This window comes from Catharus ustulatus, chromosome 1 (genome assembly GCF_009819885.2).
Source record: "Catharus ustulatus isolate bCatUst1 chromosome 1, bCatUst1.pri.v2, whole genome shotgun sequence".
Taxonomy (NCBI): Eukaryota; Metazoa; Chordata; class Aves; order Passeriformes; family Turdidae; genus Catharus; species Catharus ustulatus.
In genome coordinates this window covers 43,960,678-44,016,175 of record NC_046221.1, presented here as the reverse complement: position 1 = coordinate 44,016,175, position 55,498 = coordinate 43,960,678, and the positions used below count along the sequence as shown (strand labels likewise).

Here is a 55,498-nt window from a genome sequence, read left to right as displayed (position 1 = left end):
TGCATTTCCAATCTGCTTAGACTGGAGAGGAACAGGTTCCCCTGCGAGTCAGGCAGCTTCAGAGTTAAACAGTAGAGAGATTCCTTTTCCAGCCACTATCAGATTTCCCCTCCTGCTGTATATCCATGCAAAGGTAAGCAGGCTCCCAAGGCAGTGCAGGTGTCTGGAGCTCCCCACTCTGGCAGAGCCCCAGCAAAGGGGGCTGCACCAGCAGCACTGCACACGTGTTCCATGGAGCTCTATTTTGGTCTCTTTCTGGATAAGCAATGGCATTCAAGGACCTGATTTTTGTTTGTTCCACTGCAACCCATGTGGTTGTTTACATGAAGGTGAAGGGTATGAAAAAAGCTCCATGCAGCTACAGCTGGATGCACTGACTGCACCTGGCTGCGTGCAGGCATGTTTGGTGGCTTCTGAAGCTGCTGATCACCTAGTGGTGATCTGACTTTCTGACAGATTATGTGGGATTGGCTGTAAAATACTCTTTAATTCCACCAAGCAGAGAGGTCTTCCTGGTAAATGGCTTGTCTGGCCTGGAGCAGCACAAACCAAGGTGCACTACAGCCCCTGAAATGACACCGCTTTGAAACAGAGCTGAGAAAGCAGAGCCAAAATCCTTGCCTAGAACTGTGCCGTTTATTTGTGTGTGGTGGTAATCTAGGTGGAGCTACTGGTGAGGATGCATCAAACTGCCACCAGTATGCTCTTCCTTTCTATGGGATAAGGATTAACTCAGCAGGAGCAGGGTAAAAGCAGTGGTGCTCACCTTGGGAAAAAACACATTGGCAGCTGTGTCCATCACAGCCTGGGGTTACACACCTGCCACCCTTCCCTCCACCACTGCTATATTAAGTGTGCTCTACTGGTCAGATATTTCCAAAATCTATACTGTAAGAAATATGGGTTTTTTTCTGAGGAGAACACTCAAATTACGTCCTTGCTCAAATAGGTGGTGACACCTAGAAGGGAAATGTACAATGTGGAGAATTAAGCTAATTGCTCTTTGATAATTTTCTTTCTGCTTACCAGCTTTGCAGCACAGTTTTGGGAGGAAAAGGGTGCCCTGATGTTTCCACTGAAATTCTGCACTGCAGACAAGTAGTGCAGGTCAGCCCCAGCAATTTCCCAGCCCTTTCTCTAGCCTGGGAAAAGGAAAATGGTACAAATAAGTCACTTTTTAATCAGAACTCCCCCTCTAGACCCTAATCAATTACTGAAAATTGTTTTAAACCCAGCTTTGAATTAAAAGATAGCTCTGGAATTTAGATACTTCATCAAAAATTCTCCCTAATAGAGTTTGGTTCTTTGTTTTGTTTGGGTTTTTGTTTTTGTTTTTGTTTTTGTTTTTTTTGTGGAGGAAAGAAAAGTTGTCAGAGAAATATTTTTCACAGAAGCAGCTAGGACATGTGACTGTGGTGTTTGGTCCTTTGGAGCTGCAGCAGAGATGTCTCTTTGTCCCCTTCCTCCAAGGACACAGCATCTTCCAGGCATCAGTATTAACTAGAGGATATCCTACAGAGTCACCTCCTGCCCAAAATTTAGCAAGTGAGAGGTGAAAAAAGAACAAGAATCCAAAGCATCTGAAACCCTCAATCACAGACAACTGAATCCCATTTTTCCCCCCTAAGCAAACAGCATTTCAAATTGCTCCTCTGAAGCATCATTGCCATCCTGAGGAAGGAATTTGGAAGAAGAAGAAAGGAAAGGGATTTTTCACAGCTGTCTGGCTCTGAAACTGAAAAGGTATTCATGTATGGAGGAAAGCACCTTTCTCTGTCAGAAGGAAATAGATAAAAAAGATGTATATGAAATATGGAGGACAGCACTCATCTTCCATTGTCCTGCAGAAGCACTGCTGTCAGGGGCTTCCTGGCCACGAGACACAGGTGTTTGCTCACAAAGCTCTCCCCCTGTTCCCCTCTGCCTAAAGCCCAGCTCAAATTTTTCATCTTCTAATGGCAAAACAGAAGATGGAATCTAGAGAAGTACAAATAAAAAGGACAAAGTAATGGAGAATGATATAAATCCTTGAAAGGATTGGGATGAAGACTTGTACAAACAGCAAATCTTGGAATCCTGAGCTAAAACAAAAGGCTTTAATCTACAGTCCTCTGCTGGTGTCTCACCCCAAAAATCACCCCAAAGCAGAAGATCCATCGGAGCCCACACAGCAGCTGCTGCCTCAGTACCTATTTGTGGATAGCAACAGGGACCTGGCAGGTTTTTGCCAGGCAGACTGAAGAAGCAGGAGGAATTGACTCATCACAGAAACATCACACTGCTATGAACATCCACAGGATAACACTGCTGGAAAGCCACAGCAGGAAAACAACATTGCTGCTGGGGATGGAATGCCTGCAGACTGTCCCACCTCCATCCACCTTACCAACAGCTGGCTGGCTATTGCTAGAGGCCAGGATATGATTAAGGCAAGGAGAGACAAAGGAGCAGAGAGTCTCTAGGGCAGGGAACAGAGATATTACCCTGAGTGAATCTGTCAGTGGATTCTACACTATGCACACAGGGACATGGCTAATCCAGAAGGTAAATCAAGCAATTGGAGTGAGCTGCTTGAATACACACCCAACAAAGGGAAACTCAATTAAATTTTAAAGGCAGCACATTTGAAAATGGCAGGACTAAGCAGCATTTAAAGGTGGAGATTGTTGCCAAGTTATTTCAAGCAAACAGGAGGCAATTCCATACATCTGTTTGAACGAGCCAACAATTAATTTAGTAATCAGCATGTTCTGAAGGGATGACTTAAGAGGGTGACAAGCAGGGGCTAGACCTTCAATCAGTGTAAATTCACCATGTCTCTCTGTGTTGCAGCCAGCCCCACGCTAGCAGAGGGTTTTGCTGAAAGCCCCTCAGGAGGGACATGGGGGAGGTGACTTCTGTTACATAAGGACGGTGATGTGCCTCACACACGTGCAGATGGTGATGCTTCTCATACCACCCACAGCACAGATGGACTGTCAGTCATCACATTGAAAGCCATTCCAAGAGTGTGCCTACCCCAAGTCCAGCAGGGAAAAATTAAGTGCTCTTTTATCCACTAAACCTATCCTGCCTTACACCAGCATAGACACCAGAAGCAAAAATATTATAGAAATAAGTCTTCTATTTATACAGCTCAGCAGAAGAGATACAGCAATAAATATGCTGAAGTCATTATTTTGTTCAATGCAAATTAAATGCTGGTGTGCTTACAGAATTCCTTTCACCCAGGGATCCCAGGAGCAACAACCTCCTTGCTGTGGACTTGGACCAACTCCTGCCCTGAGGAGGCTGAAGGCTTGTGTCAGGGTCCTTGCCAGTCCACTCACAGTAAATGTGCCTCTGCCTTGGAGCCATCTACACCAACAGCCTATAGGGTGTTGAAATGAATAATATCCTAAGTGTGTTCACTTAATTTGGGTCCTGTGAGGTGTTGGTGTCTTGGGACAAGAGACATCCACAGATCTGAGAGTGCTGGACATGCAAAGCCCTAAGAGATGGAGACAACGAAAGAAAGAATAAAAATTTTAAAAGTCAACAGACAGCTTTAACAAATAATCGTGCCATACACATAATATATTTAGCTCTCAGAGACTGAGGTGAAAAAGACAAAAAAGGTACTTTGCAAAGTCCCAGGTTACTGCTCTTAAGAGTTATAATTTCCTTAAGAAAAAGATCTGTCAAAAAAGAATCAGGAGAGGGGAGAGGAAGAAGATAGAAACATCTCAATTTTAACTCTGCAGACCCAAGTATTTTGATTAACTACCTCCAGTCACCTCCTGGGGCTGTAAAACCCACCCTGGGTGACCAACCTGAGCTGCAACTAGCCCATCACTGCCTGCCCCCAACCACTCACAGAGGTATTACCATCAACCTGCAGCTCCTGCTTCAACACCTCACAGGTCCAAGCCCCCAATTCAGTTCCTCTTCATCCTCATTCGTGTCAGTAAGAGCCCTCCCACAGCTGCTGGCTGGTCCTTGCACTTGGGCTATGTAGAAGGAGATATGAAAAGGCAGCCAGAGGAAACCCTCCTGGATGATCCATCTCTGCAAGCATGGACAAGCCCAGCAGCAGCGAGTTCAAGACCAGCATCCTGCACTGACCCCAAAGGGTTCAGGACTTAATCCCAGATAGTTCTCTTCTTCCAGGACAGCATGGACAGACAGCACCAGAGAGCGTAATGTATTCCCTTTGGGAGCAGAAACAAATGATGCAGTGGTAGAAGCTCCAAGTCTCTTGCACAAAGCAACTTGTCAGGAGCCCCACAAGCTCACCCAATGAAAAAGCTCTCCTGGATAATCCAGGAGATTATCTCCTGGACTAATCCAGCTCCAGTCCTACCTTCCTGCATATGTGAGAGATGCAGCCTCAGCACTTGTGCACAGAGAATCTGCATTTAGTATAAGACAGAACTTTAAATGATGCCAGGCAAACATTCCTTCTGATCGATCAAAAAGTACAGAAGGTGGCACTGACAGAGAGAAGCAAGGGAAACAAAGATCCCATGGGACAGGGGAGGTCTGGGGCTAAGAAATGGAATGGGCCTGCAAAGTACTGAAGACAAAGCTATTAAAAGAAAGAAAATTTACTATGGAAAGATGCCAGCACTCCAGAGCAGTTCTTGAGGTAGTATAAATCAGCATAACATTACCGTGCCCAATTTATGACAGCTACAGGCTGCACCAGGGGCTCTCACTGCTGTGTGCTCTGGCAGAGGAGAAATTCAGGTGTAGCAGTGAGGTGCCAGCACAGACACTTTTACACTGCGTAGGTGTTGGAGGCAAATGGCAACATCACCAGCACAACTTCAGTGTTTAGCTACCTCAGAATTTGAAAAGGAAAAAGCCCTTATTTTTTTTTCCACCTCATAATTTACTCATAGCACTGATGAGAAAGACAGAACCTGAATGCACATTTTTGGAAAGCACATATGATTATCTTCTGGAAAAAATGAGTCTCTCTCTGAATACGAGACTGTTTCATGCCACAGTTAAGAGCGCAGAAACCTACATATATGATACTTCATTGCTCTGTAGCCAATTTTGTTGATTAGTCATTAGGATATGAGAAAAAAATAGTTAATGTGCTGCAACTAATCTGCAAATGTTATAAAATCTGCAATCATATGGAACTAATTTTAAGTGAAATGAGATCTACAAATTACAGGCAAAGGATTAGTACAAAAGGCCCTAAGAAAAGCAGGCAGATCAATACCCTGCTGAGGACGAACAATGGTTAGGAGAACACAGGCAGCTCACACACCCAAAGCAAATTATTTTTGAGAACTGACACAAAATGAATGCTGACTAAATTTCAGGTGTCTGAAGACTCATTCACTATCAAATAGGATACCAACAATACCACCTCTGCAAGAGCCAGCAGGATGGTCACTGGCCACAGGACTACCTTCAGCTTGAATGGATGTGGGGATGCAGGACTGCTACAAAACCCTTCTGTGAGCGGGAGCTCATCAGTCAGCGAGCTCCTGGGGAGCCTCAGGTCCTGCAGGCTTCCCTGAACAGCTTGCTTCCACTGTCATCTTTTAGGAAGTTTTTCTCACCTCAGCTCTGACATATATGGTGTGGAATGTGCAGCCACATGGAGACTTTGCGGCGCAGCTCAAATACTCACTTCAGCAAGAAGCCCACTTTGTCCTAAGAAAACAACAATGGGAATATCCATATACCTTTAAAATACCAAGGCAAAACCCATTAGTTGGCAAGGTTACAACTGCAAAGCAAATGCAGACTTCGGGACTCACGTTCTGTTTCTTCCCCTCCTTTAAATCATGAACACATTTGAAAACAAAGCAAGACATAATGAAAATGAATATACAGAAGTAGCACTTGCCTGAAGGTCCAATGTTGTGCTGTGGTGTTTTGCTCATTTTTCAATCCTTCTGTTTCTTGTCCAAATTTGTACAGCCATTTGTACTCCCCCTCTCCTTAGAACTCATTTATAATCCTGCTTTGAGATGCTCTTCTATCAGCCCAGAAAGCAAGACATTTATCCTACTTTTCAAATATCCATCCAGACCTTGGGAGGAAGGTGTGGACTGAGAGCAAGAAGAAAGCACTTTTCCTTTTATAACACTGCTTATAAACTATAGAGGATGCTAATATCTCTCAAGGATATCATCTCATACTCCTGCCCCTTTCTTTCTCCCCTCCTCAAGAGCTGCACTTGTGACTCAGAGCTGTTTCTCAAAGACAGTGGAGACATTTAGGGTCTCCAGCTAAAGCAGATCTGAGCAGGATCAGGTCCAAAGTACCTGATTAGTCACTGTGTTACCCTAGCAATGAAGCTAGATTTTGACCTCAGGGAAAATGAATTTAAGTCTAAACTTACTTCCCCCATTGGAGTAAGAGAGGTGTGAGTGTCACCAGCTTGATCTCTGCCACATGCTCTGGTCAGCCCAATGCCCTGGCACACCTACCTGTTTCCTGCCTGACTCTGCTTCCTTCCACCAACATCCAGGAACATCTGTGCAGAGAAAGCTTCCCTTTGCCATCACCTGCCTATTCCCTAGCAAAGCATGTACCTATTAGTAGCTATTATCAACTGATTATTCTGATCAAACACCAAAAAAAAAAGAATTTTCTTGAGGAGATTGCTGTAAATGCAATCTCTTCCCCATCAGATCTCCCAAATGACACCTCCCCTTTCTCACACACCTGTACATAACTCACAAAATGAAAACTCTTAAAACACAGTAAATTATTTTATCTACTCCATTCCTTCTATGTCTTATCTGTTATTACAACCTTTTGCAACAGGGGTGCAGTAAAATCTGATTTTAAACATGAAGTTGTAGTCTGTAGTCATTCTCTTCAGTCAAAATATAAACACAGAAAGCCACAGATGCACATTTTATCACAGCAACAGACAAATCTATCACAGTAATGCTTTTGGCAAATAATAAAATGCAAAAAAAGTATTGAGGAGGTTTACAGCAGTTTAATGAAGGCTCTCGTACAAAATCTTGAACTCAAAGTTACAGTCAAGAGTTACTGAAAAATATAACTTACAATGAAAAAGCTGATGAGAAATGCCCACTTAGCCATGGAATTAACTGCGCTTTAACGCTGTGCTTAAATAGTCACCACACAATAGGAACAAATTTAAATCACGACCAAGGTACACACAATTCACTTCCATTCTGTTTTCAATTACATGTATTCAGCATGTAATTTAACCTGTGGAAGTTACTCTGAAGAACATAGAGGTTTCTCTTTTGTTTTTTTTTTCCCAAACACTCACTGGAAATAAATACCATTGAAAGAATACATGTGGAGTGCAATAAAATGGACACTTAGGCACTGGTACAGTCTAGTCCTCTTCAGCCCTCTACAAACTACAAGACGTTTTAAACCACAGATGGAGTGGAGAACAGGTTAGAGCTGTACAGGTAGTGCAGCAGGTTATGTACTACACAAGAGCACATCTGCAAAAGGTCCCAGGAGATTTTTGTTGAAGATACAGCGTATCCACACCAGGTATATTGTGAAGGGCTTAATGTTTTCTGAGAAGGTGTGATTCTGATGGGACAATATATAAGGCATGTAAGTGTTTTCCCCTTGCTCTTGTATCCACACTTCGTATTTTACTTCTCTGACCTTGAGATATCTCAGATTCCAGGGGATCTGCCAAGACACAGCAAGTTTAGCTTCACTCGTGCCCTGGACAGAGGCCTGACACTTGGCATCCCTCACTTTGCCAGGGTAGAGGCTACCAGACCACTTCTGCTTCTTGAGTCCGGGCTTGGACTTCACAGTCTGCCTAATCTCATGTATGAGAGATGGGATGTTCACCTTTGTGTCCTGGTAGGCACGGAACAGCCACTCAGGGTTGCGGCAACAGAGGTGCCGTGGCACCTCTGTGCTCTTAATGATGCGCTCCTGCTCAGCTTTGTCCAGATGAACAATCCCACCCTGATCCCAAGGTCTGTCTGGGTAGGTTACGGTGTCTTCCCTGTCAGTGTTCTGCCAGGCAATGTACTGCAGGTCCATGCCAGGAAGGGTTGCCAGGGTTTTGTAAGGGGTGTAGTGCTCGGGGTTGATAGCATATGGGAAGAGCTCCACCACGGTGGCTCCTCTGGGCAGGAAGAGTGACATGACTAACTGGGCCCCGTGCATGCTGACCAGCATGGACGCATTGCTGATCAACCGCACGATGTCAGAAAATGAATGCTCCTCCAGAGAGACGGAAATGGTTTTCATCTGAAACTCCTGAGCAAGAGCCAGGATTAGTTCTGCCTCATTTAGGATAAGTCTGTTGATTGTCCGACTGAACACTACGATGTACTCCTCGCTAGAGCTTTCCTCCAAGCTGATGTTCAGTTTCTGCATCATGAATTTGGTGAACTGCCTGATCTCATTACCGGAAACCAAGATGTTAGCCTTTGGCCCTTGTGGCTGGACAAATCCGTACTGGTACCAGGTGGTGATTTTGGATAGTCCCACATAGGATTTGGTAAAGCAGAGGAGCCTGCCCAAGGTTTTAAGCTCCTCCCTGAGGAGCGGCTGCTTGTTACTCAGTAACTTGTAGAGGTCAAAGTGAACACCTTCGTTCCACCCTTCCATGAAGAAGAGTCGTGCCTCCAGATCTAAGTCAGAGAACTGCTGCATGGTGTAATAGATGGGGAGGAGGTCGTCATGAAAGACGTGCATCAGGTTGTCTGGATTGAACCTGTTGGCAATCAGTGCCACATCAGGCACGAAGACCGGCTTTGGCATAAATTTCAGCGCAGCAGCTGGCAGCTCCACGAAGTTGAAGTATTGGGTGTTGTGATCTTCCACAGAAGAGAGGTCAAGCAGGGCAGGCTGGAACCTCCGTGAGCCCAGGTTGGGCAGCATGACGGAGGAGTTGCTGTGAAAGTAGACAAACTCCTCAGCCTCGGTGGAGTAGCAGAGGGACTCAAAGCGACAGATGCGGTCAGTGTGCATCCTGCCAGTGCACACCATCCTGGTACCGTTCTCCACCAGAGCCTGCAGAGCTGCATGGTAGTCAATCTGAGACTCAGAAAGTTCCTGAGACTGGCGCATGAGGACCAACTCCTCCTCCACCATGGCAGCATGATCGAGCAGTTTGATGTATTTCCACAGCACGGCAGCGAGGATGGACACGAGCAGGGCATTGAACACAGCTGCTATGTTCATTCTGTACTTAGATCTTAGCAGGATGACAGGTGGGGAATGCAATGGAGAGGGAACACATCATTAACACTCTTTGACATGGTGAGGGCAAAGACCTGTGGAAAATAAAAGAGAGGAACCATTTAAACATCAGGCTTACAGCTCCACCATAAATTATATTTTATGGATTATTCAAGAGAGTTTAGGCTTCTTTCGGTAATTTTTCCCCCTTCCTGGGAATTAGGGGAAAGAAGAAAAAAGTGCCAAAGCTCTTCCCAAAACTGAAAAAAAACATAAAACAAACAGAACTGGGAACTGCTCTACAGGAAGGCTCCTCTCTCATTTCTATGCTTCAGAAGAAGAAAATTTGTAAGAGTTTAAGGATGAGCTCTATGAAGATCTGTTAGAAAGAAAAGTATGTTCTCTGGGACTCTGGATCACTCTGCTTTTTGCAGACCACTCCCACAGTGAGAGGAAATAGAGCACTGCAATCACTGGGCCATCTCCACTGGGAGACCAAGCTCCTCCTTCAGCTCTGTACGGCTGAGAGCACTCGGCAGCACCCTCACCTTTACTGTTCAGGTAGCAATTGCTCCAGGAGTATTGCCAGGACAGATTTTGCTACACTCCAGTGTGCAATGTTAACCACTGAACATCACATTTCAATTTCATTTTATCCAGGGGTGGAGGAAGGACTTGCAGGTCTACAGACTGCCCTGAGGGAGAATCCCAAGTCACTAGGGTGTTACTCTGGCTGCATCCCAGGATCAAAGGCTAGGAACTGCCATCGTCTTCCAAAAGAAATATTGGCATGGGAGAGAGGAGAGCTCCGCTCTTTATGAGAGGAACTGATGTGTCATTAAAGCAATCAAACCTTCGTTTAGTGAGAGTCTGGCTAGCACAGCACAGCCAGCCCTTATACAAATGATAAGTTAATGCATTTGAAGGGTTTCAGGGTTGGAATTTTTCCATTCCAACCTGAGAAACTTTTCTGTGCTGCTCCAAAGCCTCACGGGCTCTTCTTCTGTTACAGCCTGCCACTGTTTTCCTCCTATGCAGAAACACTACTGGCTTATATCAGAGTATTGATTTTAACTTCAACTGTGAACTTCAGTTGAGGTATTGATTCACCTACAGAATTTATGGGCTTCAATTTTTATTACGCATCAAGATTCACTGCTAGTCAGGTTGTAAATAATTGCACCCGTGACTCATAGGGAACTTTAGGAAGGGAAATCTCTGATTAATATTTACCCCACTAGATTGTTTCTAGCTGCCATTTTTAAACGTAGCAATTTAAAATTTCCTTTGGTGCAAGTTTGCCGTGGGGGAAAAAAAGCAACGTCTCAAACTGTTCTCAACATGTTCTGTTGTTCTTATCCTTTAGCATTTTAACCAAGAGACATTTGTACATGGCAATGTGGAGGAAGTTAGCCAGGCATGTTTGGGACCACAGCAAACACATCCTGGTACTGCCAAAGGAGTTCCTTTGAAAACAGGTACTGCAACTTAAAAGCTTGATCGTGCAACTTGGAATTGAATGGAGAATCATTCATGGAACTCAATGAAGTCAGAAGGGATTCCTATACCTCATGAGATCCCAACAGCCTGGGTGATCTGTCTTAGGAAGAACCGAAGGTACATGGGAGTCCGAATAATGCCAAAGAAATGAGTGCTAGCTCGTAAGCCACACAAACTCAAGAGATTACGTAATCTCTGGGGATCTGAGCAACAAATTCATTTCAATTTCCAGCTATTTAAACAAAACAGAAATGAAGTCCATCTCCTTTGGCAAGTGCTCTGAAAACTGTGTCCTTTAGAAACTCCCTAAAAGCAATCAGCAAATTAAAAATGTGTTGTTTTGATTTCAACCATGGAAAAAAAGGAAAGGGACCTAGAGTGGTCACCTGATTACCAGGGCAGAATCAACTCTTCATAAACCATGCCCCAAAGATGCTTCTCTATCTCATTCTTAGTACTCATTTATCTCTTCAGCCAGTCTGTATTGAGAGAGGCATGAAGGACTGTGATAAACTCTTTTCTAACACTTAGCCTTTGCTCCCACCACAGCAACTTTAACTGGGTCTTGTCCCAGGTGCCACAGATATCCTGCACAGAAAAGTGATGGCTGTCCATGTCACATCTCAATCTGTTCTCCTCTGTCAATAGGGGATGACTGATGCTCCTCATGGCAGTGCAACTCTCAACCATGGCTATTCCATGGACAGCCTGGAATGCAAACACACTGGGGACAGCAGTACATCCCTCAGGTTCTGCTAATGCAATTAAACCAGTTTTCAGGAAGATAAATTTTTGATGGGGACAGATTTATTTTATTGGTACGACTTTCAAAGCTTTATTTTACTTCTTCACTGTCTTTGAAAAATGTCTAATGGTATCATCCAATTCTGTACACAACCTCTCCACTACAAACCTCTCATCTTGTGAGCACAGCTTAAGGTGACTTTAACAGCATCAGCAAGGAAAGGATCAAGCCCCAGCAGCCATGTGCAAAAACTGATAATCAGTACATGAAGGAGACCTTTAACAAGCAAGTCCCCTGCTGCAAGCACACACTTAAAGGAAGGCCGGTCTGCAGAGCATTGTGAAAGGTAATTTCTGTGGGTCAGAAGAACAAAGCACCTACAAGTTCAATGGAGTCACTGTAAGTTGCAAGAACTTGGCAGAGGAGGGAACACCAAACAGGTTATTTATTATTCCATTATGGCAAGGTGAGTGCATATGTGTAGGTGTTTCAAAGGCATAAGAAGCCCACAGTCCATAAAAACACCACTGATACCACCTGCATTTCATGGACATTTTGGTGGTGGAGAGCTCTGCTGACCATTACAAACCCCTTGAGCCAAACAGGCCTCCTTGCAAACACCCTGTTCAAATGTTTCACTCCTGACTGATTTGCTCTCTCCCCTCCAGCCCCAAGGGAAGGGCATAGGAGGCACTTCAGAGATGCAGCCTGATGAACACAGCCAATGTTCAGAGGTTAGCAATTCTCATTTCAGACTCTGCCACAGCCATACCTGCTAAATGGGTAGGAATGAACAACTCAGCTTTTTAGTAAAAATCACCTGCAAGGCCCTTTTCTTCCTCTTCCCTCATTGAGCTCCTTCACTTCCCTGCACTTAGCTGAAGTGAGTCTATGTGCTTTAGCCAAACAGGTGTCAGGAATATATGTTAAATGTTAGCAATGCTAAAGTAATCTATCTTCATTTCTGTTCCTTATTGCCAGTTCCTGAATCCTGATTCATGCTGCTTGGGAGAAAGCTGCTTTTGATGGAAGTGAATAACGGGATGTGAACAGGAAGGGGTGTTGCAGGCAGAAGTAAAAGGAGAATTTCACAGGTACTCAGAGAACTGTCTTAATTCTTTGCCTGTTTTCCCACATTTTATCATCCACCTTTTTTTCAATCTGACACTTTCAGTGAAAACAGACCTTCAGGAACTATAATTTTTGGTCCCTCAGGGAACGACAGAGCATAAATAGTAACAAACTATCCCACTGTTAGCTTTTACATAGCCAAGAGAGGCTGTACCAAGGGAGTAAAGGCAATCACCCTCCATGTCCCCGGGTTCCTCAGTCCACCAAGCTGAGATCAGCCATAAAGTGCTGTCAGCGGTAAACCTGGGCTAAGAAACTTTCCCAGGAGGCAGAGGGTAACAGGTGAAAGAATTTAATTTTCCACCTGAAGAGAGCCGCTTCACAATAAAAGAAAGTTTGATTACTAAATCTCCCTCACGAAATGGGTCAAGCTGCCACTCCCATGGTGTCATCAGACAACATCCTAAGAACTGAAAGGCACTTACAGAAGTGGCAGGCCAGACACACAGATACTTTCCTTAAAAGCAGAGCGCTCTGTGCTATTTCTTTCTACATAGAAGGCAGCCTCTAGGCCAGTCACCCTCCAAGCTGCCCACAGACTCCCTCCTCCCCATCTCTGCCACATTCATCCACCCTCTTGCTTCCCAGTGACACGGGGATAACCAGGGCTCTGTTCCACGTGAGTAATATGTCCCAGTTACCAAGGAAATCGATTCGACTGACATTTTTTCACTCTCTGCTTTGAAATGCTAAAGCACCATCCTTCATCACCAGGAGACACAACTGACAGACCAGAGCCAAGCCAGAAGAGACATGCATGTAAAAGCTGCATGGAGCTTCTCACTGGCAAGCTGGCAGAGGGCCATGATGTCCCATGGGAGGGGACAGGCTATCCCTTGAGGACTCTCCAGAGGAGTGGGTGGCAGGGGAGCAGCAGGAGTGAGAGAGGGAGGTAGAAGAGGCAGATTTCTCTTGCAGTGATGCTGACAGGGCAGGGGGCAGCAGACTTAGAGCCAGACATGGAGGTCAACAAAAACACTGGTGTGGGGGCAGCTCAAGACTGTGCAGGGGAATTAAGAGCATATCCTGAGGCTTGCAGCTCAGCCACAATGGATGCCGCTCCAGCAGTGAAGAGCCTGTGGGAGGCACTCTATTTTTGGTCAGCTCATCTTTACTCTTTTTCCAAGAGTTCACAGGCATGAAGAGCTTACCCCATTTTCTTCCTCCACCCCCATTCACTTAGCAAAAGCATCATAGTTTCTTTCTCACAGCCCAGCTACTTCTCCTCTAACTAGCACTGGCTGCTGGTGAGCAGGTAAACTCTTCAGGAATATTCATTTGGTGTGTACAGCAGGCACTTCTGCCAGAGCCCTCCAGTGTCTTGCAGGTCAATAATAATACTCTCATGCAAGTCTGGACACAGCATCCCCTTCTGCCTTTAGCTACAGGTTATCTGATGTATTTAACATCCTCAGGAAGTGGTAATTTCACAGGAAGCATAGATGGAGACACTGTTCTCCATCTCCTGTTAACATGCCTAGAACATCAGAGTGGGTGGGATGAGAGAGGAATTTCCACTAATAGGCAGTTGGCATAAAGAAATATTTGGATTCATTTAGGAGATAAGTTCTGTTGTTCTTTTTTTAATTGTGAAGCTACAGTAGGATGAATCACTAAAGCTATTAATATGACGGACAGTGTTCCAAATCTCCTCTCCATTTTAAAAATTGCAATCTAGGTAAGAAATAGGGAGAAAAGCTACAAAACCCACATTAAAAAAAATAAATTCCCAAGGACAAAAAAGACAAATATACACTACTAAGACCCCCAAAGGGTAAAAAACCAAGAGCTTGATTAGGGACAACAAGGGTGAACAGGGTGACCAGCATGCCTAAAGAGGGGTCACCTATTCCTGCAGGTATTAACAAAATGAGAAGTGCTGGTTTTGTTTATTTAGGCCTTGATGGACTTTTGTTACCAACTGCCTGAACATTTTCCAGGCTAATGTTCAGTTTCCCATAGCTGCAGCAGGCTAAAAAGCCTCATAAAATGGAAAACCAAAAAGCATGAAGGAGACACATCTCCAGAGAGCATCACCACTCTATGCACAGAGGGAAATGCCTCCTCATGGAGGCCAACTTGGCTTTGGCTCAGCTGGTCAGCTCCTGTGCACAGCCTGCCAGTGGTGGCAGGGTGTCCAGACAGAACTATCTCCACAGTTCCCAGAAACACAACACAACTGGAAGTGGACTGGGGCTGCCCTTGCCACAGAACAGCCAAGGCGTTAGGGCAGAGCTGCATAGGCAGGAAATGGGCTTCTTGTTATGGTAACACAGTGGGTGGGGTAGGAGCAGATATTCCCTCCTCAAGGACATTTTTCCCATCAGCACTCCCCAGCACACCTGGATCCATCTCTTGCTAGACTGGCTTTCCAGTACCAGTACAGGGAAAAAAAAAGCATGCAAACATCATGGCATTTTGCACTCCCCCTGCAAAATGTCTTCTGTTCTTTCTGCCATCCTTGATGCAAGAGGCTGAGCTAAGGATGCAGTGTATATAACACATGCAGTTTTAAATACCTACTTCATTCATCCTTAAAGCAGAAGTTGCTAGAAGGCAACTTTCCCAATTGGAAGGAGGGGGAGTTGGGATTCAGGAGCCAAGAATTTACTTTTATTCTCATCTCTGTCACAGATTTCCACAGAACTACAAGCAAGTCAATCCCCACAGCCCAAAAAGCTGTTATCATCTTATTCACTCTATTTATTTAATGAGATACATATATCTTTCACACTACATAGCATATTAAAGCAACGATGGTGCACTGAATGATGGATATACTGGAACATTTTCTTTGTAAAAAGCAGCCAACTGTAGAAGTGCTGACTTTTTAAACGGGAAAAGAGCAGATTCTTGTAGAGGGAATACGCCCAGCAGTTAAAGATAAAAATATCATTATTGAAGCCTGATACAAAGAAAGGACATGAAAAATAAGAATATTTTGACTATGTAGTCTCAAGAAAAAATTTAAAATAGAGCTTTTTCAGAAAAACAAATCAAAACATAACAATGTATTTTAAAAAAACCCTGCCTGTCTCATAAAAACGTTATGTACAGATAGCTGTGATCAAAATTAGGTCCATCTTCAGTTTTTATGGTTCAGCATAAGTGAGGAATAGAAAGCAAAACTGTAAATCTTTCTATACAAGACTGCAACCAAGGAGACTGAGGCTCTGTGCAGTGGTCCCTACTGCCAAAGTACCTTCCATATGAACAGAAGACTGGTGGCTACAGAACAACTCCCAGCTGCACTTATGGATAGAAAAAAAATTTTCTTCCATTTAATTTTAGAGTCTGTGAGAGCTGGGACAGGAAGAGATGCAACCTGACTTTCATAATGACTAGCAGTCATTGATTTAATATTTGTTGACACTCCTGTCTTGATCTACAAAATAACAGGTTAAAAATATTCTAACACTAAGCAGTCAATGCATAGAAGCAAGCCACAAAGCCAAACTAAAAGTATAAATCTAAAATGAATACTTGGGCTTTTAAGATCTGCCTTTCCAAGTCCTCCATCCACAATGGAGTATGAAATCCTTTCCCCAAACAAAATCCCAGATCTCCAGAGAATTCCCCTAAAAAACATGTATTTCTGATAAACAAGCTTGAGGCAAGAGATGTAAGAAAAATGAACTAAAAAGGTGGGGGGAAAATAAAAAGAAAAAAGAAAAGGGTATTTCTCTCAACCCCCAAGTCTTGTTCACCTTCTGAGAGTTGCAAGCCTAAAGACGGAAATCCAGGTTACTCAAAATAACCATGGCTAGACAGAGGGGAAAGCTTAACAGGCAGAGTTCATTCCAGCAGATCTTTGTTCACCTGACTATCCCGTTGAAACCTATCTGGTTACATTGTCATTAACAGCTCTGTTATATGAGGGAAAAAATACACTCGTTTTTCCTGGTCTCTTGCTTTTAGTCTGCAAACAAGACACCTTTGTCAGGAAAAAAGTGTCAAGAGAGCAGCAGGTTTATCTTACTTCAGTGGTCTGCCTAAAGCAAAGAGGGAGCAGGGCTGAAGGGAAAATTGACTAATGCTGCAAGACTGAATTTAAAAGAATATGATGCGAAATCCCAAAGTACTGAACAAGACAATCTTCAGCCGCTCCAACTGTGCCTCTGGGCTTTAGCTGCCATTTGTTATTCTCTGTATTTTATCTATCCTTTCTTTCTGTGTTCTCCAGTGGGCAGAGTACCTGTGTTACTCGGGTACTGGGACTGGTACTTAGCAGCATCTCCAGCCTGAACTCTCCCTGCTTTCCATCAGCATGGTGCCCAGGACCGCTCCTGTGTGCTGCACATCCTAAGCAGGGGCCAAAATTGTTCGGAGCACAGAGCAGCCTATAAGAACAGTGAAAATCCCTCCTTGGTTACCACAAGCCCCACATTAGTATGTTTATAGGGGAAGGTAAAAAAAAAAAAAAAAAGTAATCCCTTAGCAGCACGTGTCTGGCAAGAAATATGTTTCTGCAAACCTACAGAATTTAGTCCGTATCAGAGATGTTTTCCCCGAGACTTTTGTTTAAAAATGACAAAGCAAACCACCAGTCAAACAAAGAGGGACAACAAAGACGTGGGATTACAAATGGACTACTGACTCCCTTCCCACATGTGCACACACAGAGAGGAGGGATTCAGTGTGAACCTGCATGGAAAGGGAGAGCGAGGAGATACCATCGAAAACATGCCAACCTCCCCCCTCTCCTCAGTACACTGCAAGCAGGACTGCCAACAAAACTGAATTCAGAGCCGTATGTGATCAGCACAGCAAACACAGCACAATTACAATGACACTCAGCAAAGAAATGCAGTAATTCCGAGCATCTGCAGCCTTTTAGTCTTGGAAGTACTATCACTGGTAGATCAGTGTTTCAGCACATGCACGCATACCTGGTGTTGCTAAATAACAGGAATCCTATCCGGTGCCTCTCTTTCACAGGAGAAAGAAGAAAGAAGACACCTTAAAGCTATGCTTTGCAGGGGAACAAGCACTCTCCAGTCCTCTTCTCTCCTCACCACCTCAAAGAAAAAGCAAAAATCCCTCCTAGGAGCTCTCGGCTCTAGGAGTAACCCGTGCACCATCTGCAGCCTGAGCTACCTTTCTCCCCCAGGTCTGAGCATGCTCTGTCTGCCGGCAGTGTCCTATCGCTCCAGCTGGCTCACCTCAATTTGTTAGCCTCCCAGAGGTCAGCCTTGCATGCAGGATGATTTGCTGCAGTATTCCTGCAAATCCCCGACGGGCGGCCACACTGAAACAAACACCACCGTAGTGTTCCACGGAGCTGAGCAAGTCTTGGGAGACAGGCGGCAAACTGCTTTGGGGAGGGGGACACACGCATTTTAGAAATCCTGCTTTTGAGGATCATTAACGCCACAGCTACCCCAAACACTTCACACGAAAGAAGAAAACAATAAGAAAGAAAGGAAAAAATGACCCTTGCTTGAAGACGTGAAAGCCTTTCGTCATGCTTTCTAGTAATTCCCTTGGCACAAGGAAAGCAATTTCCCAGCTGTGATAGTCAGCAAATGGCTTAGAATTGAACAAGGCTGTGATTGCCCTCCTTCACAGATCCAGGGAAGAGTATTTTCATAGTAAAGTGTGGGGTTTTTTTGTTTTTTTGTTTTTTTTTTTTTTTTTTTTTTTACTGGTGGAAACAAGTAATTCCTGAAGACAAAGGCACAGAAATTATCCAGGAGCTTATAAGAGAATCTCCTACTGCACACAAGCTCACAGAGGTGAGTGCCTTACACCAACCTTCACAGCAGAGCTTGAACCTGTGGGGACTGAGCAGCTTCATGAAGACAGCAAACCAGACAGAACTGGGAACACTCCCAGTTCTTATCTCACAATGGGATCTACATGCACATCATAGCTCTCCAAAAGGCTCATGGCACGAAGTCACATCACTAAACACAGGAGTGCAATCCCAGTCCTGCAGGGACACACTCTTGCCTGCAGATCACCAGTAAACACACAAGGCTGTGCAAACGTGTTGATTGTATATTTGCAGTTTGGCTGTATATTTGCAGGACACATATTGTTGAGTATCTGTCTGTGAGGATTTTCCCTGTGAGACCTAACAGGTAAAATAAGAAGAATGAAAAAGAAGAAAAGTTCTCTAACAACTCCTCCCACATGATCAAGGTGGACTTCGAATTACAGCACAAGCCTATGCCTGTCCTGAGAGAATCTCAGAGAGACACTGGTTGGTCACATCTGCCTGGGGGAAATAAGTAATAAAATACAGCAAAGAGAAGTGAGCCCACCCAATGACCTCAGCCAGTCCTATTGGGACTAAGGAAATAAAAAAAATCATCCTTCTCTTTTAAAGACCACCTCATTGTCCTGTTGCCACTCTGAATACAAAGACGTTGCCTTGTGTGGAACAAGTCTGGTATTTTTCCTCTGAATTTTGAAACTCTGGGAGTGGAGTTAGATTTGGAGTTGAGTTCACTTTGTACTTTCTGCACTTCAGAAAGCTCCACAGCATGACCTCTACCTCCCACTGATGCTAATGGGAGCCTTTCCACTGACCCCACAGATGTTGGTTAGTGACTTTATCAGTGGGATCCTGGATAACCCAGACACACCATGTTGGTCTCTTTCTCTTAGACAAGCTTTTATTTTACTACAGAAGAAAGGACAACATATCCAGACTGGTCTTATATTTATGAACAAGCTTCTTCTCTACCTCTGGAATTAATTATATTAATGGATTTCTTAGGTACAATTTATCACAATGCATAGAGAGTTTAACGCCAGTCCTGAAGAGGGTCCTGTTTGTCAATCTGCCACACCACAAAGTACAGTAATTTCACAATTATAAGCCGCACCATTTTGACTAAAATTTTGGTCCGAACCTGAAGTGCAGCTTATAATCAGGTGCACCTTATATATGGACAAAGAACAAAAAGTTGCTGTTTTAGTTTGGAGGACAAGTGTCTGCTAAGGCAGGAGCCTCTCTTTGAAATGGAGAATGTAAACCCCCTCCCTCCAAATTATTGTAATTTTGAAATCAAGGGGCTTTCAGGCAAAAATATGGGAATTAGGAATAACAGTTCTTTACTAGGGAAATTAAAATAGAAATACAGTACTACAAAGAAACAAACTCCAAACCCTGACAAAGTCAGAGTACAAACTGACACCCCGTCAGGCAGGGTGTTGGTTGCAGTCCCATTAAATGGTGGTTGCAGTCCTCTTGCAGTGACAGGTGTGATTCAGTTGGAGCAGTGCTCCTGTACAAGGTGCAGTTTCCCTCCGGAGGTCCAGTGGTGATGTGGAGAAATCCGCTTTTCCTCTGGGGTCGAGTGGAGAAAGGGGCTACCTTAGTGTCCCAAAACCTCTGTTTTTATCTTGGTAAGAAATGCTGGGCTCTTCCCCCTGGCTGGAACAACTTCCAATGGGATGCAGTAATTTTATCAGTCACACAGTGGGACTCAATGGGCCATTAGCAGAAAATGACTCGCTGGAGGAAGGATGGATTGTGAAAAGATAAAGAACAATGCCCCGCCTGGTTTCAATGGATGGGCCATTAACAGAGTATCTCCCACAGAGATAAGGATCACTGCCCCCACCCTCAACAGATGGTGGTAGAATAGATACCTTTTATCACACTGTATTGTAACGTGCGGCTTATAATCAGGTGCGGCTTATAATTGTGAAATTACTGAACAAAACTGCATCATTAAGGGGTGGGGAAGGAACCATAATCAAATAATTCCAGCAACTGTGAAATAATAACTGTCCATTACTATTGCACCATAAGGCACTAAGTGTGGCAGTCCCAAGCTCTTCTCAGTCAGCACCTATAACAAGCAGGTAAGGTTTGAATAGGAGGTCTTGGCTCAGAATTAAGAATTTTATGAATATTTAATACCCCTCATAAAGCTGCAGCCTTCAAAAACAGCACCACATTTTAGAACTCCTAAAAAGCAGTACAGCACAAACAAAACTAATCAAGCTAGCAAGCATTTCTAAATAGATCCCTCTTGGTTTATGGCTGACAAAGAGCAGGTAAATCACTATTTACTGAATCTTTTCAGTGCACATATATGGTGCAGAGGTGCCTGCATCACTCTGAGTCACAGCATTTATTATTTATAGTCCCAAAAGGACTCTCTATAAGAAATTATTCTTCTTGCAGTGCTTTTGAACCAAAAGTGCATTCAGTTTGAAAGCACAAAAAAAATTATGCTTGAACTAACAAAAAAAGTCTTTGTACTGATAAATACAAAAAGGACACAAAGGAAGCACTTGGTTTCTGGACGCCAAGACTGGGAGTTCACACAGAGAGGATGATATTTTGATTCTGTAGATGCTAAAATTAAAACTCATGTCAAAAGGACTAGGACTTCAGCCAAATATTGAAAATTCCTAAACATGAATATACTTTGACGGGGTAAAAAGTATTTTTCTGAAAATATTTCAGGGGCCAAACTCCACTTTGCCGAAGTGCTTCAAGAATGACATGGTCCCAAGCTTAAGAGATGTAGGATGCAAGTTTTACAAAAATATTAGATTTAAAAAGGTTTAATTATGATCAAATATATTTTACACACACACACACACCCTCCCTCTCTCTCTCACTTTCAGGTTACATGTCTTAACATCAACCTGATAAATTAATAGATATTTATTCTCCTCTGCAGATACGTGCATGTTTTATACATATAAAACATATACTTGCCTGCTATCTGAATTTGTCAAATGCTAAACTGCTCACTCTAATAAACCCCTCCATCCCTATTAGGAACCACCCTAGCAGCATTGCAGGGACAGAGTGGCCTGCTCCTGCAGCTGTATGCAGTGTGTGTAGGCAAGAAAGGTGTGGGAGAGTCACCTGCCAGCTCCTAAGGCAGGGGATGGCTTTGGTAGCTGTTCTGATTCAAGTTAGGTGTCACTTGTGCTCTTTCAAGTTCCCATTTTGCCATCAGTAATGACAGGTCAGCAGGGTAACAGAGATAAATCAATTCCCTCTCCTACAGCTTTGCCAACTGTGCACCTGCAAATGTAATTAGTACCAATGTGTCTGCAAGGGAATCTGAGATAATACATGCTCATAGGAGCAGTTGGTAAGTCAATGATGTTCAGCAAGACTGACATGAGAAACCAAGGGTAAAACATTGCCTGTGAGACCCTTGGGTATAGCCTCACCCTGGTGCATCCCACATTTGGTATTTGTTAACTGTTTTTGCCCAGGCAGCAGGAAGATCATCTGCCCTCTTTCAGATGACACTTCAATATTAAGACACAACCTCACCTGAAGAAACACACCTCCCATTTTACAGACAAAAAGGCTGAACCTGTCAATGGGATCAGGGTGGGATGCACCACACCAGCATCCATTAATATGGGAGCAGCTTCCTTTCAAAAATCTACCAACAATCAAAGCCTCTTGTGTATTCCAAGGTTGTATTCACGGGCTTCAGGGCTCAAGACAGAAGCTGCGGCCGCCAAGACCACAAGTGACAGAGCAAACATGGTAAAGAACAGAGAGAAGTAAGTGACCAGCTCTGTCCCTGCTGCTCTCAGAGAACTGCTGGAGGAAAAGCCACAAGCCTGACACACCCTGCCCCACCCCACACCTTCCATTCCTACTGCACTTCCTGTAGGAATCCAGGGGCCTCCTGCAAGCCTGGGAAACCCCCCTGGAACCACAATTTAGCCTCAAGTTGGAGGGCTGGCCAGAATGACTTGTCCTGGGAATGTTGGAGGAAAAGGAAGAGAGCTTCTTTTCCTGTTGAGATGAACAGGGTACTCATAACCAAGAGTCTAGCAGATGTCTTAGGAAATTAAGAGGTTAATATCACAAAATACAGCTATTGAAAGGAAAAACACCCCTCAATGTGAACATCATAGGGGTGCCAAGGTATGGAAAAGACGAGACATAACAGAAATACAAAACTTGGTTTCAGGAACTGACAGGCACTTAGATCTGTAGGGGTGAACGGATAACAACTGTGTGGAAGTATCCAAAGGATAGGGCTTAGATGTCCAAGAATTTGACTGTCTTCACTGGATTATGCAACTGGTTTGCAAGTGGGCTGCAATTCTTCCAGAACTGATCAGAACATCTCAGTTCACAAGCAGGATTACAGGAGGGCTTCAAGGATCGAGGTCCAGGACTGGAATGGCCTTTATGGGTGCCTTCCAACTCAGAATATTCTATGATAGGACCATTGCCTGAAGCTTTGTTCTAACCTTTCACTTTTTCTATGTTCAGAGACTTTGTGATTTCTGAAAAACCTTGAGAAACCTAACCTACAAACCAAAGTCCTAGTACTTCATGGAAAGAATTCCACAAGGAAGCAGTAACAGCATCTACAGTCTTGATCAGAACAGCAGTTTCGATCCAAGCTGGAGCATGTGCTTCAATTAGCCAGTCTCTGACAAATGCCTGGAAGTAGCTAGAACAGCAGCATGACAGGAAAATAGTTCAGAGCCAAGCTAAAGGAGAATCTAAATCAAATCAGGGGAAATAAAAAGGTTTACTGCCACTTTGAGTCCCATAATTGCAAACTGATTGTTTTGCCTCCAACGCCTCCTTCAGCCACACCTGTACAACACATCCTCACATTTCAAAGCATATACCCTACTCCTAGGACAGCAGTGTAATATTAACAACAGATAGGAGCACAGTATCACAGGATACCCTCCCTATTGTGTAACCTTTTAGACTGACTCTAAGGGAGCACAAAACATCCATGTTCTGGGTGGGGAGGACATTCCAGGGCTGCTAATAGTCACGTGAAATTTCAGAACAGCGCATTAGGTCTCACAAATCATAAAGTATCTTAATACAAGAGAAAAAAAACTATGTTTCCTGACAGCATAAGCCATAGGACTTAAAAATACCAGTGGGCCAATTAAAAAATATACTAACAACTGGGTTTTGATTAGCACTTAAAATCCCAGTCTGATTTTCCCCATGGAAAAGAAGAATGCTTACCTGGTCCCCCATCTGATTACAGAATCATCAGAAGGCCCAGAAGAGAAGTAGTAACACATGGCTGAAGGCCAGGCATTTAGTGTTGCTCTGAGGGCTACTGCAGCTACTGACAGGAGGGAGAAGAAAGCAAATGAATCATCTTTCTAAGCTTCAACACGAACCGCTGCACACAATAGGGGAAGTGTGATGAATACACTGAATTAATTGTAAAAACCCATTTCAACTCCTCCAGGTGTCATATGCAACCATTTACAGTTCAATACCTAAGAAGAACTTCTTCATGCCTTCAGCAGCTTGAAAATTCATGGGAAGACTATTAAATCTAGGCATATTTATCAAGGGCACAGCAGCAGGAGGCAGAAGTCCAAGCTGACCTGATGGAAAATTTTTGTATTACACCTGCTGTTGTATTTATCTGAATTTTATATACAGTAATTTCACGATTATAAGCCGCAGTGAGTATAAGCCGCACTTCTGGGTGCCAGCAACTTTTCATTCTTTGTCCATATATAAGCCGCACCTGATTATAAACCGCACATTACAATACAGAGTGTGATAAAAAGTTTCTATTCTATCACCATCTATTGAGGGTGGGGGCAGTGATCCTTATCTCAACGGCAGATATTCTGCTAATGGGCCATCCATTGCAACCAGGTGGGGCATTGTTCTTTATCTTTTCACAACCCATCCTTCCTCCAGGGAGTCATTGTCTGCTAATGCCCCATTGAGTCCCACTGTGTGACTGATAAAATTACTGCATCCCATTTGGAAGCTGCTCCAGCCAGGGGAACACTCTTACCAAGATAAAAACAGAGGTTTTGGGACACTAAGGTAGCCCCTTTCTCCACTGGACTCCAGAGGAAAACTGGATTTCTGCACATCACCACTGGACCTTTAGAGGGAAACTGCACCTTGTACAGGAGCACTGCTCCAACTGAATCGCATCTGTCACTGCAGGAGGATGCAGCCACCATTTAATGGGACTGCTACCAACACCCTGCCTGACAGGGTGTCAGTTTGTACTCTGACTTTGTCAGGGTTTGGAGTTTGTTTCTTTGTAGTACTGTATTTCTATTTTAATTTCCCTAGAAAAGAACTGTTATTCCTAATTCCAATATCTTTGCCTGAAATCCCCTTGATTTCAAAATTATAATAATTTGGAGGGAGGGGATTTACATTCTCCATTTTAAAGAGAAGTTCCTGCCTTTCTTAGCAGACACTTGTCCTCCAAACTAAAACAGCAACTTTTTGTTCTTTGTTCATACATAAGCCGCACCTGATTATAAGCCGTACTTTGGGTTCGGACCAAAATTTTAGTCAAAATGGTGCGGCTTATAATCGTGAAATTACTGTATTTTAATCTTTTTCTAAAATTTATTTTTTTAATCTTTATTTTATATTAATAAAAACCAAGGTGGTTAATTTTTTCCCCATTTTTTCCTCCACCATTGTATCATTTCCCTACAAGCCCTCCTTGTACAAGACTCACTTGTATGGAGGTTTTAACACCCCCATAAATAGACGACATGACATTCAATACACACAAGAAGGTGAAAGTTTCAGAGAAAAAGCAGGAAGTATCTGTTGAAAGAACAACACCTGCCAAACTACTGACACAGTTGCTATTCACCTGTGGCCCTTCAATGATCGGAGATTCCTTACCCAACCCTGCCACAGAAGTTCATTTCTGTTCCCTTCCTTCCACCAGCAAGGTCTGCTGCCTCTGTTCCATCAAATGCTGAGTCAAGTCTTTGGCAAAGATAATCTCTTCAAATAACTGAAGCATAACCTGACTGTCACAGAGAGAAGAGCAACATCAGCCCAGTAAAGCAACTGCTGTTTGAGACAGCTCCAGTTAAAAACATCTGCCCTCAATCATTTTTTACAGTTCTGGATCCATGTGCTGATATTTGCAAAGCCAAGAATAGAGCAGTCTTTCAGCTACTTTACAGAGTATTTCAAGACATCAAGGGCTCTCCAGCAGCTTCCTACATAATGATGTGCTTTTCCATCTCTAGGCTTCTGCTGGCATTGATGCAGCCATTCCCCAGAGAAGCCACCGAGCACAGGGAGGTTTGGAGCAGGGCTGAAGCCCCTCACTAGCAAAGCATTCCCAAGATGAGCCACAGTAACAACATAAGTGCTGTTACACCCAGCAGCCTCAAAGAGGAAAGTCTTGTGACCTTGAAGACAAGACTAAAATATACATATCTATTGGCCATAGGCAGTGAATCCTATCCCAAGTCTGGAGAGGTCAGAGATAAAGGACATTTACAACCTTCCTGCCTTGGCTCATCCTGCTTCACACTTTCTGTGGCAGAATGATGTTCTTATAATCTGATCTGGAGGCTGACAGGAACAATCTGTTGAGGTAGCCAATCCTTCCTTCCAGGCAAAGGGATTAAAGCCACAGCACAAAAAGCTTCTCTTGCAACTACGAAGACCCAAATCTGCATGTTACTGCAGCAAGTATGTGAAATGAGAAAGCACAGAAGTCACAGACTGAGCACTGACTAGAAAACAACCATCTTGCTGAGTGACATACACAAAATAACCACCATTTCTTTACCATCGAGGTGATGAACCAAACTAAAGCCCAAAATATACTGAAATAAAAACCCTCTTTCTCATTTGATTTAATATACTTAAGGCTTAAAAATAGGCACGTACGCAAGAGTCCTGTGTTTTAGTGGGACAATACATGTACATAAATTAAGCAAGGACTAAAGAACTTTGTGTACAATAGCTTGCCTTGTGACCTCTGTGCTAAGTATATATATTTGTATATAATACATATGTATGACTATTGCAAAATTCATATAAAAGATTACAATTAAGGATGGAGACTACGTATTTCTTCTATGTTTATACCCACATTAAAAGATGATTAATCAGTGATTTTATAAATCCAAAGAAGTTCATTTCAATGAGCTGCTACCTTCACGGCTTTGGCTTTATATTTGACACTACCATAACAGAGTCAGAAGCCAAGATGCTGCAAAGCCATATATAAATTGTGTGGAGCTGTCCTAGGCAACTTTACAGGAGAAGGGAAGGTGAAAGCAACTCCAATCTTCATTTTCTATTAACTCTCAGGTCTCTACATGAACATGAGTAACAACCTAAGTAGTAAAGAACAAACAGCCAGAAGCAAGGAGCAGAGGTAAGAACAAATCATTAAAAAGTGATAAGCACCAAGGGTCCTAACTTAGCTAAAGGCAGTAAAAATGCAGACACACAGAGAAAACCACATCACGCCTCCTCAAAATGAATCTGGTCATATAGTTTTAGTGCTGAGTAAGTGACTGCCTCAGTGCAACACCACAGTGTCTTCTAGAAAGGACAGTATTTTATCTGTGCGCTTAGAGGTCTGATAACCTATTTTCCCAGGTGTGTCTCTTCGTTCTTCTAAAAGAGAAAATTACACAGTACATTAATCTTTGTGCACCTTTTATTTTTCACCACTCCTCCTCTTCCCTCCTGCCACTCCTCCTCTCTGTTGTGAAAGGTAAGCGGGAATATATTGAAATTAAAATTGAAATAAATGGCAACAGCAGAAACAGCCTGAGTCTGGTTTGGCTCAAAAGTGAGTTTATGATACAGTTGAGTCAGTGCAAAAAAAGAGGTCATGAAAGTGCTGTAACACACCTTTCTGGGGAGAGCTTTTTGTCCACATATGAGCCTCATCTGCTCAGGGAAGCTAATTTTCCGGTGCAAAGAGATTTCAATTTACAATCTACTACCATCCCACTCAATTTACATTACATGTGGCCAGCTGGGAGAGGGGAAAACAACAGCAAAGTAAGACACAAAGCAATTCACAACTCACTCATTTCCAATGCATCAAAGGCTTTACCAGTGAGTGTTCTGTGTCATGGACTGTGGTCATTCCATAACTACATCTGACTGTCTGCTTGCCAGAAGCACATGCAAAACCCCATCACATCCAGGGAATCACTGACAATACACCGTGCATTCCTCTTCTGTAGGGGGAGTGCAGTTCCTACGCACAAACGCAGAAGGGCATTTTTTTCCTGGATAGAAGGAGGGACAGAGGCAGTTGATTTCAAATTCCTTCAAGGCATTTCCAACGTATGTTACATAGACTGTGCTAATGTATTTCATTGGTCACCTGTGATTCAAAAGTCACATACAGCTTAAAACTGCACGTGAGTCTCTGAGCTTAAAGAAATCAAGGTCTAAACTCTCAGTTGAGTACCACTCTTAGAACAAAACATTCACATTAGCACACCAGTGAAGAGAACTGAACTGCCAAGAGTGTTATTCAGCAAAGAGTATGAAAAATTGAGCCCTAAAACATAATGGGTGAAATTTTATCACCAAAAGACATAAAAAACTCACAGCATGGCTTTGAGAAGCATGTAGCAGAAATATCCCAGTCTGGTTCAGAAGGTCTGAGAAGGGAGAGCAAATATTACAGTAATTTCACGACTATGAGGCGCACTGGATTATAAGGAGCACTTCTGGGTGTCGGCAAATTTCTGAACTTTTGCCCATATATAAAGTGCACTGCACTACAAGGTGCACTTTTTTTTTGCAGCAAGGATCCGCCCCCAGCTCCCCCTGCGCGGTTGCTGGCCGCAGCCCTGCCTCCACCCGGCAGCCCCAGCCCCGCCTCCACCCGGCAGCCCCAGCCCTGCGGCCCCGCCTCTATCCAGCAGCCCTGGCCCCACCTCCACCCAGCAGCCACAGCCCCACGGCCCCGCGGGCTCCACCCGGCAGTCCCAGCCCCGCAGGCACTCGGCAGCCCTAGCAGCCTCGGCCCTGCAGGCACCCGGCAGCCCCGGTCCCACGGCCCCGCCTCCACCCAGCAGCCGTGGCCCTGCCGGCTCCCCCTGCAGCTCGTACTTCCGGGTTAGCAAATTTCCAAACTTTGTCCATATATAAGGCTCACCGGACTATAAGGTGCACTTCCGAGTTCAGGCCAAAATTTTAGTCAAAAGGGTGCGCCTTATAGTCGTGAAATTACTGTACTTTTCAGTATTAGCCATAAGACTTCACAAGAGGAATCTTTTAAAAACCTATATGGTTTACTATCAGAGAACATAACTAGATGAGTAAGAAAGATGTGTGCAAGCCCACTTTATACAAGGGGTACATAGAGCATAACCAGGAAACCTGTCATAATTTCTTGATGTCATTAAAGCATGCTCCTAATACACAGCTCTAAGCTGAAGAAAGAGATGGCTCTCTGAAACAGAAGTAGCCTATGCCAAATATACACAACAAGGGCTTCCAGTCAAGGACTCAAATCCTGTAATTCAGCTGCTCTTTGCTTCTTGAGCAGCAAAGAAGCCAGCAGATCAGACTTTAGAGATATCTTTCTTTGCTAATTACATGATAACAGTTTAAAACAGAGATTGTATCACACCGTCTCTTGAGAGCAAAAACACATGTGTAATCAAATTGTTAAGGTAAAGCAGTAAAAAGATGGAAAGGCAATTAACACCATATACAAAGAAATCTTTTCAACTGAAAACACATGATCTGTTTTCACTGAGAATAACATTTTCTCAGCTGAACTTTGGTAAGATGTGTGGTACAAAAAACATTTTTTCATAAACACAAGAATCCTCTTCTGTTATCAAATAAACTCTTATTCCTCTCATCTTTAATCCCCAACTCCATATATGCCACCTCCACACAAGAACCAAGAAATCCTTATTTAATATCAAAATGTCCCTTGGCCCGTTTTTATGCACGTGGCCTTCAGAACATCCAGCACCTGAAGAAGGGGCTCCTGGATGCAATTGAGCAGAGAAGTCCAGCTGCCAGTGAGTACCTAGATCTCTGTTGCTGTTTTATAAGGCAGAGTCAAAGGCCAGAGAAGAGGAGAACACTTGCATGTGTGTTTTGAAAGGAAAAGCTGAAACATTTTACAAAGGAAAAGGGAAACATCAATTGGCTTGGATGTGAGAATTGTGCAACACAGCTTCTCACAGGTATGACAAAGCAAGCTTTGGAGCACAAGATGGTCAAAAGGCAATAAAAGCTGGAGGAAGGATGAGAAAAGTTTGTGAAACTTTTCAGTTAACACTGGAAAAAGCTTGAAGAGATGAAGGGGCAAATTACTGAGCTCTTTGCTTACATGGCAGTTGTAAGGAAAATTTCCAAGTTAACTCCAATAGCCAACTACACTCAAACTCAGGGGTGTGTCTTCTTAAACCTAAAGGAAACAACCCAAAAGAATAAAGAAGACCTAGGACTAAAATAAAGGGAAGGAGGAGAAGAAACACATAGGAGAGGAATAGAGACCGAAAGACACACTTTGACAAAGGATGTACATTGGAAGAACGTGCAACCTTCAAAAACTGCTCTAGGCAAAAAAAAAAGACCAGACAGGGAGATTATCTTTTTGATCTGTATTTATCAATAAAACACCAAGAAATTTCCAGGCATGAGCTTGATACCTCATTGCACTGTATGAAGTAAACAAAATCACTTAAAACACAGGAGAAGAATGTGAGAATTTCAGTGCCAGCCACAATGCTGTTGGATCAGCTGGCGGTAATTCAGTGAAACTGATGCTGTAAAATCAGTGCATCAGGAAAACTCAACCTCCATCTCTCTTAGAGTCTTAAGGATGTAAGAGGGATAACATCTAATTCAGTACCAAAAAAACCAAACAAAGACATTTCCATCAGTACACAAAAATAATGCATCACCTCCTAGTTACAAAACTGGCTCCAATGAAGAAGGAAGAAATAGATTACTTCACATTACCAGGAATATGTGGACAGCAACCCGAGCAGAGAATACACTGCATCATCAGAAAGCACACAAAACATCAAGTACAAAGCAAGAAACATGGCATGAAAATGAACTACAAGGAAGGAAAAAAAACAGAGCCGAAAAGAGTACTTCCACTACAGGACAAGCAGAAAAAAAAACAGAGAAAAGATCATAGAATAATAGAATATGCTGAGTTGGAAGGGACCCATCAGGATCAAGTCCAACTCCTGGTCCCATGGAGAACATCTCAAGAATCACCATATGCCCCAGAGCACTGTCCAAATGCTTCTTGAACTCTGTTAGGCTTGGTGCTGTGACCACTTCCCTGTGGAGCCTCTTCCAGTGTTCAGCCACCGTTTGGGCGAAAAGCTTTTTCTTGATATCCAAACTAAATGTTCTCAGACTCAGCTTCAGGCCATTCCCTTAGGTCCTGTCACTGGTCATGAGAGTGAAGAGATCTGTACCTGCCCCTCCTTTTCCCCTCCTCATGATACTGAAGACCACAATGAGGTCTCCCCTCAGTCTCCTCCTCGCTGAACAAACCAAGTGACCTCAGCCACTCCGCACTAGGCTTCCCTTCCAGACCCTTCACCATCCTTGTTGCCCTCCTCTGGACATTCTCTAATAGTTCAATGTCTTCTTTACATTGTGGCTCCCAAAACTGTCCCCAGCACTTGAGGTGAGGCTGCCCCAGTGCAGAGCAGAGCAGGACAATCCCCTCCCTTGCCCAGCTGGTGATGCTGTCCCTGATGGCCCCAGGATAGGGTTGGCCCTCCTGGCTGAGTTGTGAATTATTGAAAATTTCTACCTATTTCCCTGTTTACTAGGGAGGAAAAGCTATGCACTCCCATGTAACATCCTCAGTCTCTTCTAGTGCTTCCACCTTCTAGGCTGAGGTGCTGCGGTGCTGTATCACCTGCTGTGAACCAGGCTCTCTGCTCATGGTTAGCAGATACAGGCAGAGCATGAAAAGTGAGAAGTGGAGGGATGCTCTGTAAGGTATCAAACAATTAGGATTTTCATCTACATCAGTACACACTGTTGAGTAACACAGAACAGCTAAACCTGCACTACCCTCAGACTGCTCTTCAAGAGGACAGGAAAAGGCTCATTTTCTTATCCCACTTCAAGCCACTAAAACAAGTCAAATCTCCTTTCACAGAATGAGCTTTGCTTACCCCACACAGCATGGTGCCAGATTATATACCAATGGAAGTAACGCTTCTGCTTAGATTTAAGGATTTGCCTAACTCCTGGCTGGATCAGCACTTTCAAACATACATCCTTGTGGGGCCAAGGATTTGTATTCTTACACATCTTTAAACTTTCCAGGACATGTCATTTATCATTCTGACTGTGATAAAGGATGGCAACACCCTGCTCGTTTATCTTGCTCTCAATACACTGCAGAAAACAAAAATATAGATTTTTTTTACAACAAGGTGCAGGACATTGATATCACTCTCCCTCTCTGATAATTTAACTATATCATAACATCATCAGGTTTAAATCAGAAGAAGGAAGAAAAGACTTGAAGAAGAAAAAAAAACAAGTGGGGGAAGCAACATTTACTGCAAAAGAAACAAACAAAAAATCTGTTTACAGATCACATCTGAAAAGAACATCTCTATTAAATGGGATTTCAGAAGAACTGGCAAGGATAAATCCACGTGCAGCTTCAGGTGTTTCAGCCTAAATGAGGAAAACACATTATTCTGAGTTTATAAAGGGCTTAGTTTTATCAGTACTGTTTATACACACTTTCTTGGTTCATTTTAGACGTATTGCAAGATATGACTTGGGTGCTTACTGATTTTAAAAGACAGCAGCTCCCTATTTTTAAACATGTTTCTGAATTATATATGGGCTACGCACTCCTTCAGACAAAAGAACTCTGATAAATGACGTTCTGCCTCTAGCCAGGTGCTTCAAGTAATCTCCACCCTCCCACCTCTTCATCACATGAAGACTGCACAAGGTCAGTCACATTGCTGACCTGTTCAGATGCTGCCTCTACCTGAAACAACACAATCCATGTGTTGAGATCCTCATCAGTCTCCATTATCAGAAGCTGAAATTTTTGCTACAGTGGGCTCAGGCAAGGCCTGAGAGGGTGCTGACTAGGACACATCCTCCACAGCCAGCATGATGCCAGACTGACTCCAGCTGCTCTCACAAGTTTCTCCTGATGGGATTGCTCTCCTTCCTAACTGACTTTCTCTTTTATGCCTGGCCAAGTGATTTTGGCTGCACCTGTGGTCTGCAAGACATTTACCAAACAGCACAGTGTGCTCCATGACCTGGCTGCTCTCGAGCCACGTGCCTGCAGGAATGCTGCCTGGAGCATTAAACCCACTGCATGCGCTTGAGCGCACACGCCCCATTTTGGACCCGCTTCATTACCCTTTTCTCAGCAAGCTTGCCTGGAGTTAATTTAATGCGTTTAAGGACTGAAGACCAGCTTTGCCACCCTGCAGTGCTATCAAACGTTACAGGCAGAGGATTTGGCCATATTCCATCGATGGGGTTTCCTTCAAAGTCCACTTCTTCTAAAAATACCTGAGCTGATGCTTGAACAGTATGAGAACAGTGATCCATCCAACACAGACTATCACCACCACAGAGAGCTGCTGTGTCTTTACACTGACCCTTGCATACCCAATCCCTCCCCTGTGACAGCACAGGAGTGGGATCATTTCCAAGTCTCCTTATCTGATACTTCAAACTTAAGGAAAAACACTGGAGTACACAACAGTGGTCCTTACATTCAGGTTCTACTGGCCTGGTCAGCTTAGAAGGATGTCTCTCTCGGCTGCCACAGAAGGGCACTCACAGTGCCCAGACCAGGAAGAAGCATCAAGTATTCATCACAGGAATAACTAGAGGCAAGTAAATGCTTTCCAGCTTCTTCCTCAGCAAGGAAGAAGCTGTCATCTTAAGGTCCAAATTCCCATGGAAAAAAGCTTATTCTTTTCAAGGGTGACTTCCAACTTCATCAATACTTAGGCAGGATGTAATGAGCAGGAGGCCTGGTATAACCAGGATAGCTTTGAGAGAAAAGGGGGTGAGTCTGTGTTCAGAGCCATGCCTGGATGTGCCTTTGCAGTGCTGTCTCACCTCTGTCTACAAACAGGCTTCATCCCAACCCATTCAGGAATACCTGTACTATGCTTTCTACCAGTACTATATAAACTAAAAACCTTTAAAGTTCAAACACAAATCACTTCTTTTCTCAGCTAGCCAACTGAAAAATGATGAATGACAACAAGTAGTGAAATTTATCTTGTCACCAGCCCATAACTGCTACTTGGAGCTTCAAATTATGGCAAAAAAAGAAGAACAAAACTGAAGTGCTTATGGCTTGTTTGGATTCTGGTTTACAAAGTAGAGCATTATCTTCATCAGTGTGTGAGGAAAAGCAATTGCGCTGTGGACCTCTACATCAAAAACCACCTACTTTAATTAATTATTTGAGTATTACACCAGCAAGAAAAGAATTACTGTGGTTATTTGAGAGTTGCTTATTGCTTTTATACATGTGATCTGCCTGCAAAGGTTAATAAGAATTTGTCAAAAATATAAGTTCATTTTACTACAGAATTATTAGATTTAGGATTAGCATAATGAGATACTATGATTATTAGGACACCCAATGGTATCCTAATAAATACAAAAAGAATTCTGAGATCTTTCTAAAGAAGAACTGGATAAGGGTTGAGGAGTAAAGGACAAAGAAAAGGGTGCAATTTAAGTAGATATGAGATTGTCTACAGACGGAGAGCTAGAGAAAGACTAAGGAGCCCAATGCCAAAGAAAAAAAAATCAACAACAAAACTACAGGTGGACTTCCAAGACCTTCCAAGTAAAATTACAGTACTTTAGGTGCACTTATTTGCACTTAGTGTACAGTTCACTCATTCACCTTTCTTCACTAAAAAAGTCACCCATAAATATCAGAAATAAAAGCCCACCAATCAGAAGCAATCAAAGTTACATTTTTAAAGCTAGCTCTGCCCCTCTGTTCTTCCCCCCAGGCTTCCAACTTCCCATCTCAGGGCTGTCAGTAGCTGTCAGCAGATCATATGAGAAATTCATCTGAACATACAACATAACTTGACAGGCAATACATCAGAAAACCTAGATGTGACAACAGCAAATTCCACCAGATGGTCCTGGATCACATCTATCTATTAAAAAATTTCTGACAGAAAAAAAAATCCTAACCACACATAAGCAGAGCTTCTGAGGAATGGAACAAAAAAAATCTGGTATATGCACCGCTTCACCCTTTGTCCTAACCATGCCAGAAAAGGAGATACACAACAGCTCCAGCTTGTCCTGTTCATTATACCTATATGTATATTTCATCCTCCTCCCTGAAAAAAAGACTTCTAAATAAAGATGCCTCTCCATTAAAGGCAGTATGTACTACTAACAATGCTGTTTTTCAATTTAGAAAATTCTGTCAATGATTCTGGAGCCTGGTCTTGCTCCAGCACCAGCCTGGTCTCCAGGAACACCAAAACCATGTGGTTAGCCTTGGGAGTAGCTGCAAACTTGAAGCATATTCAAGACTCGCTGTTTACCACCCTTCCCATGTCCCTGTTGCTCTGGCAGGCAGCAGATTCTGTTTGAGTTTAGGCTTCCTACAAACCTCATCAGCCTCTGCAGCGACTCTTTTAGGAGAGACCTTGGACTGCCTTGTCCACTGTCAGCCATGCAGGTCAAACACTGATGACCTATCCTCAATCCAGGTAAAACTGCCTTTGATCCATGTGAAGTACAAATCACATTGCAGCAGGAACAACCTGCTCCAGCCTCAGGCCCACAAGAAACCGTGCTGTGACAGGTGCAGGGTCAGGGTCAGGATGCTGTGCCACCCTCTGAGAGATGAGCACAGTCCCATGGCAGAAAACACCAGGTTCAGAAGCAGCTCTGTGGCTATTTCACTGATGCTTATCACTGTTCCTCAGGTGAGCACCGCCAGCCTGACCACAGCAGCAGCTCTGCTGTGACAAAAGTGACAGGACTATGAAAAGTAAATCAAACTGGAGCAGGCTGTCACTGCTCAAGCGAGACCCTCAGGCACATCATTCCTTGCTCCTGTTCTGCCCCTGCCTTCTACAGCTGTGTGCAGATACAGGTTTTGCTCTGTGAGAAGTAGTTGTGTGTAACTGCAAAAAACTACCACATGTCCTTGTCCTCCCAATTACCCATGCTTGGAAGTAAATGGTATTTAGTCAAATACATTTGTAATTGGTAAAGCGAACAGACATGAATCTGAATGCACAGAGGGAAGGAAGACAGTGAAGGATGTGGTGTTATTTTATCATTGTTTAACAGGACAGGATAGTGCTCCGAGTCCTTTGGAAATCTGACAGTTGCTTCGAATACAAAGCTGTGACTGTGGTAGAAAGCAGACCTACTCCCTGTCAGTGCACAAGCTGCACTACACAGCTCAGGGCTGAGGAAATCACTCTTCAAGCCAGTGCAGTAAAATCAGTTTCCACCAAGAAACCAGATTGATCCTTTAACCAAGGAGTAGTTCTGTATATCACACATACCTTTTTTCCTTCCCCTAAGGACAGCTCCTTTCATTTTAGACTCTTCTTTGCTGTTAACGGAAGTGCACCTGTTTCCTGAGTGAGAAACAGTGCACTGTTTGTCTCCATCCAATCCATTTTACAATTATCACCTTTAGCACAGAGAGAAAGCTACTTTTACATCATAGACCTGAGAACAAGAAGGTTATGAAAAAGCCAATTTCCCCCTCCTCCTCGAACTTCAACAAGGAGTATATGATTTTTCACTGTGCCTTTGTCATTTTGACATAGAAGAAAAAGTCAGTGACATTTTCAAGTTCTGTTGTTGTGCACCAGTGGGGTTTCAAATACTGCAGAAGAATATAATTACATTTATAGACACTTTTGACTGGAACTTAAATGTTGCAACAGCTATAACAGTCTCTTAGAGATAAGAAAAATAGGCATTTAGCTCAAAATGTATGTTCTGATTAAACTGAAAATGGACACCACCTTTTTATTGGAGTGCCTTTTGGCATCTAAAAGTTTTTTCTATAAATACTAGACTATGATTTTCCAAACCATCAACTTCCTACAGAGAGAAAAATACACATCTTACTATTTAATCATTCTCAGCTGTAATACTTCAAAGAGAAGGCATAACATGTATTTAATAAAATTTACAGAAAGTCACTTCCTCCCATTCTGATATTTAATTATATCTCATTAGAAAAGCAAAAAAATTGTGCAAATCAAAGTCCATGAATCAGCTGTTTACTTTATTTATTTATAGGCATTTATATAGTGCTCATCACCATAGCAACCAGGAACCTTTTTCTTCTTGTTCAAAGGAAAAGTTGTAATTTCAAAATGTGATCCTTTGATGTCACAGTGCAAATAGGTACTTAGGTCCTGTGCTGCAAACCCTGCAGGCAAGTGCCTGAAGTACATGAACCAAGTCAAAGGTGCAGTGAAAGAGACAGAAACAGAAAGGAAAAACAAAAGGAAAGGAACCATGAAACAAGTGAGAAAGAGGGAAAGAGTAAAGAGCTTTCTTATGAAAATCCACAATGCACCGTGTCCCACAATAAGCCATGATCACCCCAGTACTTTTTACCTGTAATAACAAGTGACTGGTTCATGGAGAACGGTCCAATTAATGAAGACCAACCAGTAAGTTCCAAATTTATGCTGAGGACACCGGTGAATATTCTTAAGGAAGGATTTCTAAAAGGATAGTAGCTTAAAAATGAGACGGCAAAGGGCTGTCTCCCTTTTGAGAGAAGTCAGGAGCCTCACTTTGGCTAGTACGGTTGTCTGATCTCCCAGCAATTAGGCATTACCAAATGCCCACAGAATTAAGACCTTTTTAAAAATGCCATCTGCTCACAAAACATCAAAGAAATGTGTAAATTAGAACACTGCTCCTGCATACACCATTATAGAATTACAGTAATTTCACGACTATAAGGCGCACCCTTTTGACTAAAATTTTCCCCCGATCCCGGAAGTGCGCCTTATAGTCCGGTGCGCCTTATCTGATGTACACAGTTCGGAAATTTGCGAACCCAGAAGTGCGAGCTGAGAGCTGAGTCGGGAGCTGCGGCCATGCGGGGGGAGTCAGGAACCACGGGAGCCACGGCTGCCGGGTGGGGGAAACCGGGAACCGGCGTGGCCGCCGGTTGGGGAGAAGCCGGGGGGAGCGGCGCGGCCACGGGGAAGTGCCAAGAAGCGCCGAGAAGCGGTGAAAAGTGCCGCAGGAAAGCGCGGAAAAGCAGTGGAAAAGCGCCACGGGAAAGCACCGAAAAGCAGCCTAAAAGCGTTGCGGGAAAGCACCGAAAAACGGCGAAAAAGCGCCCCGGGATAGCACCAAAAATCGACGAAAAAGTGGCAAAAAAGCAGCGAAAAAGCGCCGCGAGAAAGCGGTGAAAAAGTGCCGTGGGAAAGCACGAAAAAGTGGCAAAAAAGCACCCCGGGATAGCGCCGAAAAGCGGCAAAAAAGCAGCAAAAAAGCACTGCGAGAAAGTGACGCAGAAAAGCAGTGAAAATCGACGAAAAAGCGCTGCGGGAAAGCACTGAGAAGCAGTGCCGCTGCCTGCCAAGGGGAAGCCAGGACGCAGCGCGGCCGCGTGGTGGGAGCCAGGAGCCGTGAGCTGTGCTAACCGGTGCCGGGGGCGGGTGGGAGTGCCGGGGTCCGCTGCACGGGGAGGGCGCCTGTGGCTGTGTTTAAAGGCCACACCGATCTTTGAAAAATGTTTGCAAATTGAGCACCTGCCAGTAATTCGTTACTTTGTTGCATGCCGCGCAGCTCCTTGCTGCAAAAAAATAGTGTGCCTTATAGTCCAGTGCGCCTTATATGATCTACAAAGTTGCGAAAGTTGCGGACTCCCGGGGGGTGCACCTTATAGTCCGGTGCGCCTTGTGGTCATGAAATTACTGTAATTACTATGTATGTCCTGCAATTGCAGTTTCCTCATGATACTGCTGGGAACTTTTATTCAGACCCCCAAAAGAGAGTAAAGTTGGTTTTACACCATTTCATCTGGTTGCTTCCTTCCATTGCACAGATGATACACATACATTAACAACATAGTATTTCAGATTTTTTTTAAGCTAATGAACTTCTAATTGAGACAGAAAGGAAAAAAACATATCTTCAACCTATTGTAATTTTGTTATATATATCAGAGATATTATCATGAAGATTTCCTCAAGACACCGGTATGTTTAGTTATTATCTTCAACTCTGTATTTAGCTTGATCCCAACTTTCTCATAAGCCAATACTGTTCAAAGCAGTTAAATAAGGAGTGTTCAGTCGTTAAACTAAACACATAAATCTTTACTCAAGACTGGTGATTATTCTGTAGTCTCTTTTTATACTGTATTCTAAATAGGGCAGAAGCTGCATATATGACAGCAGGAAAAGTGACAAGTTCCTTATCTGGAAAAGTACCAGCAGGCACTGTTATCAGAGCAGACCAGCTCTTTTAAAGTGGATTGATGAAGCTATTTTTAAAAACACCTAATAACATCACAGAGGAGACTCTGATCTCTGCAAAGGTGAGCCACACAGCTCGATACTCCTCGAAGGCAGCTAATGAAACTGAAGCTTGTCATACACAGACCGTGTCCAGTAATTGGCTTTGAACCCTCGTGGCTGAGCCTCCCTCGTGCTGAGCTCAATGCCCCACTCACAGCTTGCACCAAACACAGGCAGAGCTGGGCGCTGGCTGGCATGACAAGGTGTGAGCGGCCCTCCCTCCCCTGCCTGTGCCACCAGGCACAATCTGCATACTTGGAAGGCAAAGAAAGAAACCGGAGTTCTTCCAGCCCCTCACACCTACCAGCTGGCTTCCAGGACAGGGAGAGACAGCTGTGAAGGTGCAAAGTGGTGTCGGAGAAGGGAACACGCTCTGCCACAGAAGGTGAAGGAAAGGGTGGGGGAAAAACCTAAAACGAGAATGAAGAGGGTCCCATGTCATGTCTTTAGACAGCACAGCAGAACCACCAACAAATGCTAACCCTCAGTCAGTGCTCTCTACCAACAGGGCAAAGTCCCTTAGGGACAGCCGCTGGCTTTCCTGGGAAGGTAGCCAGCAAAACAACAGAGCATCACTCATCTTCCCCAAACCCCCACTGACCATTCCTAGCCCACTCTTCCCTGACCTTTGTGGACCCACAGACCCACTGTACTTCTCAACGTGAACTACAACACTGAATTCTGCAACCACCCTGGAACATAATCTAAGAAAATACTGTCCCACAATATGAGAAGACTCTCTGTCCTCTCAAAGAAATTTTATCTGCATAGCTGAGGATCTCTGATCTGGTTCTGGCTCTGTGGTTTAATGCTCTCCTTTGCGCCACCTTCTTTTTCATGATTCTTCCTGCCTCCCACTAGTTCCTAGAAAAATCCACTCTTTCACAGCCTAGATACACCCTGACTGGAAAAGCCATTTTAAATAGAAAGCAGATTCTTCTGCTGAGAAAAGTCATCTATGGCTCTGATCATTTGATAGTTTTACTCGTGGAAGATCTCTAAGTCTCTATGTTTTAAAACACCTCCTAAAGACCTTGTTATGTTAGAGCACAGGCCAGATACATTAAAAACTCTGGGGAGTAGCTGAATGTGGGCTGATGCCATAGGGAACCATTTAAACCCACAGCACTTATGGAACACTTTAAAGCAACAATTTTTAAGAGAAAGGGGTGAGAAAAAGGGGAACAAGAACACTCAATTTCCTTCAAATGTTTGAAGCAAATCTCAGTAAGTTCACAATGAGATGCAACTCAGGATACTGGAAATTTAACTGAAAAGAGATTTTCATATAGTCAATCCATTTTGCACATTGCTTAATAGAGAGTGGGCTCTAAGCAATTAGTCCCAAAACATTACCCAGGTACCTAGAGTGCATGTTCATGGCACACTTCACAAGTGTTGGAAGCTGAACTCCAGCTTTGATGACAGCTAATTAAAACACAAAAGTGAGACTGAGTAAAACTGTCACCTTGCAATCATCAACTGTTCAAAATCCACTCTGGCAGAAAAGCAGACTGCAAGGCAGCTTTCCTGTATCTAGTTCATGCATTTGGTATCTACCAAGGCTTAGAAAATGACATTGCAAAATAAACACCCTGTCTTACAGCTGATATGTTTAGCATAAGTCAGATTTGTTTCAGGGAGAACGTCCTTGCAGAGAATAAGAGCTCTTCTGGCTCCCAGCTAAGTCAAGGCTTGAGCTAACAAGCTAATCAATCAGTTCAAGCGTTTTGAGATTGCTCTTAAAAGGAGCTGTTTCTGTTTTATTACCAAAGTCAGCAGTCACTGTTTAAAAGTCAGCATTTGTCAGTAGTTAGCCAACTATAGCACTGGTGTGAAAACACTGATGCGTTCCCTTGGCTTGAGCAGTTGTTCAGATGCAGTCCTTATTCTCATCACCAGAGAAGAGCATGCCTCCCTAATTTATGTATTTTTCCAAACATGCAGCCTTTATCTTCAGAGCCTATTTAAACACTGGGTTAATTGAGGGGGGCTGGAAGGAAGCAAGGGGACCCAGGAGACTCCGGTGACCCCAGCCTCTGAACATGCATGTGCAACGCATCCAGAGCTGACACAGGCAAGAGAAACTTTTCCACCATGCTTAGTCAGCACGCAATAACTAAAAAGGTGCAGGGTGTGATAAACCCGGCATCCGTATCCATTGGGGCCAAACTCGCAAATTCATTGCTAAGCTTTTAAAGCCGAAGACAGGTGTCGGGGGGCTAGGGTGTGGTGTCCCAAGGCACGCAGCCATCAAGGAAGGCTGTCAGGAGAATATAATTACATCTTCACCTGCCCCAGTAGGCTTTAAACCCGCAGCGCCTTTGACCTCTGGGGAGGTTACCGGAGTTGTAATCGAGCAGCTGCCGGCAGGAGCAGGCACGGCTCACCCTCACCGCGGGCTGTTGGGCCGGACCGCTCTCGCTGCCCGCCTGTCCGCCTCCCCGCCGTGGGGTCGCCGCCGACCACGAGGGACATGGCCCCGCTTCCCCCCTTCCCCATCATCCGTTCTCCCTTCGGGAAGGAGGCGGCAGCCACCCCCCACGAACCGCCCTCCGCGGGTGCCCGGGCCGGCCCCCGCCCCGCGCCGCCTCACCTGCCGCCTGCGGCAGCGACCGCCCCTCGGCTCGGCCCGGCCCGGCCCCGCCGCCCCGGCCGCCTCCTCGCTGGCGGTGTCCCCGCCCGGCGCCGGGCGGGAACGGGGCGGGCGGGCCTCGCAGGCGGCGGCCGCGCATGCCCGCTGCGGGCGAAGGGCATTGTGGAGGTTGCAGTTCGCGGCTCGCGGCGGGCAGTCTGTCGCTGCGCTCAGTGCTCACCTTGCACCTGCCCCTATCCCTCCCCCTGTCTCTGCTCCTGTCCCCGCGTTCAGTGCACACCCTGTCCCCGCTGCCAGCTCCCACGCCTGCTCCCACGGCAGCCCGGCTGGTTCCCTTCCCGGCTCTCATCCCGGGCTGCCCAGCCCTTGCCTCTTCGGCTCACCGGTTTCCTGGAGCCCTCTGATTTTCCCAGCCGTCTACGTTGCCCACTTGCGGCTCCTCGTCTTTCTCGAGATCTCCTCCAGCATCCACGGAATCACAGAATCGTGAAATCATTAAGGCTGGGAGAGACCTTTGGGATCATTCAGTCCAAGTGTCCACCCAGCACTACTGCTGTAACCCCTATACCACTTGACCCAGCACTAGATCCAAGTGTCTCTTGAGCACCTCCAGAGATGGTGACTTCAACACATCCCTAGGCAACCTGTTCCAATGCGTGGCCACCCTGAAAAATTTGTTTCTAATCGCTTGTATGACACTCCCCTGTAAGGCCATTTCTTCTAGTCCTTTAATGCTAGATATGGCAAGAGACCTGCCCCCACCTCACTGCAACCTCTCTTCGGGTGGCTGTAGAGGGCAATGAAGTCTCCCCTGAGCCTCCTCTTCTGCTGTACCTCCCATCACCTCCCATCACTGTCCTACCCCCGTCCCTCTGGGCCCCTTTCTCACCCTCTGCCCCTCTGCCTGACAGGCTTCTTTCTTGCTGCCCACACTCCTTGCCCTCTTCCACTCTGAGAGAGGTGCTAAAGCAGAGCACCTTAGGATGAGTACATGGCTCCGAATCCACCAGGAAAACCTGACAGATCATAGGCACCTGCATCCTTGGGGGAGGAATGTTCCTTCCCACCAGGGAAATTGTGACAGCAATGGCAGGTCACCTTCACATAGTGTTATTTGCTACGGTCAGGCTTCACCAGAGCCACCCAGAGACCATTGCAGCTTGAATAAAGCACCGAGAGCATGCTGAGCCTATAACAAGACCTTGAATCACCTGAGCAGGTAGACACGTGTGTAACACCACCTCTGCTCCCAGCCTCTCCAAAAGTCAGTGGGGCTTTTGTTATTCACTTCGTTGAGGCTTTTGTTTCTCGTGGGAGCTTCTCATTTCCATGACCATACAGAGCTCTCACTCAATGGGAAGGGCAGATAGAGGTTTGGTAGCATCCTTCACATTAGCTGGTGTTCACATGCATAGCTGAATGCTCCCAGAGTGACAGGACTGCTAAACGTGCATGCAGGAATTTAATATAAAAGTTTAACCGTTGGAAAGTTTGCTCCTGAAAAGCTGATAATAATTTGGGGGAAATCAAATCTAAAAGGTTAGTGCTCCTTCCTCCAGCCTCCTTTTTCTGCCTTACAGATTTTGTAGCTAATAATCTGAAGAATCAACTTGTATTACAAGAGATAAACACAAGAACTGAGAGTTTTCAGGAATACTTGTTGCTACTTAAAATTTAATATCATTACAGTCTCTATGAATTCTAGTGTTGAGCCCCCATGGCTCAAGGCAAATGTCAGGCTTCTGAGGTTTGTTTTTCAGTTTGTTCAAGAACTATTACATTAGTGAAATCCATTGCAAGAGATACCATCTACTCTGTTTCTCATTAAGTTTCTGAGTTATAGTCCAGTCTTGGATAGACTTCAGAATGCTGGACCCACATCCTTTAACTAGAGCGACAGTGCCAAATAGTCACTATCATCATAATTTTCATTATTTCATTGGATATTTCACTGGAATAAAAAGTCACTATTTCAACAGTGTTTAGAGATATCTATTAATCTTCCCAAAGCATTTGTGAGCAGAAATCCTAAGATTTCCCAAATACCTGCTTGTATATTCACGTAAATGTCATTTGCAGTGCTACCTTTCCTCCTTGTTATGAAATATTTAATGAACCAGCCAAAAGCCAGACACTACAGTAATTTGAATCAAGTGGCCAGTCATGTATCACAGACGATGAATGGCTAAAGACACAGACATAATCGTTCAAGAAAAAAAGAACACCCATAAGCTGAAATGCGTTTCTATGAAATATTCATAGGGCTGTGGTGATTTATTGTCATGTCTTCTTCAGAATAACCTGCAATGGGAAAAAGAGCATAATCTGATAAACTTTTCATGCAAAACAGTTCATTTGTTATTCCTGGAGTAAGAAGTGTGTAGGCCCTCATCTTTTTAAGCACGTTGTCTATACAGGATAGGGATGTGTTTTCCTTAATGCAAGGTTTTATAGGTTTTACAGAGACAGTCCTTTCAGATGCCCAGGCATAAGTGCCTAGTGCAAGTTTAGGTTGCCCAAGACATCTGCACAAGGCTGGTAGATACAACATGGGACTTATAAGAAGATACTACCTGGCCTGAACTTGAGCTTTAATGTAGTGTCAGAGTTATATTGCTCAAATCACTTCTGATGTGACTATTCAGGGAATAAATCAGCTTTTACAGACACAGGCAGATGATGGACTCACAACTAGGATACAGAACAGTTAAGTCACCCTTTACAGTTCAAGAGACAGAACTATGTCTCCAACCTGAAGCAAACATCGGAATGTTTCCAACCCATACGTCCTCTCCTCACATCACCTTCTATATGTGCTATAGCTCTCTCTTTCTCTTTGAATGAGAAAGTACCAGAGGGTTGGGTCCTGGAAGCTGACTCCACCCAGCAGAGTCACTGATGTGCCTGCTCATGAGCATCAACACATGGGACTGCAGCACTCCAAGCCTTGCTCAGCTGGAGTCAACTAGATCGACTGGCTTCTTTGTTGTGTGTCTCTGTGTGAGGCTGCCTCAGCTTTTTTTGCCATTTACTTAATGCCTCTGCTCTCCCTTGCTTTTCACTACCTCTGTGTGCTGCAAAAATTGAGGGCACTTGTGCTCTTATCCTTTCCACAGCAGGACAGAGAGAAGGATCTGTGCAAGCTGTTGGTAGAAGCTTGCTGGGATTTAGCCACTCAGATTTTTTTTAAATGCCAGCTTTGTAAAATGCATTTGGTAGGGGTAGTAGGACACACCACCCCCAAGGGATGTAGCAGTTTGCCTGTGGTATAATCACAGCTCAGCAGAGCTTGCAGGCCAACCAGCCAGTATGTAAAACTGGTTGAGCACCAGTGATTCCAGTCTTGTAAGAGGTAATAAGCAATATCCATGGAGTGTGTTGCTGCCTAATCATCCTGCCAAGGAAAACCGTTTCAGCCAAAAACATCAGTGAAGCCATTTGGGACTGAAGGCACCATGGAACTCTCTGCACATCCTGCTCAGCAAATGCTAAATGCAGGCAGCAGAGAGAGCTGAAAGAGGGACTTTGAAAGTGTTATATGCCTCAAACCTCTCTTACAAATTTATGTAATTCGCTAAAGAAATTATACATATTCATGTCATTTTACCTCAGGACTGTGAATTTGTTTGGAGGGGATAAATGCTTTCTTGCCTCCAAAGAACAAGATTTCATTAAACTGTCTCTCTTTTGGAAAAAGCAAGCAGTGACCCAAATATCTGCAGTACCTGGTAGCCAGTAATAGCTGTATCATGATCAGTATCTGCCCTCTAGTAGCAATTTTTCACACACTGATGTCAAACACATGCAGGAATAAAAAAAAAAAAGAAAAAAATCTGCTGCTGAGCAACGCTGCCACTGAAATGACTTGTGCCTGCAAGGCAGTGAGGACACTGGGTATTCTGAAAGCACAGCACTGATCCCAGTGTTTCACTCCTTAAGCCCAAGGACTGAATAATTGCTGGTGTTGCCAAAGAAGCTTAAAGCTTTGTTTATCTTGTTGTGGGTAAAATGAGATGAAATGAGCATATGTGCTGTTAAACAGGTACACAAACATGACTATTCTATACAAAGAGAGATCAAAAAAAAAGATTTCTAAGGATGGATGGCAGCTAAATATATCCACTAGTTTCATGGTGATACTTAGAGAACAAGAAGACTTCCCAGGCCCACAAGCAGGGCACCAACCCCTGCTTCTGCTGCTAGCAGTGGGATCCCACTGGGCACAGAAGTGAGCAGTACACAGCGATCTGCACGAGCATGACAGGAAAGCAATGGAGAGAGTAGCTCTTTCCTAGCTTCTCCTGGAGTGGTAACAGATCCTGCTTGGTTTTTGGAGTGGTCTGCTTAGTTTGGAATGCAAGTAAACACCTGGTTTATTTAGCCATTCACTTATTTAACCACATGGTACAGGCAAACTATTAAGCAATAAGAAATTTTTCCTTATGACAGGAAATCCATGCATATATGGACTGGAAGTAGATGTTTCTGTTAAATATAGGAAAATATTTGCACTAATCTAAATTCAACTAAATATAAATCTTCCACAATACAAAAAATGAATAGGTGGGTACTAGTGACAATGAATAAAAAAGACAGGAAAATGGAGAAATCAATGACAGTCGGCGTCAACAGATGTGCCAAAAGCTCCCTTGTATGACAAAATGACTGTCTCAGGAAATATTAGCAACTATCCAAAACTGGGAAAGTGTGAAAATCTTGTTGCTGTATAAATTATCTAAGACACTCCTGCCAATTATAGACTTTCTGTGAGGAAGAGAGACATTGGTAATCATGACAGCAACTGTGTTCAAGTGTCATGTGAATATTCTCAGGCGATTATTCAAATCAATCATTTCTTGTTCACGTAGGAAAGATTCATCACTTTTAGTACTTCGTGTCACTCAGCAACTGAATTGATGGTGCTCTGCTATCTGTGGTGTTCTGTAGTCTGCCTGTTTAAGGTGACAGCACTGTCACATGTCTAACTGCTGAGGTGAAGAGCTGTCCAGCAGAAAACAGGAGAGCATGGGCCCAGAATCCATGAGAAACATTACACAGGTGGTTAGAGACCAGTTCCCTGCTGCACTGAGCAATATCCCACCCAGAGGCATTTTTGCAAGTGGCAGGAGCAATGCTGGCTGTTGCCACTGTGGCAGGGCATGAGAAGGCTCTAGATACAGGGGGAATGTGATCCATTTAATTGCTCTTCTTCCACACAGGGTGTTTATGAGACCTGCTAGCCACGTCTTGTCATTGTAAATCCCCCAGCTTCAGTGCCTGTCATCCCTGTTCATTGAGAATGACTCCCACATTTGATTACGTTCTTGCCTCTTGCTTTCCCAGCCCCGTGTGCTCTGACCTACCCTCTCAGGCCTGCTGTTTTGCATAGAGAGGGCCTCCTATCACCACAACTTCTTTCATCTTCCCACCTTTCCTGGCAGGAATTCCTCTAACAGAGGGCTGTGTCCTGCTTCCATGAGAGTTACTGTTGGTAAGAGACATGACTGAAAATGAGCAATTTCTCTGTGTGTTCACCAAACTGTGACTATATAAATTTTGATCTTTGACTTGGCTTGATACATCCAGTCTTACCTTCCTTTTTGTATATCATGAGGTATAATTTATCAATTCACTTTTTTGTTTTTAATTAATATGCCCTGTCTATTCCTTCTGCCTCTTCCTGTAAACTATGCATGTATAAAGGCTGATTCCAAGGGAATGCATCAAAGCTGCAGATCTGCCTTTGCAAAGCCTTAGGCACCTGATTTTGTAAATTGCATAAAATACAATCAATGTGTTACTGCTAAAAGTACCCAGTATCAGCTGGGTTTCAGTACCACAGGGCTTCCTTGCTTTGTTTGAGAAACAAAACTAACACCAGCGAATGGTAACTTGAAATGGAATTTGTTCTTTAATAAAATAACAAAACGAAGTCTTCACAGAGGAGTAGTTTCCTTTTTTCTACATGTAAGTGTTTGTAACAAAATAAAAGAGCGTTTAACTCTTCAACTCTTCAGGCTGGTGATAACAAATAAAGATATGGTTCACCTCGACTTTCACACGCTCCGTCTCTCTTTTCAAAGATCTTCTTTCCTTTATTCGTGAGCTCTTTGGGGACAGGATTTTTAACAGTTCTTTCTGCCAACTTGTGGTTAGCAGAATATTTGCTTTCCATTTTTATTTTTAAGTGTGTGTTGTGGCTCCAAAGTATCCATCTGTAACTCTCTGAAAAATATCCGGTAGCTTGCAGCTAGAATATATTTTGGGATGCCTAATTTGTCACTGGTTAGCTTGGATGCTGAAGTTTAAACTGACACCTGAAATTCACCAAGATGAGCCGTCCTTTGAAGACCCTCTCTTCAGCCATCTCTTCCAGGTCACCCCACTGAAATCCTGAGAGATTATTGACTTTGGTATTGAGCCGCGACACAGGAGAGAATTTAGATTTTTTTTTTTTTTTTTTTTTTTTTTTTTTTTTTTTTTTTTTTTTTGCTTTAAGACTCTTTATGCCACAGATCATCCTCACTCCCTGGATCCCCTCTGCATCCCTAATGAGCTATGATGCCCTTTATTCACATAAGGTTTTGGCAGTGGATAGCCTATTTTTAGGAAGTGATTTTACAGAAAAGGAATCAGTTTTATGTCTTACACCTCCATAGCAAAAGTGTGAGGTCTGAACACAGACAATAACCATCCCTGCTTCACTTGATGGTTGAACAGTCCAACCTCTTGCTCTTTGTATCTGCTTTTTGTAAGATGTGAGCTTTGCCCCAGTGTAGCATAGCCTAGCTTTTGTCACGTTCATTTAATGACACACGGATATGAAACAAGGAGGCATTATACCCCCTCCCAAGACTGCAGCTTGAGAGCTGTGTCCATCCTGCAAAATAATGGGAAACATCAAGCCTAATGCTAAGAAATCCTTGCTTTGCACCCCAGTGTTCCTTCAGGACAATTACTTTCATCAATTTGTTTGTTTTTGCATGCATGCACAGCCATTGTAGTTCCAAATCCAAGTCGGGATGAGTTGCAATGATTTCTCTGATCATAAACTCACTGCCCACTGCCTGGAGCAGTGCTGGTCATTCCACCCTTCTCCCACCTACACAGGAGTCTGGACTAGCTGGCTCCTGCCTGAAGGGGTTCAGATCTTTCTTCTCAGTGAGACCAAATGCTCTCTTTATCTCTTCCTCTGAGGGCTAGATTGTGACAGAGACTGGAAACTGGTTGTCCTGCTTTTCAGGATGATCCTATTCCAACCAGAAGGCAATCCCTTCCCTTCCCTTCCCTTCCCTTCCCTTCCCTTCCCTTCCCTTCCCTTCCCTTCCCTTCCCTTCCCTTCCCTTCCCTTCCCTTCCCTTCCCTTCCCTTCCCTTCCCTTCCCTTCCCTTCCCTTCCCTTCCCTTCCCTTCCCTTCCCTTCCCTTCCCTTCCCTTCCCTTCCCTTCCCTTCCCTTCCCTTCCTTTTTTTTTTCTTATCTTGTAGTGCAAAACATATAATATTTGCCTGCATATTTGAGCAGGGAGTTTGACTCCTTTCATTCATGTCACAGCAAGACAGAGCATCTCTCAGACAGGATCATTTCCCTACTCTTTCAAAGCACTGCTGTCTGTGAGTGTGCCCCAGCTCTCCCCTCACGAACATTGTGCTGACAGAAAAATCATCTCCATCTGAAGCTGCTCCATCTCCCTGCAGCTACAGCCCCCTGTGAGCTGCAGCTGCCTTCCCCCTGCTCTCTCACTTACAGATGACACATCCCATCTCATTTATATTATTAAAATGATTTCCACGGGGTCACCTTCTGCTTCATGCCTGAAATGATATAGAAAATTAGGCTCTTCCTCTTGTGCCACTTGGATTTAAATTGTAGATTTTAAATCTGTCCTCACTTCTCAATCTTTTAATTTTCCACGGGCAGCACCACTGCAGCAGCAACTGCTAGTGACTGCATTAGATGTTAAAAAAAGAGAAATCACTGGCGCATCAACTCATATGATGCTATGATGAGTGAGGTGGATAATAACAAACATGCAGCACTCCAGCCACCCACTGGGTCTCTTTCCATTTTCTTCACAGAAAACCTAAACAACCTGCTGTGTGGAGTATGAAAAAGGTTGTATCAAAAGAACATCAGCACATTAGTGTAGTGATTAGCTTGTAGCGTAGCACCCAGTAGCGAAAGGGCTTTTATCTTCCTTTCCACACACAAAAATGGTGTGTCACATGAAGGGATGCTTGCGCTGAAGTCAGACCTGATGTCTGTTGTGGCTTCTCAAGCATTTAATGAAACAATATTTCCTTGCAGGTGAGTTTGGCAAAAGGCATTGGGCTGTTTAGGTAAAGTGCTGGACTTTTTTAGGAAGTGTAATTGCAATAACAGTAATTTCTCAATTATAAGCCACACCATTTTGACTAAAATTTTGGTCTGAACCCAAAGTGCAGCTTATAATCAGGTGTGGCTTGTATACGGACAAAGAACAAAAAGTTGCTGTTTTAGTTTGGAGGACAGGTGTCTGCTGAGAAAGGCAGGAACTTCTCTTTGAAATGGAGAATGTAAACCCCCTCCCTCCAAATTATTGTAATTTTGAAATCAAGGGGCTTTCAGGCAAAAATATGGGAATTAGGAATAACAGTTCTTTTCTAGGGAAATTAAAATAGAAATGCAGTACTACAAAGAAGCAAACTCCAAACCCTGACAAAGTCAGAGTACAACCTGACACCCTGTCAGGCAGGGTGTTGGTAGCAGTCCCATTAAATGGTGGCTGCATCCTCTTGCAGTGACAGATGTGATTCAGTTGGAGCAGTGCTCCTGTAGAAGGTGCAGTTTCCCTCCGGAGGTCCAGTGGTGATGTGGAGAAATCCGGTTTTCCTCTGGAGTCCAGTGGAGAAAGGGGCTACCTTAGTGTCCCAAAACCTCTGTTTTTATCTTGGTAAGAAATGTTGGGCTCTTCCCCCTGGCTGGAGCAACTTCCAATGGGATGAAGTAATTTTATCAGTCACACAGTGGGACTCAATGGGCCATTAGCAGAAAATGACTCCCTGGAGGAAGGATGGGTTGTGAAAAGATAAAGAACAATGCCCCGCCTGGTTTCAATGGATGGCCCATTAGCAGAACATCTCCCGTGGAGATAAGGATCACTGCCCCCACCCTCAACAGATGGTGGTAGAATAGATAGCTTTTATCACACTGTATTGTAACGTGCGGCTTATAATCAGGTGCGGCTTATGTATGGATAAAGAACGAAAAGTTGCTGGCACCCGGGAGTGCGGCTTATACTCAGTGCAGTTTATAATCGTGAAATTACTGTACTGTGTTTCACAGGCAAAAATGCTGCCAGGAATGAGTAGTTCTTGGTATGGGATGCAGACAATACAGAAAATATGCAAACCAATACCTTGGAAATTGTGTCTTTCACTTAAGCTTGATTTAAATGTGTGAATTCTCGGCATCTTTCTGGTATTTCCTAGTCTTTACCATTGTCTTTCTCTTTTACAGGTCTGAAAGAAGCTGCTGCCATATGGAGAGCTGGGACAGCCAAGAGTTATATTCACCAGCAATGCACTATTCAAAGCATTTAGAAGCTGCCAGTCCTAATGGTCCCAGACCAAAGCTAACCTTTGTAGCAGCACTATTAGATTTTCTTGCTTCTTTTTCCAAGTCAGATGGTGTTGGCACTCTCTTGTGAAGACCACTGTGTCAGATGGCTGAGGGGTTAGTCCTGATGGCAATTCCTATGCTAACTCAGATGCAGCTGCATCTCCAATTACATTTAATTTAGGGGAGAGCATAATCCTCTGTATTTTTTCACTGTGTGCAGCCCAGATCTGATGGGTTTCACCTGAGTACTGGAGCAGGGATGGAAGAAAGGAGGAGCTTTTGCTCTTTATGTGAATGACTGAGCTATTCCACAGAGAAGGTTACACAATAAAAACTAATCTGACTCTTTCATAGTGGCTAGTGACTAAATACACGATGTTTAAAGAAGCACTGGGCTATCTTTTCAGCTTCCCTGCAGCATATCCTTCTATCCAGAGCATACTCCAGAATGTGGTTGGGGAGTGAGATGGGTCAGAGACGCTGGAAAGATGAAAGCTATTGGATTAGCATTTTTGTCCTAGGGCTGTAATAGAAATCTTTAGTAAGCAAAGCCCAGGCATGAAAATCACATTGTAGCTTGAGAATGAAGTCCAATTTTGAGATGAAATTCACTCCCTTTAGCTGTATCAAGGCCAAAGTATGCACAGAGATTCTGTAAGTCCTATATTCAGGGTATTAGCAGCACATAGATCCCTCTGCTGGTTCCTCTGTACATGAATGAATTGGATCCAGAGCACAAGCACAAGCTCATGTCAGAGCACTGCTGTAGGTCATGTTTTAAGACAACTTTACCAGCTCCAAAATCAAAGATTTAAAGAAAATCTGACCGGAGGAGTGCTGACACATTCTGAAAATTTAGAGGTGAAAGTGATCTGGGGTCTTTTAATAAACTCTTTTAAAAGTAAAATTGCAAAATACCACTCTTCTGCATGGAAAACTCAAGGCATGTTCCCAACTTTGAATCTAACTTGTAGACTGTATTCTTCTTCTGTTTCCTTTTACGAGACATAGTAATATTCTGCCTTGTACAGAAGGTCCATGCAAACTCCTGAGCTGTAAATGTCTGATTCTGCTGATGGGAGTCTTATGGACAAATGTATGCTACAGAACATTTCTTCAAATAGATAGCAGATGTAATGTGTGACTATGATAGTTATAGTGCAAACCTTTCAACTGTGGCTTTGGTTCTAGGATCATTAACTCCTGTAGGATTACCCACCAAAGTGGTCTTAGTTCTCTAGTCACCACACAGTCTGTTCAAGGATAGTCTTCATGCAGAACAAGGAACGGAATAAGGAACCACAGGCAACGCTCTGAGAAGAGGCAGCCTCAGACAATAATGCCCCCTACTGATACTTGAACAATTCTGGGAAAGAGATGTCTCAAAGAGCTGGCAAGGCTGATAAAAGCAGGAAGAACGTGTGTGAAGAAAACAGACAGGCAGCTTGAGGCTCCAGACAATTAAATGCATAGAATGGAGGAAAGTAACTGCTCAGAAAAAAAAAAAAGATATTGAGAAAATGCTGGTTTGAAGATCTTGTGGTTTAGGATGAAGGAGCCTCAGTAGCTAAAAGTTAAAATCTGGCATTTCAGCTGCCACAGAAGCCCATGGACTGTCTCTCCCAGGCCAGGGGAACTGTGGGCATGGGCTGCTTGGGAGCTGCAGGGGAATCTTGAGCTGTACCTGAGATGTTTGCAGACCCACATCGTGATAGATATTACATACAGACCATGGTCACCTCATTTGGAGCAAAATTGAGACAAGATGGCAGTGACATGACTAAGGTGTAAGCGTATATGGGTAGGCAAATTGCTTCCTTTCTAATTAGGGTTTCTGTAATGCCTGAGTCCTCTCACCAGCCAAGCAGTTATAAACTTTTACAACCAAATGCTGACAGCAATTTCATTGCCTATGTACCACTACTTGTAACAGCTTTACTGAAATTTGATGTCTGAAACTTGGGTTGCTCTTTTTTATGTTCCATTATTATATATAGAGCAGGTGTTTCCAGTGCTTCCAAGGAAAAACATTTTATGTTTAATACCGAGTATACGTATGCTAGGAGTTACAAACTTGTATTTTTAAAATTAAAAAAAAAGCTCAGATATTTGAGCAAAAAGACTGCTGTTTAGTTTCCTCATCTTCCCAGGAGCAAAGTGTTGGGGGTTGGGGGGTTTTTACTCTTTCCCTCGCTGGAGAAATTTTTCCCATTAGCATGTTAAAGAAATCTGGCCGGTTTCTAATTACTCAAGACAAAAGAGAGGGGTGAGATGGATGGCCGTGAGTTGCTTTGTCCTTTCCAGGGGCCACTCGCACTCGCCTCGCCGGCCCGAATGCAGAGGAGAAAGGTTCTTTTTTCTTCGGGGTGCAACCAGGCCCTGCACTCCGACACTGCTACAGCTTCCTGCTTCTGAGAACAGCGCTGTGAACCGGGACACAAACGATGAGCGGAAGTTTTCCACCGTTCTCCCACCTGGAATGGCCCTGCCGCTGCCGCCTGCCTGCTCCTGCAGTTGCCACGACTAAGAGAAGAGAGAAGGCCACTCCGCCCCTACTCCATCGGGACTGTGAGGAGGAGAAGAGAGTCTGACTGGAAATAAGGACTGAGTTTCGTTCTGTTTTGTCACTGTTTTTTTCATAGCTGATGTTATTCTTTTTTGTCTTGTAGATATATCAGTAAAGAACTGTTATTCCTAAACCCATACCTTTTGCCTGAGAGCCCCTTAATTTCCAAACGATAGTAAACTGGGAGGGAGGGGATTTTCACTCTCCATTTTGGGAAAAAGCTCTTGCTTTTTTTTTCTCCTGGCAATACTGTCCTCTAAACCAGGACACAAAGGCAGCCAATTACATCCACTGAGACCTGGCCTTGGCTCGGAAGAGCACACCTGTGAGCCTCCTGTGAGGTGCAATCCACTCTGTGGCTCAGTGGAAGTTGCTGTACTTCCATCCACACACCTTCAGCAAGCCTTAAATAGTGCTAGGAGCTACATCTGTGCAAAAAGTACAAGGATGAGTAAGAAATTTGCTTGTCACACATGTATCTGTGGTCTATGAGGGAAGAACATCCTCCTCAGCCACAGAAAAGCTGTTTGCTCTCTGGTGATCAGGGCAAGGTATTTCAGTCAATATAGTCCTGTGGACTGGGAGCCTCAGGGCAAGAGGCAGGACCTGGCTGTGATGCTACCCTTAGCTGAGTTACTTCCTACTGTAAACACAGCCTGTGCTTCCAAACAGCTTCTTCCTGCCTGTAGACTTGCTTAGAGAGTCAAGGTAACTTCCTGCTAAGTTTGCTGTGGCAGCCTGTCAGCATCAGACAAAGACAGCATTTGCAAAAATAACAAGGCACCTTAAGAAATCTGAAAAATGAGGTTGGATTTTACTGTTACCACTACCCAAAAAACCACAGTGGATCAGTGTGCCCTTGGGAATATATTCAGACAGTGAAATCCAGTTTCCTTATGTGCAGTAAACACTGTGAAGTTAAAACCCTCAGTGGCTTCTTAAGCTTTTATCACTGGATTTATGTTAGCAAAATAGCATGGAAAGTGTATCCAAGTGGTTATTATGCACCATTCTGATCAGGCCACATGAAGTTGTATCTGGCACCTTGTATGCAAAGGAAATCTGCTTTTGATGGAAACTAATGCATGGTTAATTTGCTACATTAGCATGTGATAATTAGTACGCAGGGCTTATGATGTATTACAACTACATCTTAGCATGCATGCATGCAAATAGACACATAATACATCAGTGTGTTAAATGCAGGCAACTCTAGGACAGAAGGTGATATAAACAAATCTAAGCAGAAGTTTTGGACACAGGATGAGGGCTGCATAATGAGTGCCTCAATTTGCAGTCCAATAACATATTATATATTCCTCTGCACACCCTGAGCAGTGTGCATATATTAAAAGCTCTAATCTGTCTACTTTCATATTCGTGAATATATTAGGACTTTCTGTGGTTCTTTCTTTTTAAAATGCACAATTCAGGGTCACTTAAATAGTTGCAGCTTGAAGATGAACACTGTGGCTGGTGTCAGAGCAGGACATCTCATCACTCTCAGTTTTGTGCATCTGTAACCATGGTGACTTTGTGGCTGCAGTTTCCTCCAGACTTGGTGTAACCTGGGGTGGATAAAGGCATGCTTCTCCGTCTGGTGCGGATGTCACGTACAGGATCTCTTAGGATACATTTTTAATTACTATGTTCTCTTAATTACTCCTCCTGATTTCCCTGGTGAATTGCCTTTCTCAAGTTTCAGTGACTCATTGTGAAACCAAGTGATATCTTTGCCGTCTTCAGTCAGGAAAATTCATCCCAGACCTCTGCACCTTCTCAAATTTTCTCTTGTCTGAAAAGCAATGCAACCTGGTGCTTTGTGCTTGTGGCTACCAACCAAATGCAGCATTTTACAAGTGCAGATTTCCTTCCCTCGGCTGCTGGCCTGACCAAACCACACTGGAGAGTGTGCCCATCTTGTCCAAAGTGGCCCTTGAG

At 43.9% G+C, this 55,498-nt stretch overlaps 1 protein-coding gene across 5 annotated transcripts; it reads right to left on the bottom strand.

Moving 5' to 3' along the window:
• Positions 1 to 6,938: 6,938 nt before the first annotated feature.
• Positions 6,939 to 41,477, bottom strand: POMGNT2 (protein O-linked mannose N-acetylglucosaminyltransferase 2 (beta 1,4-)). 5 transcript variants are annotated; one of them, XM_033078360.2, is made up of 3 exons: positions 41,394 to 41,477; positions 39,102 to 39,207; positions 6,939 to 9,251 (listed from the first exon to the last, which is right to left on the bottom strand). In XM_033078360.2, the coding sequence occupies exon 3, from the start codon at positions 9,157 to 9,159 to the stop codon at positions 7,423 to 7,425; it is 1,737 nt and encodes a 578-aa protein (XP_032934251.1). In that variant the 5' UTR covers positions 9,160 to 9,251; positions 39,102 to 39,207; positions 41,394 to 41,477; the 3' UTR covers positions 6,939 to 7,422. The 5 variants fall into 5 exon arrangements, with proteins under 5 accessions (XP_032934251.1, XP_032934260.1, XP_032934268.1 ...); XM_033078369.2 differs by lacking the exon at positions 41,394 to 41,477 and adding an exon at positions 40,162 to 40,203; XM_033078377.2 differs by lacking the exon at positions 39,102 to 39,207 and having other exon boundaries at positions 41,394 to 41,452.
• Positions 41,478 to 55,498: the final 14,021 nt, after the last annotated feature.

What these genes read in the sequence shown, in the direction of transcription:
- POMGNT2 (XM_033078360.2), bottom strand. Translation starts at nt 9,159, where the DNA reads ATGAACATAGCAGCTGTGTTCAATGCCCTGCTCGTGTCCATCCTCGCT.